Raw genomic sequence first — 72,089 nt, 5'->3', positions numbered from 1 at the left:
GGCCCTGCTTTCGCCTTTTCCTCAGCAACCTGATTTCTGGCAAGGGGAGCTGGCTGCTGTTCCCTCGCTGGGCTGCCAATATACCTCCTCTTTCTGGCCCAAGGGGCCACCAGAGAGTGATACGGGCTGTTGCCAACCCCATCTGCCTGGGAACAAGGGACCCGGCTTGGAGCCCAAGCCCAGCTCTTAGCGGTTCTCTGCTGCTATCCCACAGACCAGCCCTTCTGGATTTCTAAAGGCAGGCTGCCTTTACTTACTAATGTTCTTCACTTTTTTGTGGCCTCGTTCATGATTTAGGCATAACACCAGGGTCAGCCACCAGCTGCTGCCTATTCCCACGGTGTAACCTGCCCTCTTCACTGTCTTCCCTTAAATGTAATACGCGGTGCATTTGTGTCTGGTACTTTCTCTTGTTTCTGCAATTGAAATCTTATCCGTTCATGGAGTGCCCGAAATTCTGCAGAGACACTTGGCCTGAATACTCATTTCATTGCTGAAAGCCAATACTGCTTTAACAGATGCAGTAAAATGGTGAGAATCTAAAGTTCACTTTCCTGCTTTAACTACCACAGATGAAAGAAGCCTACTCCACGCAGCTGAATGCCTCTCTTGCTTGCTGGCACATTCGCTTTAAAGGTGTTCTGGTAGTTTTCAGTCCTCTGCGCTGCCTAAGTACTTTTGTCCAGATGCTCAGCTGGAGTAGATGGATGTAGCTATGCTGCAGTCAGCAGAGCTATGCTGATTTATACCACCAGGCATACCTTCTTTTATATGTAGATGTCTTCAGAAAGTAATCACCAGGCTCCCTCAAGCTGATTCCACATGACTTGCAACTGCAGTTTCAAAAGCAGCACTGTTCCTGCAGCTTCAATGCTCCCACACTGCATAGGCATCTGTCCAGGGTACAAAGGAACCCAGAGCAACACCAGCGGCAAAGCCCCCACTTGAAGGATCGTTCATCCTCAGACATTTTTAACTATATAATTATTGTATTGCCTTGCACAGTTTCAAACAACGTTTCATAATGACACAGAAACCCCCAGACCAAGCTGTCAAATTATTTTCATTGCAATAATTTATAGAAAAATACAAACCCTGTCATTTCTTCACCTCTGGAAACTAAACCAGAACAAGCCAAAGCATTAGCAGCGCATGGTCTGTCTAAACCCGATGTCTTTAGATTCTCTTTCAATATCATTTCTGCCGTGTGAGTTAGACCAGTGCAGACTAGTTCCCTTCTGCACTTGAAGCAGCTGAACACCCTGTGGAGATGTTAGGCTCTGGTTAGTGTACAGCACTCGCAGCCCTGAGTTCCATGGCTATCTCCATTCAGTAACACAGTCCCTCTGTTCTCTGCCGACCTTGCAGGTTTGTCACCATTTGAAAACAATTATTTTCTTCTGACTTGGCATTTTTGGCTTCCACCCAACTCCTTGCGGGCACTTTGGGATTTATAGTTAGAGCCCCTCAAAGGAATAGTTATCTTCAGAGTTGAAACTATATCCAAAAGGCTAAAATGTATCTTTCAGCTGAGTATGGTTTTTCCCTGCTAAAATTGCTTCATATGGATCAGGCCAATTCATTTTCCTGCAGTGAGGTAGTTCCAGAAATACTTAAGGATGGGGCAGAGGGAAGAGGCTTATTGTCTCTTGCCACCAGCGACTTAGCTGCACAGTTTACTGCCTTCTGAGATGCTGATTTTACAAATGCGAATCAGATCTTCCAGCCAGAATAACTTCTTATGGAGAAATAATGTAGAACAAAGTAATTTGGCTGGGAAGCAAAGCCCATAAAGGGTTTTAATGTTCACAAGAGAAGGAGAGAGGAAGATCCAAGGGTTATGGCCAGACCCAGCCCCCATTGAAGTGTTTACTTCCCAAATGGGAAGTCCTTACACACCTAAACATAAAGGTCCTACCCCTGGCAGCCTGTCTTCCACCAAGCACCATGGGGCTGCATCACCAAGGGGGAACACTAGGAATGGCAGTTTAGCATAAAATTTCACGAGTTGTATCTGCCCTCTGGACTGTAAGTCATGATCTTGACATCCTTATACACTGTATAGTGATGAAAAGGATTGTGTGTAAAAAGGGCATCTGGATCCCAACTTTCCTGGCTAGTATTTAGCTGTAGGGAAGCCCCGACAAGCCCCTAACTTTGAACATAGGCAACTGTGTGTGTAGCAGAAGCGAGATTCCAGACTTGGAATTGACACCATTTCCCTAGCTGAAACTTTCAAGGCCTTGGTTTCAAAGGTGGCTATCTGATAAAGAAAAACAGAAATCAAATCAATGATGTCAAAGCATTTATCTTGCAGTTAAGATCCTTGTAGTCAAGACATCTTTGAATGAATCCTCACAAACACAGTAGAAACAAGAAAAAACGGAAATCCACGGTTTTGGTGTGAAAAAGAACTTTTTTGCTGAAGTAAGAGCTCGAGCACCTCATGCTGTCCTCACTTTTTATAACTGTGGAAGGAGCGATGTTAAAGTAGATTGGGAATCAAGCTTTGATCACTAGCTATGTCATACAAGAGGACATGCCAAGTGGAACTTTCTACAGTCTCCTTAGCAAACACCCTTCTACAGATCACACAAGCTCATGTATAGAAACAGAATTGGGTAGGTACAGAATTATTTTTAACATAAGTAAAATAAATCAGTATCCACACTGGGTCTACAAAGGTTTTTCAAGGCTCTATCATTGAATGAGTCTATTCATTTACAATCAAATGAGCCTTTTCCCTTTCCATTCACAGTACTATAACACCCTTTTAGCTATTTCAGCGAAAGTAATATACCAAGCTCATCTTTAAAAAGGTATTTAACAGTCTATATTACATTTTAACAGGTGGACATGAGGAAGAAAGCCAGCAATACTGGAAAATAAGCTTCCTGCTGCTTGCCAGCTGTCCATTGATCTGGGAAAACACTCATTTAGGAAAATTGATCAGAGGACATGGACTTGATATAATTGAGACCTCTGCCTTCTGCAGAGCCCTCACACTTACACAGGCAGACACGTCAAGTGGAACTGAGCCTGTCTGTTTTGCCAAAAAGCATCCTACATCAGCGCTAGCTTTGGCCATACTTCATCCTGGGGAATAATTCCTGGCGTTCCCTTTGCCTGTTTTTTAACACATCAATGCCTGAATGATCTCACTGGAAAGCCCTTCTCACAGGATGTGCCATCCTGCCAGGACTCTACTTTGACTTATACCAGTGCTACCTGCATGCATTGATCCACTGGGAGCATCTGCAAGTCTTTGGGATTCCTTTCCCATCTGAGAGACTGCCATTAAAAACTGTTAGCAAATTCTGTTTATAAGTGGTTAAATCTATTTCCTTAAAGAGAGGTGAAAGCACAGGAAGGATAAGAGGGTCAAGGGAAAATTCCTAACACCTGGGATACAACACACATTAGAATAAAACAGGATGGATTTGCTTAGTGAGTGACAGCAACACTTGGGAGGAATGCAGTTGTGAAGCACACCATTCATCAACGCTGTGCTGTGTCCCACAGCTTTATCAGACAGATTTCACCATCTGAAAAGCTCACCTAAAAATGCAAAGTGAGGTCTTACCTGCCTTCACCTGCCAGGCAGTCCCTTGGCTTGCCCCGGATTCCTGATGCTCTCAATCCCTGCAGACAAGAGCTCTGCTCAGCACAAGTTTTAGGTGATGTTCAGCTTGCTTTCGACACCCGGAGTGCTTCATTCTTCAGGCTGTCTGGAATAGATTGGCATCAGTGGTGAAAAATCCCTCCCAAGTCATCACATCAGGCCTGTTTTAGTAAATCTTTCCATTTATTAAGGACAAATTTAAACCACCCAAATATGCACATGTTTTTTAAGGAGTCTGTGAAAAACAGTTTGTAAAGTTATGAGCCAGCACACACTGCAAAAGTACAATAAAAGGGGAAAAAGAACAGTGACACATTTTAGCCCAGTTTAAACTGTCAGCCGAATCCTCCCATCTCGTACAAAGCAAACAAGAGGTTTTGCATAAAAGCAGTGAGCAGAGTCCTGCTGGGGTTAAGATGTTCTTTCTGAAGCACAAGGCAACGCTTCATCTGCTTCATTAGCCCATGGCTGAGTTGGTATCCACATTCCTGAGCAAGCAGACAGGATGTAGAGAGGTACATGTCAGACCCAGTGACTCCACACCGCCGGGGGAGAAGAAGGGGTCTCCCCTTGTCCCAGCTGAACACCAAGCGTCTTGCATGAGCTCCCTGTCCCCTTTTTGCTCACACCCGTGCCAAGGAGAAGCCGGCCTGACTCAGAGCAGCAGAGAGAAAGTGGAGCCCCTGAAACCCTTGGGAGAAAGAAGTCGGGACCAGTTGCCTGGAGCAACCTGGACTGTGTATGGCAGCTCCGGCGAGCAGTGCTCATGGATGCTCTTTGTATGGCCAGGTCTTAGCTGAGCAGTGGGGCCAGAACATTGCAATATTGTCTAGGAGATACCAGCAACACTCAGGAGAGTTACTGTAAAATCTTAGTGACTTGGAACTTTGCATAGCTGAAAGCCAGAGCTCCTTCAGAAGCATGCCTACTGCTTCCCTCAGGCCAGTATACTGGTGCAATCACACCAGCTACTGGCTAGCAAGGGCTCCTTGCCCTCTCTTCATACCATTTTTGCAATGGGGTAGTGCCCTTTGGTGTCTACTGAGATCTACCCTCACTTGTGGGTGTGCAAGAGGAGGTGCAGGTCCAAACCCAGGTATTATCACACTCAGCCCCAGAGCATGCTCTGTGCAAATCACAGTGGTTTGGTCAGTGCGTTCTTAAATCGATGATCCTATTAAAGAACCAGCCTGCCAGTGGATGGAGAGTTCATTGGTATTGCAGGAGTGTCTTTTAAAGACATTCCCCCAGGGCTGGCTTGAAGCTTCTGCTTGACAGGTGTATGTAACATAGAGAGATCCAGGGAGAAATCCTGCCTTGTCAATTCAACTGAAATGAATCAATGAACAAGAATGACAGAGCCAGCGGTTCCACATGTGGGTTAATTTACAGCATCTCGCAGAGTCTGCCATTCCAGTACTTGGAAATCCTGTCACATTCTTGGAGAATGTATGAATTCTAAATTCCCACTAAAGGCCTCAGACGTACAGATGTTTCAAGAGTTAGTAGTTGCTTATTTTTCCTTCTCTGTGTAACAAAAAGGACAAAAGGAATTGAGCACATCCCAGAGTAATCTATTGCCCGATAGCAACAGTACTTCCCTAGGCTAATAAGTTGTATTTACCATTCGGGGAGGTGTTCTTCTACACTTACAATATAAGCAAATATAAAGCATTTTGTTCAGTTTTTTATTCAGGCAGATTTGTGCCTTGGATAAAGCCCACATCTCAATGTACAGCCAGTATTAGGCAAGTCAAAGCAAAATCTGATTTTAATTAATACATAGTTTGGGGTCTGAAAAGATTTTGCCTTTTTTTCCACCAAAATATATAAACACTAACTGTACACCACAATATTCCCATAGAAAGCAACCATGACTGCACTGCATGAGGTGTAAACAAAGCAGAAAGATGTGTTTGTACAGCACAGAGAAATGTACTGAGATACCCAGAGAAGGTTGTGGTGTCTTCCTGCCAAACTGGCCTCTAGGTTTAAAAGTGACCATTTTGCTTCAGAGCACTCTTAACTCTGTCTCTGAATTTGATGGGAAGAAAACCAGAACAGGTATCTCCCCCAAGCCAAAGATTGATCTGCAGGTTTCTCCCACACTACCATTTCAAAGATATATGGACATGAGAAAAAGGTGGTTAATATTTTAAGCAATTACTTACTTTGAAAACATCCTCCACTACTCCATACTACACAGAATCACAGAATGGTTTGGGTTGGAAGGGACCTTAAAGCTCATCTAGTTCCACGGGCAGAAACACCTTCCACTAGACCAGGCTGCTCCAAGCCCACATCTGCAATTATTCCCCAACTTTCTACATTCACATAATCCTGGATGCTCTGTAGTAATTAGGTACTAACTACTATTTGAAAAGTTGGCTGCAGACAAGCTTATACAATACTGTGGCTGGTCTGGAAACATTTCTTCTAGAATGTTTGTGGTTTGTGCATAGCTGCAGCCACCTTATGGTAGGCACATCACAGTGTCCTTTTACCCACCATGCCCTGTGCTCAGAAATACAGAAGAATAAGCGAAGGGATATTGTGTTCTGCATCAGCAGCTGTCACAAGCCCCAGCAACATGCTGGGGGCTCAATATGTTTATCGCTACTGCGTGTGCTCTTGTGGTATTGCAATATAGGGGATAGATCTGGCACAACAAAGACAATTGCTATTTCATTCTTGAGCCCGATTTCCTGCTGCCAGTCCCAACCTCCACAAGGCTGTGTTAAAGGAGCACAACTCATAGAAAGCCTTCCCCACACTGAACTGTCTGACTTCAGTATGGTTTTTCGCTAACATTTTCTCTTGCTGTGACTACATCAGTAAGCAGTGATAACAGCTCTGCTCTCCAGGGCCACATTAAGCTGCTTCAGGGCAGACTTTTTTATGTCCTCTTTCTCATGCCATTATACACAGGCTTCATGTCCAAAAAAATCATCTGTCACTTCCAGTTCCTGCAGCATTATTCTGACAAAAATCAGTCACTAACAAAGTCCTTGATGTCAGAGGTTGCATGAAAGCAAAGTAATAAATACTGCAGCAGTCAACTTGTCTTCAGAGTCCTGGTGCTTTTGCCAGGAATCTCACTTACTCCTTCAACACTGTATTGTCAAAGGAATTTCATTTGTTGGAGTTTCTCTTTCCTTCCACTGCCTTTTTCATTTCTTTTCCCTCCTCCCCTTTTCCTTCTCTTCCCAAGGAAATGAGGGGCAAACACAAGTGAGATTCTGAGATACTCATCTTTATCATTCCGCCATCTGCAAATGGTTTCATTCTTCTGACAATCTCACATGCAACCTTATAAAAAGACCTGGCTCACTTATGCTGCTAACTTCAAAGCTGTACAAAGCTGTGTTGGACCACTCTATGCTGGTGGGGTAGATAACAAGAGACTGGGTTTGATTTCTGTGAGAGTCTATCTCTGTGTCAAATGGCTAATGGGCGAGAGAACATTTCTTCCAGTTGTAGAGCTCAATCGTCCTTCAGAATGAAGGCAGAGAACAGATTAGCAGCCAGGTAAGGCTAAGAAACCCTAGAAGTAAGGAATGAACCTCTGAGTTTTCCTCTCCATTCTGCAAGGAAGGCCATGAAAGCTCTTGGCATCCTTGCAAACACTTCAATAGGATTTAATATTATTCTTTTCCGCTTTTAATAATTCCTCTATACCAGAAATTTCATCAGCTGCCTAGTGCCACCTTTGCCCAAACCATCTTTCCCATTGGACGGTGCAGTGGACAGGCCAGATGTGAAGGGGCAGTGTCTGACCCTGCCTGTCCTTCCACAGCTCCCATTAAAAATCAGTAGGCTTTGGGGATGCTCCAGACCTTGCAGTCCTGGGCTCGGTCTGATCTGCTTCCCTGGAGTCCATGGTCCCACACAAAACTGTTTTTCCTCACAGAGGGACAAAAGGAAAAAACTCTTTCCTGCCTCCTTCTCAAAGGCACCTTTCTGAACATTCCAGTGGCTGTTTTCTTCACACAAGTATTTTCCTATGTTCTACCTACTGGAGGAGGTCATGACTTTGTATTTTGCCCTGTTGAAATTTTCAACAAAAATAAAGCTGTTTTTATTTTCCTTTCCAGTTCCTCTCAATACCAAGGGAATGTATATTACTCCCTTTTCTTTCAATAAGTCTCTTTAATGGAAACGTGTTTTTCCCAGCGCCGAAGACACTGCTTTCTGTTCTCTTGAACACTCTTGGGTTTGTTTTAAGTACTTCTGATGAAAGTTACTTTGGTTCTCTTATACTTGAGATTTGCAGCAAAGCAGAACATTGGAATGATGAAAACATTTCTGTGATTTTAATCTCTTCATAAAAAGCCTTACTTTTGTCTCTGTCTCATTGCTTCTATTTTAAAAACCAATCAGCAAATAGAAGAAAACCTTCAGTGTTGTTCTTTAGCTCTGTGCTGAAACTGAAGAGGTTTTAAATTCTCCTTGGCTCTTCACAAGCCCGGAGGATTTCATTTTATTGTCTAAGCCTCTCTAGAAAGTGCAGCTTTTTCTCTGGGGACAAGTTCTAAAAGAAACAAATCAGAGACGAGGAATTTTAGTAGGCAGCTCACTCTCTGGCTCATTCCTTTGTCTCTCTCCTATCAAGACACTTTGATTCTGCATCCCCCACATATCTCAGCCTTTCGAGGCATTTCTAAATTATAGAAGTATTTATTATTGTGGGGAAAATATGATCATTCACTGAACTCATCTTGAACTTTGCACGCATGCTCACTCCTTCTGTCCTGAGATGGGTTTTTCATAGCCAACAACCCCCTTGCTGAAGCTCTGCAGACTGACTTCTAAGGCTGAGAGCTTGACAGGTGATTTGAGGCTCGTACCGGATAACCCAGAGCAAGAGCAAAATACCCACTCTATCCTCCTCTTTTCGAAACGAAATCTGCAACTTCCCTTTGTGTTTTTCCGGTTTATCATATAAATACTGCTAACACCATGTCAGTGTATAAATCCCTGGGAAAAAAACACCCATCATCCCACATACATAGATTTATGGAAAAATTTCTGTGAGATTTGCAATTCTTTTTGTTGCTAAAATACATTTTTATGAGGATGGGATGTGAGAAGCTTTTGAATGTAATTAAACTGTAAGTTCCTCTTTCTCTGGTAAATAATAGAAGGATCAGCTGGTAGATATTTAACTGGGGTCTGGTTATTCCTCAGCTCTTCCAACACTGCTAAACAGGACAGCTCAATGTAGAAGAGGATTTTGGATATGCAGGTGTGAGAGAGATTGATAATTCCTAATCTGTGGGATCTGTTCCACTACTGACTGTGGAAATACATGATAAGGTCATGTATTCATACTCTTTCATACTTTCATACTCTTGATGCTGAAAAGAGGAACACAGTTATCAGTGTGCTGTTCTGTTACAGCAAAGACATTTCTTGGATATAGACACTCTGGATTTGAACTCAAGCCTCCAGAGAAGACCACTTAATCCTCAAAAACACCTACGGTAGCCCCCTTAAAGACTCCTCACTTACTATGTCTTGGGTGATATCTTCCATTAACGCTACCAGGGACCTATACTCTGCCTGATCACTAAATGATCCGTTCTCCACAAGGCCAGAAAATGAATGCATTTAATAAGGATTAACCCCTGCTGGCACTAGGGAGCAATAAATATCATAGCGCCAGCATTCGTAACACTGTAGTTATCATTGTGTCAGCATTTCTGTTACAAACCAGGGTTTGGGGGGGATTAGAACTCAGCCATAAAATTTTCTCCAGGCTGAAACTTGGCATAAAAAAAGAAATTTCAGTCTATGATTGCTTTTTTCTTTTCTTTTTTTAACCTTAACAAAAAATATCTTCAGTCTATTTTAAGTTGTAAAAGGAAAGCATATGAGACTCTTCCCAAATTCTTTCAATCAGCATCCAGGCCCCTGGGAATGAAGAAAGACTCTGGCTGTGGCTGCATTTAGGGGTGAGTTTTCATTGAGGTATCAGAAGTTCAGGGATTAAAGACACTTTTTGGTATTTGTTGAAAGCCAAAAGCTTTGTCATATTATATGAAAGAGATCAATTCTTTAGCAATGGGGCTTTAAAACTATTTCTTGCTCCCCTTTTTGTTCAGAAAAGTGGATCATTTTAAATTACCAGCACCTCCAGACCATACTCAGTACCTTGACCAAGCCCCAGATAAGTAGTCCCACTACACTCCCCCCTTCATGCAGGCTGTGAGGGCATAGGAGAGAGACTGGGATCTGGTTTGTTTGATATTTTATTCTGTTTGTTTGATATTTTATTCTGAGCTCAAACTTGAGGTTTTTAGCAGAATTTTAGTTCCCTCTCAACAAACCAGATGAGGGAAACTGAGGGGACTGATGTGAAAGAAAGGCATGGAATGTACAGAAGAGTAGGCACAGAGGAAGAGCAGGCACAGACCTTTGCTATGGGATGTCACACATGAGACTGAGCCAGCTCACAGTTGCAGACATTCATCCCTCTGCTCCCGACTCCCCACTGTCCGACAGCACCGTGCGGGATTCACTGCTGCTTGGAGCAAAGCGTGATTTACCCTGCAGTGCACAAGCACATGCCATCAAAAGGGTCACCATTGTTTGCTGTAGACCTCAAGAGAAGAACAAGAATTAATTTGTTCCTCCAAAAGAAGGTTTTCTTTTAGAAACAGGAGTGCTGTTTTTTCCCTCGTGCAGTCTGAGGTATTGTATTGAGTTCCAGTTTCCCTTCGGAGCTGAACTTCATCCTCCTACTAGGATGGTTTTATTTTAGTTACCAAATATTTGAGGTTAAAGTGAATAGTTCATCTTTAATGGGATTATCTCTTTCAATGTTTGCTTTCATTACAGTTCGAATTGCTCTGAGCATGAGAATCTAACCTCACCAAAAGCATATTTTTGTAATTTGATACAAACTAAATTTAACCTTTGACTCTCATCTATAAAGACGTTACTTTTTTTTCCACCGAGCAGCAGAATGTTAGATTAAAGATCTGCCAGTTTCAATTTCCAGGTTGCTAACCTTCCTGTGATTGGGTCCTGAAATGTGGAAAGCTGTGTATTTAGTGAAGATATTTAATATTAATAGTTGCAGTCAAGTTGGTTTTATACCTGCTACTTACAAGAGATGGAGGTTCTCTACTGACATTTTAAACAGAGAATAATTTCCTTCACCTACACTATCCAATACAGTAGAACTCTTTGGACAGAGATATTTAAAATGAAATCTTCCCTTTAGATACTTTGCTGGGTCATCACAATTCTGTTGTTAAACAAATCATTTTTATCCAAAGGCTTTGGAATATTAAGCCTGTGCTTAGGAAAAAACAGATTCATGTTCTGTCTCCTGAGGGCTGGCTTTAAATGTGATACAGAAAGGGAAACAGATTCTCTGTATTATTCTATATTACCCTCAGTAAATCATCAGGAACATTGGAGAGAAGGGGTTGCTTTTTAGCTGTTCTCCACTGGAAGAATCCATCTAAATATGTGTTTTTCACTTCTGCTTTGATAAGATGAAGTGTTGAAACTTTCCCTGAAAAAAGCTTTTCAGATATTTGTCAGGGATTTAAGGTTTTTTAAAAGAAGCTACCAAGTGTGAATGAAAACTGATCACGTTTCCAGTCCTGCAAAGGACAGATCAGAAGTGAATCGGCTGTCAAAGCTCCGGTGAAGTCAATGATATTCTTCCCTGTGTTTCTGCAGTGATGAAGTAAAGGGGGAAATGGCTCCTTGCATACGTCAGGATGCGAAGGGGAATGTGGGTGCATATAATTATTTATTTAGCCCAGGAAAAGTCACTATGAATTCCACAAAATCCTTCCACTGGATATATTTCCTTTTCGTACAATTCATAGGAAAGCCTTTGTGTTCATATCATTATACGGGCTCCATACCGAAGACTGATTTAGATATAAAACTTCTGTTCTGTTAAATCTGTCCTTTCTGTAGAGGAAAGCATGCAAGAAAAAAGAGAAACCCATCTTATATTTCAGTTGTCAGAGAGGAATACTGCAGCTAAAATTCAAATTTCAATTTGAACACATACTGTGCTAATAAATGGTCAGCTTAGAAGCATTTCCTGTTTATACACTGTGTTAATAAGCATCCATCATGCCTGTCACATATACGGGATACCAAATTCAAATGTCAAACAAAATGTAAGAGGTCACACATTTTCCTTTGCTAACTAAAAGTGTAATTCATAAATATTATTGCTACCAAACTCTCCATCTACAGCACTTGTTTAGAAATATGCACATGTAATATAAATTGTGATTAAGTTAAATGGGTATATTATTTCCTGTTTTAAGGGTGAACAGCAGCATGAATTATGTTTTACTCAATAGGCATTTCAATAAAATCCTATAGCCTAACAAGCTGCTATCATATAGTTCAGCTGCGCAGGCTAACAGGAGAAGGGTCTTACGATCCACTACTGATATTTAAGCTGTTTCTCTGTTGTTTCTGCTGATGCACAGAGAAAACATTTCTTTAGCTCAAAACCTCTTTCCATTTTTTGTTATAAAAATAAAGCCTATTGGATTCGGGGGGTTTCTACATGCAGAATAAAAAAGATAAATGTAATCTGTTAACCTCGATCTTTTTATTTTTAGCAATTTAAGAAAAGACTTGAGGAAATCTCTCTGTGAAAATAATCAACTCACATAGTTTGAAATTACTCATTTTAGTTTGTAGGAATCAAACACTCAAAGAACAGAATGTAGTATTTTCTGGCTAACATTCTGCCGTGTCTTTTTTTGCTTGATACTGTATTTTCCAGTTAGTTTGAAGCATTTTAGGGCCTGATTCACAATTCTCCAAGGTCATCTTAAAGATTTGCAAAGCTCTAAGTAGATTAGACTTAAACGAACTTGAAGTAAAAAACTGGAACTCTGATATGAGTAATAATAATGTGCTGAAAATACATTCTCCTTTCAGGCCCAATTAAAGATCTTTCTCACAAACACACACAATGAAAACATCACAATTGAATTTAAGAGATAACTTTAATATTAAAACTGCCAGAGTTATTCAGCTTTCTGAGTGCAATTAAACAATAGAGGCAAAGGCACATTTTGCTAAAGAAATATCTCAGATTGTATGGAAAGAGGGTTGTTCCCACCGAGGATCTGCACAGCCCAAGATAAGCAAGCCCAGTTACTGCTTGTCTCGAACAACCACGTACAAAACATGGTTGCAAATGCTGTCAAATCAAAGGCTTTCAAAGCAAACAAGAATGCCACACATTCCCAAGTTATCTACTTTTTCTGTTGGTTTTTTTTTTTTAAGCTTTGGTTAAAAACCAAGAGATTTTACCAAGTCACTGGAGCCTGGTGTTCTTTTAAAAGCTTGTAAAATGGGAGTCTGAATATTTTGTTTTATTAGGAGGAACATAGTGCGCAGCAAGCGCAAAAATTGCTGAAACATAAGGGGTGCTATGTCCTTTAAGATACTCCAGAGTGAAGTATCTTAAGTGTAATTTCCATATTCTGAATATCATAGGAAAACAGGCATAAAGAAGCACTGAACATTAATAATGTTAATATTAATAATTATTAATATTCATTCATAGCATAATTCATGCTATTCTACAGTAATGTCAAATCTTTAATGTGTCAGTATTTATGTAGTGAAGGAGACACCAAGGCAGATCCTGTCAAAAAGGGAAAACACCATTCTATTTAAGTATTTCAGTAACAGAAAGAGAGTCCTATTCATTAAAATTCCAACACTAATAAATAACTGTCTTAATCATAGTGTCCATGGTTTGGCCACTGAATTTCAGCATTAAAAACATTATAAATTGAGTGAAGTTATTGTCATTGATACATATTACCAACTGATTTCCTTGAAAGCAGTCAACAAATACAGAAGAATTCCCAAATCCATGTTTATAAATCCCTGTGTAGTTTGTTTTGCTGTGGGGTTAAATTGCTTATTTTTTACGACTGTTTAGCTTATTGGTATTCTTCAAAAATCCCATGAAAGAATTCCCAGGAGGGGGTCTGCTTTTTCACCTTAGCACATAGGGCCTGGGTCGTCTTTCCAATTCCAGGCTGGAAAGAGAAATCTGGAGTGGTCCAGGGAGCTGCCCCAACAGCTTTTTCCAGTAATGTTGTGGCTGCTCCTCCATGTCAGAGACAAACGATGCATTCTGATGGAAGGAAGGCTGTGGGACACGAATTTTACAGTAAAAGCCAAATGATATTTCTTCCTGTTTATAGCTGCAGAACTCCAGCTCAGCAGTGCACCAACTCCTCCCAGGCACCGAACATGTGTACAGCAGAGAACTAAATCTGCACTAAGCCCTTCGATGGTGAATGTAACACAACTGTCAGGTAACAAGAGAAATTTTATCCATCCCTGGTCAATTAAGCTAATTTAATTCCCCAGCAACTCAGTGTATAATGTTTAGCCCTTTCTGTCACTTGTTTTGTTCCACTGACATTCAATCACTTATTTATCTCTGTTGCCAAAGGGCCACACCTGAGTTCTGATTTATTGAGTGCAGTTGCAAGGGAAGAGCAGCCTGTTTGACTCTTGATTATTGCATTTCTACTTAGTGAGTAAGAGGTTCAACCTGCGCCAGTAATATAGAGGGAAATTGGAACTGAAACTTCAATTCTTCCACCTGTCCAGTTGCATTCTCTTCGTTTGAGTCAAGGAACAAGCTTTTTCTTGTTACCTTTTCATGCACTGCTGGGTTATCTTGCAATATTTCTTTCCAAACACCACTTGAGTATTTCCACTTTTAGGCATATTTAGTAAGCCTGACATTACAGGGAAGACTTAGTCCCTCTGTGCATGCGTTGGTACAAGCCCACCATGTCTTGAACACATCACATTTATCGCTAGCACAGACTGCATCCGCAGCTCCTGAGCAGTAGGTCTTGACTATCCCCAAAGCACTTAGTGCACATTTGTGATTGCTTTGATCTAATCACAGGCAATGGATAGAGCTGAAACTTCAGGGTGGCCAGCAGCTAAACTGGCACAATAATCCAGTTGGTTGCCAAACATCTGGATATCCACCCCTAAAAGTTAATAAATAAATAAATAAATCTCCAAATTACACTGCCAAAATTTCCAGAAGAGGGAAAATGTGTCCAGGGAAACCCAGATGTAGGAGTAGCTCTAGATTGGATGGGGTTTAGATCGATGTGGTGGGGGCTGCAATTGGTATTTTAATAGGAAAACAAGGTTGTAAACCAACATAAACTTCATGAATAAATGTAGATTTCTGGTTTCTGGCCCTCTTTACGGAGGTTCTGAGCACTTATAATTCATATTTAAGGCAAACAGGGCTTCACATGTTCAGCTATGTTAGAGTCATTGAAGTCTATTGTGTCCCTTGAACCCCGGGACATAGCAACCTTTTAACTGCAACTTCCCGTGGCTCATTTCCAGGACAGAAACATAAACATGTGAGGTCTGCTGACTTTCTATCTCCATTTAGACTCTGGGAACTTGATAAATGCAAAACATTTGCTTACCTTATGAGAAGAGGAAGTCATGCTCCCTATTGCAAAATTCTGATGGCAGAATGAAGGACTCTCTGCTGTAAACCAAGAAAAATAATGCTCAAAACCTGCATTTTCAGACAGATTGTGCGGATTATTTTTTATGATTTCTGACTGTTTTGACTTGGCAAAGCAGGAATCTAACAAAACAAGTGATGAAGGCTCCTGGCATGTGACTTCTCAAATATTTAGCAAGTATTTGTAAGCTTTATTAAGTCAAGATGACTCATCCATCTTGACTTGCTTACATGTATGTTTCATGTACTACTCTACGTAGACCAATAGAAAGTGTTACTCATTTGTTTTATTAATGCAGGGTTATATTTCAGCAGAACTATCTAGTTTTGATGCTGTTTATTTTCAGAACAGCTCGGGGGGGAAATCTGTAGGTCTGCAAAGCCACTGGCCTTTCTAACTTTTTCTCTTGGCAGAGGAGACCTAGAAATGTGAAGTGGAATCTCAGTTTTCAGTTTAAAATTAAAAGAATAAGTTGCTTTCCCTGTTCTTTGGGGACTGTGTTCTTGGAAACACAACTCTGGTAAAGCAAAGCAATTACTTCTGCTGAAACTCTTTCATTGCTCTGTGTACAAGGCCACATCTTTTGCAGCCAGGAAAAAAGAAACCTATTCCCTTTTCATTTTGGGAAAGCCTCCATGTAAGGCAACATTTAGAGAAGGGAATGACAGTGGCAAAGATATTTACCACTGGGGATGTGGGCATTTTAATGCTTTTTTTACTTCAATTTGTCCCACCTAAATGCATTCTCTTCAGAGCAATAGCACCCAAAGGACGCGGCAGCCTCTGGGTTTGCACAGATCACGTTGCAGTATGTGCTTGGTGAAAGCTAAACCAGGACAGAAATATGGCATTTCTCAGCTTAAAATCATATCAACTCTGCCTTGTTATTGTGCAGCCACTGCAGTAGGGTTTATGTCCAGCCCTGCTATGTCTGCACAAACTTATTACTTCCATAACTAATTGATGAGGTGCGTCCTCTGCTTATCGTAGAATCATAGAATAGGTAGGGGTTGGAAAGGACCTTAAGATCACCTAGGTCCAACCCCCTGCCATAGTCAGGGACACCACACACTAAACCACGCCACCCAGGACTCCGTCCAACCTGGCCTTGAACACTGCCAGGGATGGAGCATTCACAACTTCTTTGGGCAACCTGTGCCAGTGCCTCACCATCCTCACAGTAGAGAACTTCTTCCTTATATTTAGCCTAAACCTCTCCTGTTTCAATTTGAACCCATCACCCCTTGTCCTATCAATATAGTCCCTGATGAAGAGACCCTCCCCAGCATCCTTGTAGCCCCCTTCAGATACTGGAAGCTGCTCTGAGGTCTCCACACAGCTTCTCTTCTCCAGGCTGAACAGCCCTAACTTTCTCAGGGTGACGAGTACTTTGACCAGAAAAGGGGTTTAACCCACTCTGAAGATGGCAGCATTATCTAATGAGCTGTTTATCTGTCTGACAGAGGGATCAGATTGTGCTGGTGAAACATTATGAAGTCATACAGGCAACAAGGCAATAATTTGGGCCATGAGTATTCAACATATGACCTAAATCTAACTGAGGTTTGTTCATCTAGCCAGATATTAGTTTAAGCCAGCTCTGGAATTATAGTCTGAAGCCAGAAAACCACATAGCTAGGCCTTATTTAAAAATAAATTAAAATAAAAAATCTGGGTTTTTTCTGTGGAAAACTATTGTTCCAGTTGAAATAAATTCATGTGCAGTGCTTTCCTTCTGCTAAAAGCTTTGTCTTTTCACTGGGAAAAGGAAAACCCGGGTGTCGAAATGCATCTGCTGAAAAGTGCAAATTTTATGTATTAGTTCCTGCCAACAAGTTGCTCTTAATGGAAACTTTGTTTTCATCACATTTTCTGCAGCAAAATCTTGCCCAATATTTTATCAGCTCCACACATCAATAATATCTATTTGCAAAGTCAATGCTACATTTCTTCATTCATGTCTCCATTGTATAAACAGTCATTTTTATTACATTTCCTTACTCTTGCAGCACATCTTCAGGAAAGAGAGCAAGGGAAGATTAACTGTTTTCAGTAGACATGCCTTTTAAATCAGTGAAAGGGAACAGATGGAATGACATGTGAGGGGTTCTTGGACCGAAAAATATTTCAGTGGTAAATACATACATATATATGTATATAAACTCATATATACAAACACACAGGCGCATGTGTTATGCACAGATGTATATGCATACACAAATAGAGTGTACATGTTGCAAGGTAAATAAATGTAGATAGAAACAGGTTTATGTTTCGTAGCCAAACTTAACCAAGCCAAACACTTAACAGTATCCAAACGAACTCTGCGAACAACATTATAGAGTATATTGTATCTGCAATAGCAATCTACCTAATCTGTTCTGGACCTCATTCTGGCTGATATCTCAGGGTGCTCTAATGCTGCCAATTGTGCAGTAAATCTGCTGGGTCATATTACTACACATATCATACCATTGACGGCACAAATGAGCCATCAGTGAACAGCAAGCACCAATACAGATGATTTGGTAAAACAAGACAATAATACGCAGGACTGCACTATCTTCTTACAACCCTGTGAGTGAAATATGAGTTATAATGCAGAACACCTGCACCACATAATGAAAGTCCTGGAAAGCAGTTATGGCCCAGAAAAGCTGGCTTGTGAACATAACATATCCCTGCATCCACCATCCAAGAACATAAAGCACAACAATCGAACTCAAAACCACTCAGACTGGACACTGCTTTTGCCCAGGTGTTTTTTCTGATGGAAAAGAAGTGGTAACACCGTTCAGATCTTAAGGTGTTTTGGGGGAAACCTTACTGTAAAGACCTTCCCAACTCAGTCTGGCACAGAGTGAAGGCCCTAAGGAACACAGAAATAATGGGGGCTGCCCTTCTCTTCATTGAAGTCCTACACCACACTCGACAGCAACCTGTGGCTGAGCCACTGGATGTATTTTTCAGAAGACATGATTTGAAGAGGCACAGTCTGTGAGGAGAGGAGATGTTTCTCCATTAGACCAAATATTCTTGGGAAACAACAAAGAAGGTTTGGGGCACAAAAGCCCAACACAGGCTGAGAAAACCTTCTCTGCATGGCGTAATTATGCTCCTCATTTTGTTAGTCTGAGCAAAAAGGGTGATTGACAGCTAAGGAAGGTGATCAGTTTTTAACACTGTGGGACACAGAACTGGAGTTTTAGAGGGTTAGCTTGAGAAGGAGGTTGTCTGAGGAAAATCATAATGGACAATTAGACCAGAGTTCAAGCGATGGAGACTCTATCATGTCCCTTGCGAAGTTGTTCCATTAATAACTTACACTGTGTTTAAAGTTTACCTTCTTAGTTCTAGTTTTGATTTTCCCTTCCTTGGCTTCGTTGTTTTGTCTGCCAACCTTAAGTAAATTTTTAGTTATGATATTTAAGGATCGGTAGCAAAACCACGAATTTCATTTCCACTTATGGACCTTTCCTTCCACTTAAGGGTCTTTCCATCCCTTTTTTCTCCAGTGTCTTACTTTGTGTAAGAAGAAGGAGTCCCTAAATTCACTCTTCAGGGGTCAAACATAACACAGCACAGATTACGTAGAAAGGTACCTAGAAAAAGCATATGGAATATCTAGAGAGGTCCTGAGAAAGCCATAAAGCTCTGCAACGAACACAAACCAGAACAGGTTCCTGGAGGCTTCTAAAATAAAACTGCTTCCTTACTAAAAATTAGCATTTTGAACCTAAATCTCAGTTCAAGGGGCAAATACAGAGTAAACCCGGCAAAACTGAGAAGTAAATAGGTTTCTAAGGGGCTGTTCCTGCATGATCAACCCACTGGAGGGGTGACTGTGGATTTATGCTGTTGTAAATAACAGCAGAATTGTCCCCCTTATCAGGAGAGTTAACTATATTGTGCCTTGCACTCTTGTTATTCTTTGCAAGGCCTTTATGTAACATTACTGGTTGTCCTGAAAAAATTGGGATTAACTTGGAAGACATATATTGGAGATTGGATTAGACTTCAAAGAGGTGTTGCCAAAGAGAACTTTTAAAAGGCTTTAAAAGAATGAACTGTACCGATACAGGCTCTTTCCCTTTGAACATGAAGAAAAAAAAGCAGAGTTTAATATTACTTAAATATGTCCAACAATTAAGTTGCTTGGTACTCAAGCAAACCACACGGCGAGGTTTTCAAAGGAAAGTGGATATTTTAGTGGCTTATCAATTGCCCCATTTCTCCTCAGTTTTCCTGCAGTAAAGGCAGCCATTCCCTGTTAACAGCCCAGGACATGCATGCCAAGGAAAAGTATGCCTTGGAAAAGAGAAATGGTGGCGACTTTTGCTAAAACATCTCCTCCTGTATGGATGCCCCAGCCAGCCTGTAGCCTCTCCCAAACCAGGTTGGACTGCTGAGATGGTGGAGCCTGAGACCTGGCCCAGGGACTCCCCTTTCTTGTTTGGGTATTTTTTATGCTTTCCACTTCTCAGGCTCTGCAAAATGTGGTGGAGGCTGACAACGCATCTTGACCATACCAACACCAGTAGCTCTGAAACACCACGTAGGGTTTAAACTGGGGACACTGAGAAAGCAATGGGCTAATTTCTGGCGAGTGTCTCATGGCCCAAATCCTCCATGTGTGCCTTGGCTTGAAGGAGCTGAGGTGAGCAAAGAGGAGGGATCACTTCACAATGCCCCAGGTCTCCGATCCCTGGTGCTGCTTTCCCCTGACCCTCCCCACATCATTGTTGGATGGGACAGCTCGGCACATTTCATCCATGCAGCATTGCACAAGGGATGCCGCTGGTGTTTCCAAATGAACATTACAAGCTGCTGTTGAGCTTTCAAAGTTGTTAGCCAGGCCCTGCCCTTCTTTAATGCTCAGCTTTGGAAGCAGCAGGCACAAGGAAGACCTGTCTGGGCTTCATAGAAACTGGGTACTAAGTGGTTCTGCCCCACCTGCCTACTTTCAACGCACTTGTGGGATTGCCCAAGATGTGACTCCACCAGCCTCCAGGTTTCACATGCTTTGAATGGTTTTCTGTTCATCTCCATCTATTTTTAACCCATTCTTCTTCAGGCTAAGAGGGATTATTTGTCAGAAAGGCTTTAAGGTAACTTGTTTTACTGCAGTGAAGGTGAAGCACAGACTGGTGAATGAAGCAAAGTACTTCTCCAAGCATATTTGGTTGTCCAACAACATGTGAAATACACAGTAGAAGTGCCAAGTTTTGCCGTGATAGGGATCTTGTCCTACTGCAGATTTTCTACTGGAAGAGTCAATACAGAGGGTAAAATGTCACTGTTTTTGTAGAACATAATAGCTCTCTTTCTTTTTCTCCCAAAGCCTGGGAACTCCAAACAGATTTGTGGGCACTTTTATTAAATGAAAATATTCGTGCATTATGAGCTCATTTCTATCTTTCCAGCCCAGCCCCGCAAAAGGTCACTTTAACAAACCACTCTCTCAGGAGCTGGGGAGGAGTTCTGAGCTCACACTAATCCTCGTAATTGCACTCTACCTCAGGTTTTCATTTCGTTAATCAGCGGCCAACAAATCCCGGCTTTCAAAACTCATTATCAACCTGCTCTATACTATTACCCCTGCCCTCTCCTCTTGGATACACATCCCTCTGGTGTGAAGTATCCTCCAGGTTGCCTTCTGCCTCTTTTTGGTGCACGATCATAACCAACTTTCGAATATAGGTCAACTATAAATAACTGGGGTGCTGCTGCACTTATGGATTAGTGCCGATGAAGAAGCAGAACAGAATGAGCGCCAGTGGCCAGCTCCGCTCCTGCGGGGAGCTTTAAAATCCAGTCTGGGTTCCAGAAGATCTCTGCCAGTGGAAACTGCCCAGGCCCAACACTTCATCACTGTATCTCCTGCCTGGATCAGCCCCACCCAATTTTATTATTAGGCAAAATTGTACAATTGGAAGCTCGGGTCAATTTTTCACAATCTGCAAATTAAAAGAAAAGGGTTTTGAATTTTCTCCAAGCTTTACATGACCCTTCTCCCTTCCCTTCGGAGTAGAGCTGGCAATCTTCAGGCCTAATGAATTTTCCAAGTCCCAGTAAAAGGGGAAGCTGCCTGCAACCCTGCCTACCAGCTTCCAAGTCTGCCGGCTCCTCAAAGCTCAGCAGCGCTCTCCACCGTGGTGCCTCTTTGTGGTATATGCAGGAAAGGTCTAAGTTTCTCCTGGGTTTTCTTCTCCTCTTCTTTTTTGGTTACAGTTTGTCTCAAAACACAAAAAAAGGCGATTAGAAGTGGCGTTTGGCTGAAGAACAGTGACATCTGTCCCAGTGCCATTTTCTGAGGGTTTTGTGACAAGAACATTACTCAAGAGTACTACTACATAAAAAACGTCCCACCTCCATTCCGTTTCCATATGTTTGAGTTTCTCATACGAAGGCCATGATCCATCAACCTTTGCTGTGTCACTTGTCGCCTAGTTTCTTCATCAACATCTGTTGCAGCACCAGCTTTCAGCCCCCACCGTATCACATGAACTGCAGACTCTGCACCAGAGGAATTACATGGAACTTGAGGCAGCCATGATTTATGTTGCAATACAAATTGCACTGTAAGTTATGCTGCCCTCAAAGGCAAGGGATGCTGACAAGAGCACCTGTTGTCCAGATTCCTCCATTCTTCCCAGACCAGTCTCCTGCAAGGTCAAGTCGTGGCCAGCATGGTTTAGGGTTCAGATCATTGGAGATGGTTGCTTATGCACATTTTCAAGGGAATATTTTAAAGATGCTTTGTATACAAGAATAGAGTAATCTAAGTCAAAACATGTGACGACAAATAGTAATGGCTATAACCAGCCTGGTTCTCTAGTTTGAATGTCCTTGATAAGAACAGAAATTGTGATTATAAATACCCAAAAAGCAAAAGATGAGGCAAATTATCTGTGCATTCTAATGACTTACCCTTTTTAATCTGTTCTTTCTTACTAGCACATGCTGTCCATTAGCAATGTTGATAAAAAGGTACTTTCAAAATTTGCATCATTCACTCTCACACTTAATAACTTTTTCAGTCTTCAAGAGTATAAAGCTCTGCTTATGCCCATTTTAGTGACCAGTTCAGGTCGGTGGTCACACACACTTTTCTATCTTGTCTATGGCACCCAGAAGGACATGAGAGCATGGCAGAGGTGAGACACAGCACTACCAACTGCACCAACACAGGCTGAATCTTAGACTTCAGTCCCCACCAGTGTCCTTTGGACTATCCCCTTCGTAACATGGCAGCTGTTGCGATGCACAAAGGCTCGTATCTGTGAGAGGAACCATAGGAAAAGGTGTGCCGTATTTGTTCAAAAATTAATTATTGATGTCATTCAAACTCCTCAGCCTTGAAGGTGTGAAGGGGAAACGTTAAACCTGTGCAAAGGTCAGTTTTACCAGGACCTGCCTATTCAACAAAAGGAGCGAAGGCAGAATGATGAATTGCCAACGAGTTCCTGTGTGTTCAAGCTAACGACAAACTATTAACCTGTAAAACTGAACATTGCAATAGAGGAATTCAGCTCTGGGACAGAGTCTTCACTGAAGTGTGTAAGCAGGAGGGTTTGTGAGTTGCAGATCAATAACTGATCTCTGAAGAAAAAGAAGAAAGAAAATATGCAAAAGAAAGTAGAGGACACTTTTGTCAGATTAACTTTACTTTTGGTCAAAATGGATATCCAGATTTCTGTGGGCTTAAGAAAATGCTGGTGGTGTGTGGAAAGAAGAAACAAATGGACCTTCCATTGCTGGATACTAGAGCCTATCAATATGGAACCGTTTGTTGAACTGGGGCAGTAAAGTACTTCTTTGTTTATTATCCTCTTGTTTCAGAAACAGGCCATTTGTGAAACAGGAAATCTCTTGAGGACAAATCTTTCATTGAGTTATACTTTAAGATTATGTGCAGCTAAGCCCAGTAAATTACACAACCACAGATTGGTGTGGATGGAAGAGCATATTAATAAAAAATGGAAGTTTTGACAGTTATGTACTTCAAAACCTTCAAAACGTCTTCTGGTCTCCCGCATTTACTGGGATGAAAATTCTTTCATGAATCTGGCTTTTTCTGCTATAAAATCAGAGCACTTGTTAAGAGAAGACTTAGAGGCTGAAGTAATACACAGCCAGCTGCCACATTTGCATGTGATCTATAGTCCCAGCTCACACATTTTTTAATGTAATGATTTTACAGCCCCAGGGCTCCCATACTTATTTGGATATGAACAGACACTCACCCTCTTAGCAAGTTAGGAACCTAAACCAGACCAGACATTTTTTGTTTAGGTCCCTAAAAGTTGTTCTCTCTATTTGCTTTCCTTAGTAATCCACAAGTTTTGAACATCTGGGACTCATCATCTGTTTTCTGATGACTACGAGGTATCTCATATTTTGAGCAAGCCCAGGAAATCCCAATGTATTGCTCAGTAGGTTACTAGAGTATGTCAAAAGAACTCAGTGGACAGTCTCCTGAGTCTCTGGTCATCCATCTTCAAATGGGCAAGGTCTACCTGCTTTGGATGGGAAGTCACATCTGTTTCAATCTCTCCTGCATGGTTTTGGTATACAATTGCTAATGTTAACTTGATCTAAGACATTAGCTTACACCAAGAGACTCAAAAAAGCCAGGAAGCATTCCATTTCCATGATAAAAAGAAATTTTCAAGATGTTTTTTGGAAATATGCGTACATTTTAAAAATAAACCACACCAAAGAAAGCAAACAAAGCAAAAGGCTCTACTAGTTTATGATACCAATTTCAGTTCAAAGTGAATTCAGACCTGTGACTTGGGCTATGTCTGCACTAAATCTCAAGGTCTGCCAGTCTAACATTTCTGTCTGTTAGTATAAAATTTCCCATGTGTCCAAAGAGAGAACTTGCAAGCACAGGTTTGTTCAGGGCTGTGGAGTCACTCTTCATCCTTCCTAAGAGTATGCAGAGACTCTGTCCTCTCACACTGTTGTGTGTGCATGGTCTGGCTGTGTGCACTGGGGGTGGGTGTACAGGTCACATAAAACAGCCCACAGTCCTTGAGGGTGCTCTCTGCATCCATGACTGATACAGGCAACAATCCCTGGGAGGCAGATATGTTAATGCCAAAACAGGCCTGCAGGATTTGAAGGGGAATACTCACCACCTTGTTTAACAGGGTTCAAGACTATAAAAAGCAAGAAAACAAAATAATTCCTATTCTCCTTAGGGTCTACAGACTTGGCCTGCCTGAGAACTGAAATAACTTACTGCATTGCGGCTAGATTTGGGATTGCATAGACAAGGAATACTTACTTAGATCACATGCTTGTATTTCCTCCTCTTCGCGGGTTCGGAAGTTTAATGACCAGGCAGCTTTATTTGGCTGTAGTAGTAAACAGCACCTGCTCAGACAGATGCAAACACACCTGGGTAATGCCAACCTCCAACCTGGAGTTCAGATTTACTCACATGTGTTTTTAAAGACTTCAGTTCTCATGCTGGAGCAGCCAAGCCTCAGGACTGAAGTGCTGACACCCTTAGTGGAAAGACAATTCAGCTGGCTACAAACATCAGTGGCTGTATTGCATCTGTCATCACAAATATATTTCGGGTTTAGATGGGGGAAGAAAAGAAAAACAAACACAAACATTTTCTGGTTAAACAGAAAACAGAGGGCGGAATCACTGGGACTTGCTAAAGGAGAGTTTATTTAATTTGATTCTTCTGTACACGACAGCTAGTTTTGCCTTAGGATATTATAACTCAACTCATTTCTCTGGTGACCCCATGGCAACCTCCGGATCAAAAGGATTACTCGTGACTCATAACATTACCTTGGCTAAATATAAATATAGGGCTTTAGGTTAAGTAATCTAGGCCTTAATCAATAAAACATTTAAAGTGACAGTACAAGGAGGGATTTCAAAAGTTGTGCTATTATAATGTTAACTCCAATAACCTGAGTTTCTGGGGGCTTTCCTTGTCTGGTTTTAACACAGATGCCCTACATCTAGGATTTTCATGCCTTTTGTGCATAAAGTACAGCTGCATACAGTTTGAATATTCTCTCTTCCATAGAGGACATTATGCTCATTTTCCCCACAGGAAATCCAAGCAATTGCCCCTATGTGGAATACCACAATTAGGTGACCATAATTGCATACTTAATGAGCTTGTGTATGTTTTGAGTGCCAGTTTCTCAGATGTGGCCACCTAAATGGATATCTAAATCTCACTTTTGGGTGGTGAGGTTGAGAAAAAATGTATGAAAGTCTTATTTCATATACTTAAATTGGGCCATTTAAATCCCCAATACTTGCTTAAGTGCCTATATTTCCAATATCAGACCTTACGTGCAAATCAGCCGGCCCTGTGGGCTAGTGTTGGCAACCAGAGGTTGGGAAATACATAGTTGTATAAAATACGACCCCTTTTAAAGAAGCCTGGAAGCTTTCCAAAGAACAACAAGGATGTAAAGATTATAAAATTGTTTCTTCTCAGCCTGGGGAATGTGCAGGGTCTTTCCTGGTTATAGACATGGTGGCTGGTTGAGCGATCCATGTCCATGACACCAATCCAAACCCTGGGCATCCAATGAGCAGAGGGTGAGCATAGGACAGGACTCCCTGCTCTCAATGTAATGCAGCTTCTACAACCCATACCTCCTCCCTCTCTTGCTGGGTGAATTCATGTTTGTTACAGTATGTTGGAAGGAAAAAGTGGTACCATTTGTAGGCTACCCCGAAGGGCAGTGCACGGTGACAAGCTGAAGTCTTGATATCCAACGTTTTCTTGTGTTGTGGACAGCTTAGCTGCCTGGAGCAAGGAATGAAATTCAGCCTGGTCCAACCTCTCCTAATGTCCATTTTAGAACATGAACGGACAAGGGGCAGTTCATCATCAAACCGTCCAATAGCAATTTCCAAGTGTACAGGCACCAACTGATTCGACTTCGTATTAAAATCATTTCTTTTCTGAGTAGGAAGTCAAAAAACTTGATAAGTTGGTTTTCTCTATGGTCATTTTAGTAGTATTGACTAGCTGGGACTTTACCAACAAATATTAATCTATGCTGTCTGCTCTCCATAGTTCCACTGATTTTCAGCGGAGGGAGTCCAGATTATGACACCTTTCTCAGAGCTTGTACAGTCCAATTATGAATATAGAGGAACTACTACTTTCAGGTATTAAATAACTACATTTTTTCCTTTCCAAAGGAAAGAGCCGAATTTGTATCTGGCTTTTATCTTGCCCAGGGTAATGGAAAAGGGAAGATGAATTGCAGCCTTAAAGCCCCTTCCATGAGTCTTGAGTATGAATTATTTTATATAATTCACAGAGAAGGTGACATGATTTACATCAATATATACAGTTAAATTGTTCTATATTGTAAACCATTAGCAAGAGGGGATGAATGGGCTATTGAAGAGGGGTGGAGAGACTACAATGTTATGACAGCAGAATGAAAAACTTCTGGACATACAAGAAGACATCACATTGTTCCATTGGAAAGATGCTTGTGTATGTTTCCTACAGCAATATATAGATCTTTGCCTGTGCACTGGGAGACTATTCTTGTTTATTTTATTATATACCAGAAACTTTTGTAGGGAAAGAGCAGGGCAGATTGTACTTCAACTTCCTAAAGTACAGGGAGGGGGTCCTTTATGAGGGTGTGCATCAGAAGGATGTAACTCACAGCTGATTGGAATATCCAGTCTGCATTGTTCAAGCCAAGCCCCTCAACAGTGCAAGAAGGATAATTCTTACATTAGTTTTGTGGTCTGCTTACAACTCCAGGGAAAGGAGCATTTTCCAATCCCATACAGGGCTCTGATGTTCTTTCATCTTGGTAGTGGCTTCAGCGCTTGCTTATTTGTTGTTGTTTCTGCCTGGTGCTAAGATTCCGATGAAAAAATCAGTAAATTTATCCCTTCGCCCATCATTGAAACTGTGTTTCAAGAAACATTCTTTTTTTCTAAAAGGTGTTTCATTTTTCCTCCCTGGGAACCATTTAACTTTCTTTTCTAATCTCCTAAACAGTCTGGAATGAGGTCTTTAGTAGTTCTGCTTGTTGTGAAACAGCTTTGGAGATAACTCCTAGTCCACGTAACCACACTTCAAATAATCTTTGTGTAACTGTGATGCAAACCCATAATCTCCCAAAGCAAGTTTATAACCATTTTAACAACCGAGACTTATGGAGGTTATTTGCAGGATGGGCAGGGAGAGAGGGGTGAGGAACTCACCAAGGAAGCACAGTTTAGTTTGCTTCCAAACAGCTCATATCTCTTACAGCTTTATAAGGATGAAGTGGTGGGTGAACAAACAAGGAGGCCTAATCTCAGATAAAGAAGGGGGACCCATTTCTGACCAGCAGCCTTCTTCTGGAAGGTGCATATAAGCCATTCTTGTTTCTTTGCAGTGAGACAGATGCTTGAGTTTGATAGGATTCAACACCTTCAACATAAATGAAACACCGCTTGGGAAATGAATATACCAAGCTCTGACTTCTGAATGCACACACATAGCAGCTGTGTGCTGTCCTTGGGGACATCAATGGTTGAGGGAAAAGAGAGGCAAAAACTTTGTGTTTGAATACTGGGGAATATTTGCACTAAAATCTTCCTTAGACAAAGTCTACCTGCATTGTGGTAAAAGAAACCCTGCACATATCAAGGACAGAAAATGGGTGGGGATTTACATATAAAGATGGCTTCAACGTCCCCTTCAAGTCAGTCTCCCAAGAACATAGTAAATTGCTTACTCAATTGCTTTTAATTAAGCCTCTCTTGGTTTGGGGAGCCAGCCAACGCGGAGAACAAAAAGGAAAGCAAGAAATCCAACCCCTCAACCCTTTGCTTACTAGCTGAATTTTCACAGCTTTAAAATACAGTCTTCCTCCATGGGGGCACAATGCTTCTGTCTAAACCTGCTTATGAGAATTTATTACCCCAGTGTGCAGTCTTTGAAACCATGATTGTAACGGTAATAATTTCTAAGCAGTGAAATTCATGAGAGGCTGTAATATAATGCCAACTCTATCCTATTATGGTTTTAATTGGAATATACATTTTATGTGTTATTAGAGAAATGTTACTGTCCTTCTTATGCTTAATATTATATGAATAGCTAAAGCCCTTTAATGACCGTGTAATTTATTGTCCCTATAGTTATGGCATTAAGCTACAAGTCACCTAATACTTGCAAACATTGTAAACTCCAATTACAGCTACACCAGTGATCCTTCTGTCAACTGAGCTAAAAATGACTGAATGATAAGGTTAAGCACTGAGCCACGTAACGCAGTTATCTGAAGCTCAGCACCTGTACTACAGAGAAATGTCCAATAAACTATGGTTAAATAGTTTTACTTTGTTATCACATATAAGTATAGCAAATACAACCAGCTTCCAGAATGATGCTGATCACCCTGATTCCACCAATCCTTTATATATTTGTCAGCGTTAGCCTAATTTATTGCTAACAGTCAATCACCGATTCTTAAGAATCTGACAGATTTCACAGGCACCAGAATGGATTCTGCCCACTCCTACAGAAATCTTGGAATTTCATCAAAAATTGCCTGCAATTCCTATGCAAGATTGGGTATTCTTTGCAAATATCCAGCTATTTAAGAAAGTACCAAACTAGCTGACATCAAAGCTCAGAGAATTTGGGAACAGGTTAGACAACTTTTGACCCATGACAAGAACTAGTCACCTTTGCCTAGAAAGCAAGGTAACCTGCAGCAACAATTGTAAATTGCCAGAGGACAAAAGCAGACCTGTAATAGTAATACCATTATTATTAATACTCAACCAAAGAGTCAAGAGAAGTCACTTGTGCTGCCCAATTTGCTATTTATCACATGCTGTGTAATGTATACAAAAGTACCATAAACCCCCATGTTGGTCTATCTGATCTCCTAAAAAAATACGTAAGTTATAAGTGTGTGTATATTTTCCCATAAACTGTAATTTGTATTTGTTTTGGAGGGTTTTGAGCCACACTAGAGGTGACAGTTAAAAAGAATCCTAGGACCAGTTGCACTGAGACTGTTACAGATGCGAGCGGAAATAGTGCCCTGGATGATCCATGATGTCTGTATAATTCCTCTGGCTAAGCATTCCTTCCGAAAGAATACATGTAGCAAATCAAGTGCATAAAATGGATCAATCACCTTTCCTCACTCATGATTTGTGATTGCTTACTTAAGCCACCTAATGTTTCTGCAGCCCAAAGAGGTGGACTGAGACTTGCTAAAGAGAAACTCAGCAAATTGTGCATTTCAGCTGCACATTTTTAGAAGGAATGAGCATTCAAGCTACACTTTGTGACACATTTGAGATTTGTGTGGCTTCCTACATTTCCCATGACCATCTAAATATTCATGAAGAATTAATAACATGGTCCTACTTTTAGCAAGTTCCATTCATTCTTATTTGTATCTGGCTATAATCAGCAGCAAGACCCCAAATATTGGATGACTGCATTTGATTCTTGAGTTCTTTGCTTTCTGTTTCTGTCAAAGCAAATTAGCTGGAAGGAGCCTGACGAGGAAATCGAGCGAACTGTGCAAGGTTGAGAGGGCATTTCACTGAAATGTAATATAATAAATACAATTTAAACACTGACAAATCCCATTCACCTCTTTTGTTTTCCTGAAATGTTTAGAATCATTTTCACCATCTTTTTCATAAATAAAATTATTCTATTAGTTTGTCGTACATTTGGATTTCATTAATTTTCAAATATTTTCCAGCCATCTAAAATTAAACAGATGTCATTGGGCTTATTTAGACCTCAAATAACCCTTGCAACAATACCAATTATTTAAGGGTCAGCTGGAAGTTGGAATTTTATAATAAAGAAAAGTTTAAAAGTTGAAGAAGAAAATGAAGAAGAAAAAGGGCAAGAAACAATGCCAATTCCCTGTCCACATAATTGTTCGCATGACAACTGAAGATCTGTTTTATTGTTGGGGGAAAAGGGTGGAGCCAAAGAGTGAAAGTTCAGGAAAGCTGGTTTATTCCATGAATGCCCCAATTGTTCCCTTTCCCCTGGCAATTAGTAAGAAATTGTTCTTCCAGCTTTCCAGTTCTATCGTGGGGATGGATAAGAGGACAAAGGTTTGGTTTTGTTCTGAAAGTTGGTCCTGTTGGTCGAAGAAATATCTGAAACACCGTGATCATGTCTGGGCAAATGCAATAGAAACACAACAGAATGGGCAAAGGCAGAGTCTGGGACTCCTGACCACAATCCCATGCTCTAAACAACGCTTCCACCTACTGTAAGAAAGAAGGAGGTTAATTTTGCCTTGTAAGCACAAATTGAAATAAGTCAAGGAGATTTTAGGCTGTGAAAAGGTTTGCTGGCCTCTGGCATTTCCACCCACTCATCTAGAACTTGGTTGCATGAGCAGCTGATCTGGTGTTTGGGGGAGAGGGAAGAAGCTGACACTGAGCCATGGCAAGGAAACTGGCTGGAGAACATGCTGCAGGAGCGTTCCCCAGCAGGTATCTCAGGGGGCAACACTGGGCCAGTACAAGGTGCATGGGAGGAATAAATGGCTTTTGTTAGCCCAGTAGACACAGAAGCTTAAGAAAGGGGTACAAAGCCAGTTGCTTTCTCCTTTCCCACACCTTGCCATAGAGGGAACCGTGTTCCCAGCTATTTAAGCATCTCCAGATTTACAGGGGTGGGTCCGAGATCAGACACAAAAAGTCCAACCATTGTGATTTCTTTGCTGAAAATCAGGAGCTGGGTTTTACTTTTCTGAGCAGGAGGGAAAATGAAAATTGATTTTCCTTTGTAATCTGAGAGGGTTAGCTGAGTTCTCCTGCCAGACTGCAAAGATCTGCAGTGGCCCCTGCCCTAAACTATACCATCCTACTTAGCTGCCAGGATCGCTAAACAGAGACCTAGAAAAATGAATTATGTATTGTATGAAAACTGTATTACCATAACTTTAAAATCCTGCTTCTAGAGGCTGAAGATCTCTCCGAAATACTATCAAGCACAATGGAAAGTGAGTAGAGGGCTAACATCTGGAAAGAAATTTAATCACTGACCTCTGAAAATCATGGGTTAGGATTTTCTTTTTCCTTTTATTTTCAGATACAGTGGCTGTAACTCTTCATCTGACCCAACATTAACTTTCTACTAATTATAACAGATGATTTATAAAAACATCTCTTACTCCCTTGACCTGTTTTATGTCTGCTCTCGCCTACTACACGATTGTATCCTGTGGTCTCTGTTGAGTGGACGTGCTGGCTTGTTACTTTGGAACTGAAGCTGGTAGCTCAAGTCACTCTCTGAGAGGCACCACAGCCCAGCAGAGCTTCTGTCCACAGGAGGTTTATCTCTAACATGAAAAGAGAAAAGAATGTGGCACATTCAGTGGAAAATTCACACTGATGAGCAATGGTTGAAGACTCTTGAATGACCTGCTCTGTTCTGAGCACAACTAGGGAAAGAGAGAGAGCTCCACTTTGAAGATTCTTCCAGATCAGTGTCAGGGCTCTGTCTGGGATCCAGCCAGCTGAGCTACTGTGGGGGTCAATGTCCTAAACAGTAAAGAGTAACTTACACGGAGGGATGCAAAGTTAGTAGAGAGCTCTCCGAAAGAGCCACATTCCTGCAGAAGCTCTTAGGCATGGAGAGGACTCTGAGCATCCTGCTACTTAATACTCCTCCCCAGCAGCTGAGAGGGTGCAGTCCGCCCTGTGTGAGGGCTTCTGCCTACCCTGGGGTTGGTACCTGGGTTTAGGTGTGGGCTTGGTTTGCAAAGCCAAGTGACCCAAACCGATGCCATCAGCATGAGCTCATCTAATCCCCCAGACAGGGCTTTGCTGCTGGGTGAGCCAGTGGGCTTGCTCCAGGGACACATGGGAGCAGTCAAGACATAGACAGATGCAGATCATGAGCCAACTCCAGAATCAGAGGAGACTTTGCTTAGCACAGCTCTGGTCAGGTTACCAACCCATTGCTTGTAAATAGCCTCAGATAACAGATGGCAGCAAACCAACGACTGTTGTGAAGTTGTATAGAGTTTTCTTAGCAATAGATTATCAGACCTGCCTGGAGTTTGTTTCAGTTAACACAGCGGGTGCTGCTGCAGAGAGAAATTCATTGCACTAACGTCAGCCTTCACAGGCAGCAAATGTACCTCTTCATATTTCATACTGAAAAACCTCAGTTTTTCAGTAGGGTTTTTTGTTTGTTCTTTCATGTATTCCTCCCTCTTTTATTTAGTGCTTTCCAGGTTTCAAAACCAACGGCTGCTCATGGTGGAGGAGCAATAGGGACTTTCATATTTAATAACTCTTAAATCTTGTTCAACATGTGGCAATTGTTAGGGTAGATTTGAGCTGCAATTAAAGAGGCACCCTCCTTTCTCTTCAGCAACAATATAGGCTCTTAATCCGACTAAAACCATCATATTTTAAGAGCTGAGATCATCCTGAGGCAAATGGTATCAAACTTAACATGGATCTGTTTTTCATAGGGAAGTTTAAAAGTTAAAGTTCACTTTCCTAAAAGTCTTCCATTAAAGAGACGGCAGCCCTGAGCACTCTTTTCAAGTATCCACAGGTACCTATATCATACAAAACAACATCTGGGGGATGGAGGGGAGAGGATAATTACTGAAATTCCTTTCTGAAGTCCCTTTTTCTTTAAGACCCTGAGTTGGGACTCTAAATAGAAGCGAGATGAGGGAGGGTTTGCTGCCTGATTTGAGATTTGACTGCAGATAAAAGCACTATTTGTGTGACTCAGCCCTTGCAGTGCTCACAGGTCTGATGTGGGTAACTGATAAAGGCTGTGAAAGACAGGAATAAACAGTGATAAAACAACCGAGCGCAGGTTGGCTTCAAACCAAAACACATGTTTAATAAAACCTGCGTGGTTGATGGGGAGACATTTTTGTTTCCTTTTGTGGTGCCGTGGTGGCTGTAAATATCCATAAGGAATATGGGCTTGAACTGAGTCTGTGCTGTTGTTGCAGGCTGGTGGCCTGCGCTTGCTCCCATGATGGCACTGGGCTGGGATCAGACACCGGGCTCAGGTATCCAGTTTAGTTTATCAGCTTTTGGGTTACAACTCTGTTTTTCCAAGTGGCACATGAGGAAATACCTGTCAGAGAACCAAGGGTAGGTAGCAGGGCTAAAAGCTGATGGCAGGGGTAATGCACACAACAGGGTCAAAGAGACACATGAATAGAAGGAATATGTTTCCTTTACAGTCTTGTCCGTATTCCACATCCAGATTCCCTTTTGCACCTCTGAGCATTAGTTCAGGTCTCTCAAATTCCTATTTTCCCACAAGAGCTCCCACTCCCTAATAAGCTGCTATCCCTAACGCCCTACTTTTCCCCCTTTTTTTTTTTCCATTTTTCACAGACCTTACACCCCAGAGCAATTCTAACAAAAGACATGAGCCCTTGCTCTGATTCACAGCCTCCATCTGTGCAAAGGTTAAAAAGCCACAGTGGCAGCAGCAGTGTCTTTCAGAGGCTCTGTACCAAGAGGTATCTATTAATATCCACTAGTCATGCTGCTAAACCCTACGTCCTCCTTTGAAAAGGTAATCCTGTACTGTAAAGGCTCAACAAATGAGAACACCAAGGGACTTCCCTCATTTATAATACCTGCAAATGACTTGAATGAAAATACCTCCACAAACTATCAAAGTTTGTGGAGGGCACAAAATTGGAGAGGGAACAAATAACGAGGAACAAGGGATTTGAATCCACTGGTTCCCTGGGCTAGTGAATGGAAAATGTAGTTTAATGTACAGAAACATAAAATAATAAGTCTGGAACCAGCAAACCAGACAGAAGGATATTATACTGAATGGTGATGCATCATATTGACCAGTGGAGGGATTTAGAGGTCACTGCAGGAAAATCCTTGAAGCCTTCAAGCTGGTATACAGATGAAATGAAAATAACTATAGGAGAGCAGCACAGTGCTGGAGGCAAAGGGAAGGGATGCAGCTTTTCTCCACTGTCTGTGCAGCAAAACAGCACCAGGACTTTGCTCTAATTGGAGCGGTACCTTCTCCTCCTGGGCAGTGCAACACTGAGACACTCGGGTCATCTGTTCCCCTGTACCCCAGCTCCTGTCTCAGCAAAGCATTCCATCCCAGTGGCTTGCCCTCCAATGGACATGGAGGAAAAGGCAGTGCAAGGTGTTTTCTTGTTACTGGTACAGCACAGGGGGATGCTCTGCAAGTTCATTCCAAGGCTTAGTGGTGCTGGTCGGCACAAATGCAGGAACCTAAACCCCTGTCTCATTCACTATGTGCTTGTTCTTCACTTCTGGCACTGGCAAGCATGAAAAGGTAAAAGAGGAGAGCTCAGGGCCCCCAGGCACAGCAGGTTTGCCCATCTGAGCACAGAGCAGCCACTCCAATCCTGCAGCCACCCAGGGGACTGAGAACCTGCATGTCCATAGCCATACGACCTTACTGGTATATTTGCAATGACCTGTCAGAGATAAAGTGGAGTGGCGAAGGGTGGGATAAAAGAAGCAAAGGTGATAAAGCAATTCATTTTCTTCCCCATCTCCCTAACAAGCAGTCTCATTTAGGTATTTTCCTTCTCCTTGCTTTGCCAAAGTACTTCATTCCTTTCCCCTCACAGTTTTCCTGCAAAAACATCAACCAAAAAAAATCCTAATGTCTGCTCCCCTCCCAGCTGATTCCTCGTTTGAACTGATACCTTCCCCCATTCCTTCTTCTATAGCTGTCAATACAGGCAGCCTTTAAGCTTTGCTGGGCTGGACTGCTGGTGAGCTGCAGGTAAAGGGCTCCATAAACTCATTAACAGTACCCTTGGAATATCCTAATCCCCATGGGTGACTGAGGGAAACATGTAGTTATACATGATGGAAAATGGTGATCAGATTTAGCATGGGTCTGAATCAGCAGTTCACGCACACACACACAGAGCTTTGTAAGATGGATTTGTCAGAAGGACCAGGTGGGGAAGTGTTTTCTCAGTCCTTGGCTTGCTGGGAAGTGCATTACCTCGGCTGGCTGCTCCTGAGTTAATTCTGGGTTTTCCCACCTGGGGGAGCAGCAGCGATTCAGAGCCAGGCTGCCAGCACAGCTTCTGCCTTCTTGAGCAGTGGAGACAGGTAGGACGAGGCTAACACCCTCGGGGTTGTGATGAGCATCCAGAGGATGCAAACAATGGGAGAAGTCCCCATTCCTCTCCCCTTCTTCTGTCCCGCTGCAACCCATTCCCCTCTTCTTCTCCATCCCTCCCCACTACTTCTCCCTTCCAGCAGCTCTCTAAATCCCAGCAGAGGACAGGGCTAGGAGGCTGGTGGGGAGCAGAGGTGCCCCCAGGCAGGTGCTGTGGCTTGTGTCTGGCAGAGGTGCGTGGTCCAACCAGGCAGGATGATGGCCATCAGCCAAAGGGGGATCTTGTGGCATATACGACATCTGGCAGCCACCGTCACTGTCTGCTCCTCGGCAGGTCTGCCTCTGGCTGTTTTCCTGGGTAAATGGATAGATAATCTGGATGCATTCCAGCTGAATTAGTGTACACGTGATGCTCAGAATGAGCTTGAGGATAGAAATACATTACTGACCTATTATGATGCCTAGAATACAGGACCTGGAATTGCTTCCAAGTCCTCAGTCCAGATGCCTGTCCTGGCTGTCTCCCAACTCCCATGGCAGGTGAGACAGATGTCAGATCTGCTTTCTCACCCTGCTCCACTGTTTCCATGGGGAAAACAAATGAGGACACAGGCCCAAAGCCACAGCAAAGCCCTAAAGAGCTAATGTGGCCATGGGTCCCTGTGCAGAGACTTATCCACAGCCAAGGTGGAGCCCTGTTATAACCCCTGAGGTCTAGATTATATCATGCACATTGCATGGAAGTTTTAATACACACCATTTGATAACCTGTCAGTTTGATCTATGACAATTTCTTACTGAATAAACAAGATTTTCATGCTGTCAGTACATTTCCTTTTCAGCAGTGTCCTGCACAAGCATCAAGGAAAAGAAAACATTGTTTGGTGCCATAATATCCCATCTCTGCCAGCTGCCTTGGCTGATACCCTCTTTCTGCTAGTCACCATATTTGAAATATATATATGTACACCAGCTAAATTCAAGTTTCCTTCTTCTTTTTTCTTTTGGCTTGTTTTGCCTATTCAGCTAAGGCTTGTCTCTCCAATTCTTTGCTACAGAGCACTATTTTCCAAAGCAGGCTTTAAAACAGGAATCAAGCCCCAGAGAAAGACGACATAGAATGCAATCTTCTGTACTTAACTTCCAGAGATTTTCTAAAAGAACAACTAGAAAAGACTTAGGAGCACACACCTATTTTCTGCACCTACGACTAAGCTCCCATCAGGAGCTTAAAAAACAGCCCTTAAGGTGCTTTGTTGTCTGAATGAACCCATTGCAATAGTAGAGCAAAGATGAGCAGTTTTAGCTCTTCCATTAGTGTACAAACTGCTAAAAGGCAAGAAAAACTACAATAATAAACATGAGCGAGCTTGCTGCAGCTGTGCTTGTCAGCTCCAGACATTACTGTGGCTAATTCCGATTGGGAACAGTTCCTGGGCTTGGTGATAAATTAATCCCGACTCTGATAGTATGGAAAGATTTCTTTCTGCATAAGCTGAAAGAAAACTTCCCAAACTTCTTACAAAATCCCCCTTACAGTTATTTTGGTGACTACACACAAAAATATTTTGTCTGTGTATCTTTTCCGGATACAGTGCAGTTTATTTTTCATTTTGATTGAATGATTTTAGAGTAGGATAGGCTTCATCCAAAAGGAAAAAATTAATGCACAGGCTTGCACTGCAATTGCAGAAGTATGAAGTACTTGCAGAAGATGGGGGTTACATCTGCTTTCCTGGAGATAAGCTGTAACTGCTATAGGAAAAGAGCAGTGCCATTGAATCCCTTCTGAGAACGGCCTCAATTCTATTTCAGATTGCTGTTTTAGGAAAAACCCACTGACTGCTAAAGTCAGGAAGCATAACACCATCCACTGATTCGTTTTCCATCCATGCTATGTCCCTGTTGGTCCATTGGCAGAAGGACATGGCCCAAAGGACCAGAAGACCACTGACTGGATAAAAATCCCCAGGGCGATGATTCAGCTTGACCAGTGCCTAGGAGAGACACAAGGACAAGGATGCTGGGTCAGCAGAGTCCGGACAACGGGGCATCTCCTCCCGGCTGCATCCTGCCTTCCACCATCTCTCCGATTCCTGTGCTTTCCCTCTGATGTTCAAGCTCACACACCACATTCATTTTGCAGTTGATTTTGGTCGCACTCCTGCAGGAGCTATGAGTTTCAGGAAGTTATTCACCTGGGCAGTTTCATCTCAGCCCCAATGAATAGCTTCATTCTGAAATAACAAATATAAACAGAGGGAAGGCTGCTCGCCACAAGGATTCCTTTATACTGCGCTGTGAATTGTTGGCCAGTGGCCATTTAGCATTGAAAAGCCAGAGCCACCTGTGTCAGGTGTGTTTAAAGTTCATATTGACTCCTGCCCACCAGTATTTGCATGATGGACAACAAGAGAGAAAGGTTCATTTAGTCATTAATTTTTGCCTGACACAGGGAACGGAAATGAAAAGGAGCCCTTTTCTTCCAGGAGCAGCTTTTGTTTCCCAGTGTGATCAGTCAACTCCCAGCTCTGCGTCCTCCAGCACGGGGCAAACCGAGGTCTAGAGGGTCAGGGACATTTTGGGGTCCAATGGGACCCTGCATCCATCTCATCCCCACAAACCCTCCGCTCTGCCCCTGCTGCTTCCTGGCTTTGCTGGATGTAAAGGCCCACTCAGCCTCACACAATGCAGCTTCCTGGGAATGGATTAGAGAGCAAGCTGTGTGGTATATTTGTTATGGCCACGACTTGCATGGAGAAAACTGTGACTCTAGCAGGTTTTGTAGATTTTGTAACCCCAGCCAGCCTGCTACTGACTCCTTCATGAATTTTTACAGCTTTGGCTCTCTTTCGTGAGCGGTATATTAGAGAACACAGTTTTTAATGGATTTAAGTTGTTAGTTACATATTACCAAAGGGTGTAACATTCTTTTTGTTGTAATATAAAGTTCGTTTGTGTTGTCTTCATTCCCCACAGCACACAGGATTAAATACAGTGCACCATTGTCGGTTTTCTCTCTGAAGCTGGGCCGTGCCAGTCCATCAGCCGTGGTTGCAATGATTGCTGCAGATGCAGGGTATTGTACTGGTTGCAGCCCATAGGAAACCCTGAGGACACTCATCCTGTGTGGGAATCCCCCTCCCATGAAACAGAGGGGACCATAGGTAGGAGAGTGCATGGCATGGCTCAGGCAGGAGGGCTGGAGGGATTTGTAAAGGGGTTTGAAGCTGAGGGGAATTTATAAGGAGGTTTTATAAGGTTTCCTTTCTGTTCCCTAATGGGAAGTTTTGAGCAGGGGGAATTAGGACCTCTACCCACACTGGTGTGCCTCTTTGGTGACCAAAGCTTCCCCTTTCCACACACCTCCCAAGTGGGATAAATTTGCACCATCTTGCTACAAGCTTGGCAGTGGCCTTGGCGCGGATGCTGTGGAGGGCAGAATGTGCTTGATTAGTACAAATACCATCTGTACGCCTGGTTCAGATGAGCACAGTGTTTTAGAAACAAGCCATTTTGCTTATATAAGGACTAGCAACACAGCCAAACTCTGCAGCTCATATCTGGTTTTCTCAAATAATTATTGGTGGGTAGCCAATATTTGTTATTTCTCTCCAGAACAATGAATAAACTACTGCATAGAGACAACTGGCTACTCCATAAGCTAATGTCAGGCAAGAAACCCTGTGCTCTAAATGACTTAAACCAATTTATCTCCAGTTGAAAAATAGAGACAAGCAAGAAAGAGACATTTAAATTCTATTTAAATTTTATATTCACTTAGAATACATTTTAACATCGTTATCCCATGGAGCAGGGAGGTAAATCCAGCCCTTTTCCATAGGAATTGTAGGTTTCTTTTATAATGGATGCAGCTTTAGGATTTTTGTTTTGATGTATTTTTCCTGACCTAAAATGTCCTCTCCCGTCTAATATCAGTGTAACAGCTGCGCAATTGTTCCAAAAACTTATTTCTTTACATAGAAAAGTCAAGGGAAGGGCTCCTTCAGCTTTCCTACTGCTTCTCTCCAACCATCATAAACATGAAATCAGGCCTTGCAGAAAAAGCAAAGCTCAGAGGCCTGTAGGGAAGGGGCAATTTAATGGCTGTTGTCGGTCTGTAAGGCATGGGATCTTTAGGGACAGACTCTTACACATCATCTGTCACTCAGAGACTGAAAAGAAACAAAAGAAACCAGGGAAACTTTCTCCCAAATCATTCCTGACCTGATCCTGCAAACATTTATGATGCGGCTTTTGTGGGATTATTCCTCTAAGCAGTCAGATATCAGTCCCACCAACACTGGTGTGCATTTAGCAGTGCACATCTTAGCATGAAATGAAATCGGGGGGGCTGCTCACCTGCCTGGGGTTTCCACATGTGTCAGAGCATGTCCCAGCTCAGGGCACCGGGTGTTTTCAGAGCTGCCCTTTGCACTTGGAAGGAATCCACCTGAATATTTACATGTATTTTGCTCCTATAGTAACAAGAATATTGCGATGGGATGTCTCACATTAATGTGCTGATATATTCTAGTGTTATGCCACTGATTTAAATAGCAAGCCTACAAATAAGTGTGGTTCCTTGCTCACTGGGAAGGATGGGTGGCTTGTGGGAAGCATCACACCAGCGCCTGATGCATGGAAAAAAAGCATGGGGAGGGGTGAAAACACACACCAGGGGTTTGAGAGCTGCGGCGCCGAGGGCGGCAGAAAAATCAGAACTGATCCCATTAGTTCCTGTGGCTGCTCTTTTCAGGAAAGCCGGGCTTTTGCCAAAGGAGATAAGTAAATTCCCATATTCCCTCCCAATCCTGCCCTGATTTAAGTTAATTTGGGGGTTTACCCAGCACCATTAATTGCACTTTTTATTCCGGATGTGAAGAAGAGAACTGTTATCCTCAACATTTCAAGATTTACTCGTGTAAATCTTGTATCTGTCTCTGCTAAAGGGAATTTTGCCTGGATGCAGTGGTAAAATCTGAGCTTTTGTTAAATTGTGGCATGACGCAGAGTGGGGAGAGGTATTTTAGAGAAATGCCTCATTTCTCTGTGAAGAGTCTGAGGATTAAGCTGAAGGGTTATAAAGTTGGACAAACTCCACCAAAACATTCCTTCTTCGTCTCTATTTCAAGTTTACAACAAGTTAATTTGTGAATTTACTTTCCCTGTGCCATAGTCCTCTTACTGACTGACACAGTCCTGGAAACAAGGAATTGTATGCAAACATTACAGAAAAAAAAAAAAAGGCAAAGAAAATCATTTCTGAAATCATATTTGCACAAAGAATTCAAACCAGCTTGAATTTCCAATAGTAAATGCGAAGAATAAGCCTGTCAGGGGGAGATTGGCATTAAAAAAAAAGGGTCTTCTAACAAATGGATTCAAGAAAATCTTACATTATGCTCATCAAAGTCAAAGCTGATGAAATAACCAATATTGAATTACTCACTGAGCTCTGATCCTACAGTCCTAATACAAGATCTGTCCTGCAGTAGCAGCGCGGAATCTAGCCCATTGTTCTCAGAGATACCAAAATCCCTTTTATATAGGTGGTTATAGATCTTGTGTCTACATAAAATGTCATGCTTATAAAGAAGTAAATTCCAAAGCAAATGTAACTCTTCAGAGCCATCATGACACGGGTTTTATTGCCAGTTAACTCTCCCGGTAAACATCGGGTCCAGCCACTCTGCTCAGCCTCGACTCTTCTTCTGAGATTTGTTTTCCATACACCACTAAGCAGACGTTGCTCACTAAGTTGCTCTCTCAGTGGAACTCTAGGAACTTCAGCTTGGTGGCCTTACCTGGCATTTTACAGGTGTCAGAGAGAGCACTGAGAGCCCCATGACTGCTTAACAAGGGAGATTTTTGGCTTTGCCAGAAGATAATTGCTCCAGTAGTGAGCTGTCGCTAATCCCGGGCTGTGTGCTTGGTGCTGACCTGCAGCCCTGCTGTTTACATCAGTGGGATTTTTAAGGCCAAATTTTGCAGTTAATTGCAGCAGTATAAATCTGGATTCCTAAATCTCTTTCCCCAGGCGTGGAGCTCCTTTTGATTTGATGGCAAAATTCGGGGCTGATCCTGCAGCTGCTGAAGCCGGTGGGCCTCGTCTTGCAGCGAAACACAGGAAAGACCTGGGCTAGGCTGTCTCCCAGATTTCCTAAAGGCAATAAATGCCAGCAATTAGGGGCTCCTCTTGCTCGGGGAAGCAAGGGCTGCCTTATCTCTGCTTGCCGCAAGCCTAGGGACTGTCGAGCCTGGGTGGTATGGGAAGGTGTCACTGTTAGAGAGGCTGTAGAGGGGATTAATATCGCTGTGAGCTACATTTTGTCCTGTCAGAAATCTCTGCAAAAAGAGCAGGAGCTGGAACTGCAAGCTTTCAGCTTTAAGCCCTGAACTCGGGGCTATACAGCGAGATTAAAGCATCAACCTTAATGTTTTCCCATCAAGAAGTGAGAAATCCTAATGCATTTAAAGGCATTCCCCCTTTTTCAATAAGCAATTGAGCCAAGAGACTGATTTGATGTCAGTCCTCACTGCCTTCCCCTGTTACACTCCCTATAGTACTGACACCAGGCTGTCAAGCAAAAGGCTAAAAACCCTCAGCAAAAAGGCATAGGGACCAGTATTATAGCCCAGGGCTCCACAGCCTGAGGTTCAGGCTCCCGTCCCAGCCCTGAGACCAAGTCTTGCTGCAGATACTGCACATGAGGGCTTCTGCAGAGTGAACTGAATCCTATAAAAGCACTATGGAAAAGTCTAAACATCAAGGTCTCTGCTGTAGGAAAGCACAGATTAAATTGGTCGGTTGCTGTAAAGTGCGAAGAGAAACCGGTAGACAGCGAAGTGATGAAATAATTCATTAGAAAGAGAGGGGGTTTATTAGCCCTGTGGAATTCTGTTGGTAAATCTGGTTTAGTGGCCGCAGCTTTGCAAGCAGCGTGGACATGGAAATGTTTAGGTTGCAAATCATTTATTCAACAAAAATGCAAAGTCTGTCCTGAATCCTGTATTTCCAATCTTGAATGTGACCCACACACGGAAAGCAGCGCAGAGAATACAGGTTAGTTGTTTTCTTCAGCAAGTTTTCCACCTAAATCAAACACATTTACCCTTGCCTGTGCATGATGAAATAAGAAAATACAGAGGGAGAGTTTCAGCCCTTCCACCTTGAAGCGCGGTGTCCGTCTCCCCAGGCTCGCATGTGGAGGAACATCGACACAGCGCCGAGCTGTGTCACTGATGTGCTTTGGATCAGCTCTACATTTATTTAACATGCGGAAAAAAAGAGCCGCAATTTTAAAGGGTCCTTTTTTTCCATAGGCAGTTGCTATCCTCTATACTGCATCATTATTCAGTACTAAATCTGCCATTATAGAATTATAGTAAAGGCAATTACCAGCCATGCTAAAGTACCTGGTAATGCTGGCAGGCTGATAGTTAATTTGTGTCAGGAAACAGATGAAAGGCGCTTCAGTCAGAGGGAAGCATACAAGTTAAAGCCAGAATGTTGTATTATAATTTTCAATTCAAGAAACTATTGTGGGAACACAGGACAGAAGTGGAGGCAATGATTTCCCCTTTTTAATGTTTGTGGAAACAGTCTCATGCTCTTTTATTTCCAATGTGTACATGCAAAATACATTCATGCTTTTATTTTCTACTTAAAATTTAAGGCACCTCCAGGAGGCTGGTTTATAAGATGGAAGAGAGGAATAAGAAATCCAAAAATATAAAACAAAACTTGCTTTTATAATATAAAGAAGAAAGGTTGTTTTCCTAAAGGTGAACTAGATCTGTTAGTGGACATTACATTTTAAACACATTGAGAAGTTAAAACTGATGGAGACTGCAGGGAATAAACCTCTGTATCCGAGATCAAACTAGTGGCGTATTATTTGAGCCAATCCTTCTTAACTCACCCTGACAAGCAGACACGATGGCTTCAATGAAATTAGTTGCACAGGTAAAATACACAGATAGGGCTGATTATTAAACAACATATAATTTTCCACAAATACCTGATATTATTGGAGAAATTGTAACATATTAAGAAGATCTGAACTTAAAGCTCATGTGCACACACATATGCATATCCAACTGTGTGTTCTATTTAATCATTGTGTGAAAACAGCTCAGAAATGCCTGGAAACAGAGTGCACTAAATTATTTTGTCATTGCCTTAAATTATTTTGTCACGTCTGTATCAGAAAGTGCTTGTTCTTGCTCCCACCGGGGTTCATGCCCCATTGATTTCAACGGCAACAGCGACAGCCAAAAATACACAAGTATTTGTCTTGTGTAACAGACTACAAAAGTCACCAGGAGAGGTTGCCTGTGTTATTCCATAGTTACTGTATTCATGAGATGCTGTTTGCTTTGTAGGAAAAAATACAGCTGTAATTAAAACCAACAAACATATGTTCTAACTTTAACCAGTATTTTTCAGCCCCAAAAATATGTATAAAATGAATACATGAAAATGTTGCTGAGAGCTTTAATTCAAGGAGCAACTAAAGATGCCCATGCTGCCAAGCCCTTTTGTGTTACTACTATTTATTTTCCTGTAAGATAAACCTTTCTTTTCCCAAGGTTTATCTTGTGGAAAATCACTGCCTGAAATGAATTTTTCTTTCATCAGTTGTAACTTAAACCACAGAACACGCTGTTGTACAACCATGTCCTGTGTGTTATTGCAGAAATAAAGAGCTGCTTCCTTGGGTAGGTTTTATTTTTAAGTACCTGTTTCAATAGAGGAGGGGGAATTTATTTAAAGAGAAATTTTCCTCCTCAGAGAAAACTGTTTGAAAAGCCACACACACGATAGTCTTTGTCTATCACAGCACCTCGGAGTTACTAAAAGAGTTTAATAGCCTGAAAGGAGGAGGGTATAAAACCTAAAGATGCTTTCAGTGTGCACCCTTGCCAGGTTTTTACATGGCTTGTGGCAGTTATTTGTTGTTTTTAAACATGCTGGACAAAGCTACTGAGTTTTCTCTGTCGCTTTTATTTAAATATTGGTTTGGGTTATAGAAGCAGTGACTTTTTCAGCACAGTTTTTGCAATAAAGGGCAACCTGGTGACTCCGAGGAACTCGGCAGCAGTTCGAGCTCCTGCTCCTTTGCAGGATCAGGAGTTTTCATGAGCTCTCAGTGGCCTAATCCTGTTAACACCCTCTCAAGTAAGTAACTAACTTCAGTGATATTGCTTACAGGACCGAAATTACTAGTCATATTAAAAATTAACTCCAGCCTTTTGGAATGATCTCAAGTATGAAGCTGAATGTTGATATGTTTCCTTAAAGAAAGCAACAATAAGAGAGAATTAAGGATCGCTGGAAGAGTGCAGCCCTTGTAAAAGTGAAGAGGGGTGAAACCAGCACATCAGAGCACAATTATATCAAGGACTTATAAAAATGTAACAGGGACTGCTGTCCTTTCTGGAAGGATTTCAGCTGTTCCATAGCAGTGTAATAGTTTATACCCTTGCAATGCAATTTTTAAATCAACTGCAGAACTTTATTGAAAACTGACTTCTTTTAAAATCCATAGGGATGCTTCCATAGGACCTTCCATAGGAAAGATTTTTGCTGGAGACAGGGCTTGTTTTTAGGATGTGACAAACCCTTGGTGAATTCCTTTCTCGAGTAATCCTATTATGTTGCTTTGTGAAGGGTCAGTGCTCCATGTATAGCCATGAATTGTGCCCAGGATCAGCAACTCACACACGTCATACTCCTTAAACATATCTGCAATTTATAAGATCACATTTTATGTATACATAAAACTGAAGAAACCCATTTAAGAAACCAACTTTCTCTCTTTGGAAACAAACAAGAGTCAGAGCATGTGGAGTCAGGAAACTATATCTGGCCATCAAAATCGGACACACAAAAGACACGTCAATGTGGCATTTCCTACCTCGCGAAGGCACTTTCCCCTTGATGCAGATCTACAAATACAATAGTGCATTGATTGAAAGTGAAACTCACCAGACTTCAATAAATTCTGAAAGTGTATGGAATTAAAATTGAAGCAAGGGACATGCAGAGTGTTAGTCCTTCTCAAAATAATCATTTCATAACTCTCCCAAAAGTGGAGTGGTTTAGGAAAGGCAACCCAGATGGGGACATATAAAATAAAGCTATAAAGTTTCCTTCAAATCTATTTTAATCATTGTTAAATATTTACATTTAATAAGCACTAGCCTTTATTGCAAGAGAGATGTAATTACGCTTATCATTCATGGAAAAAATGGAGTTTTAATAGCCTGGACATTGATTTGCTAAGATGAAATAGTGTCCTAAAAATATGTCACTCACTCTCCCCAGGGAATATGTTCCATATGTGAATGCAAAACAGATGAAGAACTTTTTATCAGTGCACAAACTATGTCAACCTTATTTCTCGCTGTCTCTGTTACGTTTAACATCAGTCTTTACCTGTGATATTTTACTAATTCGAAATACCTTACCAGGAATTTACAATCCTTACTAATAAGATTATTTCTTTAGTAAACACTAGCAGGAAGAGTAGCAACACCTCGATACTGACTCTGGGGAAGCTGTTGGTTGAGGTTTATTATTATTGAGCCTCACATGATTTTATCAATAATTTGTGGCCATGTTTGATGCATCAGAGCCAAACAAAGCTGCTCCGGGGAGCTGTGCCTTGCTTTACCAAGGCAGGTCAACAGAGGAAGAAAGGAAAAGTCAATTAGGTGCTATGAATAAGTGGAAAATCTCCTTTGTTTTTTTATATTATTATTATTATAGTTATTGTTATTATTTCACGTTTTTTCTTCTTCTTCTTTCTTTCCTCTTTTTTTTTTTCCTTACTTTCCTTGTGGTTCTGGCTATCAGGAAGGTTTGTGTCAGCTCCCCACAGCCAGCACAGCCAGCTCCCAGTGCTGCCCTTCCTCCTCAACTGGGCAGCTCCACAGCAGCGACTAGATTGCTCTTCCCGAAACTATCCATCACCTGTAATTCTTGATCAATTTTTCCATCTGGAAACTTGTGGACATAAAAAAGACCTAATAGAAGCTCTAATAGAAGAAATAGCTGGGTTTTAGGAACTCATGGCAGTGACACTGTGGGCATCAGTGCAGGGAACTGCTTGACCTGGCCGCTTTTGGAATACTGACTGTAGCAGCACTTAGAAGCTTTTGCTTTGAAAAGATGTGAAGTGTTTGTACTCTGTAGGCAGCCATGAAAGTCTCTATTAACATTATTTATTACAACTGACAAATGGATTCTTTAATTTTTCTGTTTCCCCATAAATCACAGCTTTTCAGGTGAACTGCAGAAATGAGGAGGAATAAGCTAAACCATTTGGGGGATATTTTGTTTTGTTATTGTGCTTGTGAGCCCCACATTTTCCCCGCAGAATGATATTGTTGTAGAATTACACTAGTAAGAAATGCAGAGGGAGCCCATCAATGTGGAAAAAAAATATAAGGCTTTTAAAATTAAGTATATAAAATGGTCCCTTGGACTCCCTACAGCAGTACAAAGCCCACTTGGGTCAGTAAATGGATAGATGATGTGTGGAGCACACTTAAGTTAACTGTGGTTTTATCCCCACCCTCTTGCACAGGTGCCCATGGTTTTAGTACTCCTAAGCTAAGTTTTGCAGGTGGGATCAAACTTCTTGAGAATTAAATTAACTAAAACAAGCCCAGAAAGGATGGATTTTCTAGTGTAAATGTGTGTCTTCCACCATTATGTGGTCCAGGCTCTTGTATAAGCTAAAATCTTCATCCTTTGCTCTAACCCTGCAGGAATTGAGTTTAGATGCAGAAATTTAGTGCATTTGAACATACTAATTGCACTGCAATTGCAAATACCCACAGTTTGTTGCTAACAGGGGTGTTTGACATGGTGGTACACCTGAGCATAACACTAGATAGGTAAATACTGGAGCTTGGCACGCAGAGGTAATTCTGCTTGTTGTAAGGTATCATCGTTTGGAAATATTAAACAAAATGGACTTGTGCTCACTCTGAAATGAAGGTTAATTGTCCCTGTAGCCATCGTTCACATGTGCTAGCTATTACAGCCTTGTTTTGTCCATATTCCAATAGAGGCTGTTGCTGTGAATTGAGGAACTGCTGCCAGGAAATGTCCTTCTCTAAATGACATAATTAGGGTATTGGGGAGCCCAGTGAAAACAGATTAGGGGCATCACTGCTGTTCCTGATGCAAGCAACAATTCAAACCACATAAGCAAACACTTAGACTATGAGGATGATTTAATATGGATTAAACTCTGATACTTGAGACTCCATGGAAGGCAGGTACAGCATGCTGGGAGGAAAACAAAGCACTGACTTCACATTTGGCATTAGCTAAAAAATGAAGTGTTTTCATTTACTTCAGTGACCAGAAATCAAAAAATCAAACTATCATCCCAATTAAAGCTATTGGCTTGACAAATTCAAATTACAGAACTGTCTGATAAAATTAAATTGATCATTAAATAAACTCAAAACTACATTTCCTGTTTGATTTAGATGTTCTTGGCTTCTCTTGAAATTGCCCAGCAGGTTTGGGTATAGCCATAGATCAGGTGAACCACGGATGTGCCTGTCGAGCTGTGCTCACACCTCCAGTCACCCATCGAGGAGGGAATGGAGGTATGTTTTGTGCATACTTTGCCAGTTACATTGCTTCCCACCACCTGCAGAGGAAGAGCAGTGCATGGATCCCGGGAGAGCAACAGAGCTGATAGCTCTCCCAACTATCAGATTCCTTCTCTTCTTCTTCTTCCTTCTTCAGATGCCCCCTCCAAAAGCTGAGAGCAGAGTGCTGCATTTCCACACTCTGCCCCAAACCAGTGTCTGATGTACAGGCAGAAATGAAGCAGCCTTTCAGGAAAGAAGGGAAGCTCTTCTCCTTCCTGCAAGCTCCACCACCAGTTCCAGCTGCTCTGGCCTGCACGTCATGAAGATAAATTCCTTAGCGTGAGGAAGGTGTTAGAATCCTGACCAAATTTCCCCACTCACAAGCAGCATTTTTTCTTATCTACAAGCCATTGCTCTACTTAAACAGATAAGCAATAACCATGTCCCACTGATCCAGGCATAACAGCATCTTGTACAACTGTGCAGTGCAGGTGCAACAGCATCTTTGATCCAGACAAGCAGAGCTACAGCAAGTGGCCAAGGAGGTTAATTCCTCCATGAATCATTGCTTTTCTTTGCATCTTTATCACATTCCTGGACTCAAGCCATGTTCCTGCAGCTTCTTCACCCTTGATTTTACTAGAGGAGGGAAGTGGAAAAGCAGCTGTAATATCTTTGGCAGATACAGTTGTACAGTAGCTCAGTAATTATAGTATCTCAGCCGCGAGATGGCTGAACCCCTTCACTTCTGCTCTGGCAGCAGCCAGATGAAATTCTCATAGGGTTTAGCTGGTGTTTCCTCCTGCATGTTGTCAGCCGAGTGGATGCAGGACCCGGAGCACGCACCAGGCAGCCATGCACGGGGCTTTCCAGAAACGCTTTGGCCAGTGCAGGGGAGCAAATGGCAGGTCATACACAGAAAGAGAGCAAGTGCCTACATCACTCCAGTTTGCAGTGAATGCCAGCAAGTGCTGACAAGGTCTGAGCTGAAAAATCACAGTTGTGCTCAGCAAAAGGCATTTCAGAGACCTGCTCTACTCCAGCTCTGCTCACCAGCTTTTTCGGGTTCCTGTCGGGCTGCAGCTATGAGCTGCATGTCATGCTCTGCATGTGGTAAAATTACTTGAGGTGATTTCAGGATAGAATCAGCAGAACAATAAGGCATAAATAATACCCAGTGCATCCTTCAAAATACCCTAATATCTTCCCTTTCTCCACAGCTCCCAGGCACGACCCTTCTTTCTAGTACACTTCTCTCTCTATCTAGTCTGTCTCCACATTGAAAGCACTGGTATGTTTGGCTGCTTTCCACCTATACCATATGCCATCTGTCTTAATTGAATACAACAACGTATCAATGCCTTATCTGACAGACAGCTGTTTAACACTGAAAACCCTGGAACAGAGTTATGCATGATCTGTGAATATCTCAATTCCTCTGCTCCTTGCTTGCAAAGTTGGGAGGATGGTGCATCAGGAATGAAGGAGATGTGCAGGGAAAATAAAATAGCAGAGAATTCTCCTGAGGGGAAAAAAATATATAAGAATCCTCAAGAGATTAATCATCAAGTAGAATAATATTTACTACTGCAATCAATGCAAGCCTAGACATAGAAAAAGCTGATGTTCAAACTTAGGAGAGCTTCTAAGAGCTTGTACAAGACACAAACTACATTATTTCAGTTTGATAATAGAGTCAGCTGAGAGCCTCAATAAATGCTATTTTATGCCTCACCTCAGATGATTCCTAATCCACTTTGCATCACCGTGTGATTTCATTGCCCCCATATGAAGTTAGATAATTTAGAAGGATGCTCTGCAGACATCCTTAAGCATTGGGAGCTTAAGCAGCCATTTTTTGCTCAGGTAGCAAAAGCTGGTGTTGGTTTGAGCACTTAGTACATGGATCCAAGTGGGAATTAACATTAAATAAAAGGCCAGAATTAATTGAGCCTCATTATAATGGCGATCATTGCATTTGATCACTGAACTTTGAGTCAACCTTCACTAAAACAGCGACTTGCAGTGCAAATGCTCTGTGTCTGCTCTACTCTGCATCTGCAATTTTTACTGAGGGTTTTTTATTCTTATTTTTAATTTCTGTGCTATTTATTGTTCTTATGAGAAGTGTTCAAATCAGTGAGTCAAAATGTCTTTTTCTGGGGAAGTAAATCTCCCATAGATTAATTCATCATTTTGAAGTAATACAAAGCTTAAAATTGTCTTTGCTGGAGCTGCATACTGAGTATTGAAGCATAAATAAAGAAAATATAAATAAAGCAGTCCTGAATCTATTTCACTGTATTATTAAAATTCCATTGTTTGTTCTGCGGGAAAAGACCTCCCAAAATGACAGTGGTAATCTGGGCAAAAAGCAGATTCTTGCCAAAGGGTTCAGCTCTTAGAGGGGGGAAGCATTTTAGAAACTGCCAAGGAAAATATTTTCATTCATGAGTTCACCCAGCCTAAACATGCATCTAATCCTCCCAAACTGACAGTTCAAAAAGGCAACCACGGTTGAGACAGGCAAAGTGTTCAGTTCAAAGGCAACAGAAAAAAAGGACCTAGGGATTATTAGCATTATCACTTTATCACAGAATGACCATTAGGTCTGGAAGCGCATACCTCCACCTCGCCTTCCCAAACCCAGCGACTTAGGCCCCATCGCGTAGCTAAAAGGGCAGCAAAATCTTCCTCACTGATTCTCTACAGTGAGGAGAAGAGCCTTCAGAGGGGTTAGGGCTCTTTGGTGTTGAAGTCCACAAGTGCTCACCTGTGCAGCAAAGACACAAGGGATGGGGGACCAAGGGAAGCAAGCATCAAGGTTATCCTTGCCCCTCCTCCACCCCCAGCCAACCGCCACTTCTCATGGCACAGGGGAAAGGCAGCTGGGGACACACAGCATGGCCAGGCTGCTCCAGTTTGTTCTCCTCTTTGAGGTCCCACCATGGCTCTGCAGGGCTTCAGCTTTGGACCTTGCACAGCTGCCAGCAGAGGGGGTGGAAGAGCTGGACCGATAATGGTTATCAGCAAAATCTCTCCATTTCTGACTTGTAAAATAGATCATAGAGCAGAAACATCTCCCTGTCCAGCTGAGAGAGGAGCAACTCCCCCAGAATTGCTCTGTCTAATGAATGTACTTTCTAGGTCCCGCACCAGGACATACACAGAGCAGTGCTGCTACAAAGGAAGCAAGAGCATCTGCAGCAATATGTGCATGACCAGCTGTAGGCTGTTTTCTTTGGCATTTATCCTCAGATGAAGCTTTCCTAAAAGAATCCTTCCCAAGTTTAAACCACAACAATGAATGCTTTAAATATTGGTAATCATCTCCAATGGCTGGAGAACCCACAGAGCTGTCGAGCAGCCGAGCAGTGATGGGCCGCTGGACTGCAGTCATCCCCCTCAGGACTCAGCTCCGTCATCTCTTCGTAGAAATAAAACCATGAGAAGCTACAGAGCATTTTCAGCAGACTCTCTGCCCCTTTGCAGACAGCCAAGCTGCAGGCTCTCCATCGCTCGCTGCCTTCCCCATTGCTGCAAGAGAATTATATAGGTTTGTCCTTGGTCCCTGAGTGGGATCTCTGTGGGGACGCTGATTGCACCAGCAGCCACATGAGTGACCAGGGCAAATGAGGTGACCAGTGGGCAACATGGTGTTCTGTACCCTTAACTTGTCCAAGTACTGCATACCAGCGCTTTGGAAAGGCAGCAGTGTCTCACCTGAAACCCACATCCTGGGAAAAAGCTCTTTCCTCCAGGAGAGGATGATGATACTTCAGGTTCACCTGAATGTCGATGTCTCTCCTCTGCCTCCTGAGAACACCGTTTGCTAACAGCTCTGCTCACGTGTGGCTGAGCACAACACCCATGGGAGTCAGATAGAAGATTCTCATTGACAGTGACAACCAGGCCCAGCTCAGAAATACATTCATGAACGTGATGCCATCTTGCCCCAGTAAATGGTCACCTTTGGTGCTGAATCTCAACCCATTTGTCTGTTTTGTCTCTTTTAAAAAATAGTCCAGACCAAGCAGCAAACATCCAGCAACAAGAACACTGTTCCCAGCTGCCTTTGACTTCATACTTCTTCAAGTGCTGTATTACAAGGTGAGTTTAACATAGGCAATTGCCTCCCTCCCCTGAGAACCTCGGTAATGATATATTCTAGAGAAAATTAAATGCTGACGGAAAGATATCTCCAAAAAGCTGCAATTGCAGCATCAAATGTAAGAGCCCCCACTGACATGAGCAGCTGGTTGCAAGTTACCTGAGCAAACTGGTACCTGGCTGCTCATCCCTTCCACTGGAAAGGACCACTGGAGCTTTAAAAGAGCCAGGTGAATAATTGCATTATATTTATTTTGTTTGAAAACAGACCAGAAATATCCTACCAAACATACCAAATGCTGACAGGCAGCTCCGGCCTGTAATGAGTCCATGCAGGTAAGACCTCTGCCAAGGCTTCCTTTGGGAAACATGGGCTTCCAAAAGGAGGAGTACCAACCCCTGACTCATTAAAATCACTCCGTGAGGTATCTAGTACTAGACAGTGTTTATGGGATCCTTAACTGCCATTGTAGGCTCTCGGCACACACACACACAGAGTCAACTCGTGGCTGGAGCAAGCTGAAGAGCATCATCCATTTTACCCAGGAAAAAATCCTCTTACAGCAAAATGACATTGAAGGTGCTACTGCTAAGCAGGCATGCACAAAATACACACATTACTCCCCAGCTCAAGACCTTAAGCCTCTTATTATGCAACTGCTGGGGTTTTTTTCCCCCTATTTGAAAGCTAATTCAGATGACAACAGGATTAGCCACTGTAGATCTCCTTAACCGTACACTCACAACCTCACTATGGGTGACTGCTGGGCTGTTGCTTGGCAGGATTCCTGTTCTCACTAGTCACATTTGATACAGATGAATTTTTTTTGACTGCCTTTATGCTTTAACCATGTATTATGATAGGATCAGATTATCTGTTGCCTAAGACGAGTTGTAACAAGGGACTATTTAGACGAGCAACCCACGAAACATCAAGAGTGTTCCATGATTTGGTAAACTGTAGGGGATGCTTATAGTGAAAAGCTAACACAGGGTAAACATGGGAATACAGCATCATCTGCTAGATCTTGGGGCATGATTCAAGTCACTTCAATACAGAACTTCTAAATTGAGCTCAGTATCTATTAATTTCCTAGTAAGTTGGGTCAATTGCTCGATTTATCTTTTTTCAGTTTAGATTACTAACTGCAGTGCAGAAACAACCTCTCCTGATATATTTAGGCAACGCACTCACAGCAGGGCTTCACTTGGGCCCCTCAGTGTTGCTGTAATATAACTCATAATAATTGCAATGATGCAATTAAATAATCTGTAAACATACTTTCTGGCAAACCTGATTTTTTTGCCTATTAAATTCCACATGATGTAAGAGCAGCCCCATCCTGCCCACTTGTTACTCCTTCCCATCCATTACTGCCCTTGCCAGTTAGCACGGTAACATGGATATTCTTTGTATGGGGTGTCCAGCACTTTCAGTCCTCAGACCTTTGCGAAGCACAGCTTTGAGCACAAGTGTAAAGTCCTTCTCAAATCCTTTGGCATCTCATTATTCCTAGTGTATCTCTAACTCTTGCCGAGTAACCAATTACTTGAAGGGCTCACTACTTGCTCAGACTCTCCAGCAGTCGTTAGTATTTAGTGTTGAGATGGGAATTGAGTACTGGCAATAGAGCAGAAGATGCTTATGAGTGCTGCTGCTGAAAGCACACCCCAGTTCATGAGTCTGACTGGCCATCAATTCTACCTCATCACAAACCGTGCTGAAATCTAGGAACCGCTCAAAGCAACAGGTTCCATGGAGTTGGGAACATTTTTCCCCATGTGACTGGTGAGGTCATTTATTATCTGCATGTGAAAACCTGCTGTGGTGACTCACGGGTTGCTCAGACCCACCTGCATGCCAAAGGCAGTCCCTTCTTAAAACCCACTTGATGGCTGTGGACATCCAGCAGTGTTTTGGCTGTTGCTTCAGCCACTGTGTGGCTCAGCCATCCTGTTGTATTAGCTATTGCCATGATTAAAGACAATTACAACTAAGATGATGTTTCCATTAACCATCAGGTCACACTGTGACTGTGATGCTGGGGCTGTGAAGCACCAGCATCCTTGGGTGCATGGGCAGAGGTGCTCATTTGGGAATGGATCAGGATCAGGCGTCCCGTCTTGTTATCTCCATATGGCATATTGATGATGGGAACACTTGGAATTATTAATGCTATCTGATGTCTCCCAGGATTTAGGGACGACAACGAGACATCATTTTTGGACATGTTTGCAAAAAACTCTTAGCTCAAAAGCACCTACTTGGTCACCTTTCACAGCATGCGTGATGGTGCTGGGATCTGAAGACCATTTTCAAAGAAGTGGAGAAGGCAATACACTGTGATTTTTATGGCAGTGATTTATTTCAATACATGGACAAAAACTGCTCCCATAACTCAAAAGAAATTGCAAAGAGGGAAAAACGAGGCATGGGTTTTTATGCACACAAAATGGAAAGAAATAAAAAAAGCTCTGTTTTCTGAGACGTGTTCCAAAAGAGTGGGTTGATTATTTTCAAGTTTTTATGGGGTTTGGGTTTTGGATTCTTTTCACTAAAAGTATACAAATGTTTCTGAGAAGGACATTTTTTCCCCATCAAAAAGAAATTTCTAAATTAAAAATTTAGATGAGTTGCAGATGCAAGAAAGTAAGTGGATGGGAGATGACAACAGGCCAAAGCCAGACTGGCTCCTTTCCCTGCTCCAGCCTGGGCATCTCCTCTTGCTCCACATCAGCTAGGGCTCCAGACTGAAGTGGACACATCCCCCTAAAAACTTCCATCATTCTCACTTGTACTACCCAGAAAATACAGATATCACTGCTAAAGCTTGTCAGGACACTAAGGCTGGACCTAATCCCGATGGGTTCCCCCAAATGTCTTTTGAGGGTGCTTGCAGAAGATGGTCTGTCTTTTCCCTGCATGGAGCTACAAAGAAGTCTGGTTAGCTTTTCCCTGCTTTTTAAAGGATCATATATAATAATGAATACAATGCTTAGCAACCCACAAGACCTCCTGCTAAGAAGGAGTCTATTGGCTGGGCTATTAAAATAAATGAGAAATCACCATTGGTCTCAGCATGAGCAGGATTTGCCCAGATCTGAATGACATGAAGAAAAACGGAAAGAAAATACAGCCATGTGTATAAAAGTGAGGCTGCTTAAACAATGATTTTCCTGGTGATGCCTATTCAGTCCTCCACCTTCTAACACTGTTTTTCTTTTCTCACAGGATGAGCACAGATAGAGGAAATTTACATCAAACTCCTTCCCCAAACCTGACACTGGTAATTATTCCAAATTAGAAGATTTGACAGGAGCCTGAAGAAGTGGCACTTAACTCCACTATAGCATTATGTCTTTTTTTCCTTCCTTAATCCCCTTCCTAAAAGCAGAAAAATGATACGGCACTCTAGGTTGAAATGTGTGACTGAGAATATAATGCTGAAAATAAAAACATAGCTGTCAATATCATTTTACTCTGCTTGCAAACATGACTACAATTATGCATACTTCAATTTTTCTAATGGTGCCTTCAGCCCTCTGCACTCAGGTCCCTGGCTTCTCTGCTCAACCCCTGCCCATGGACTGCACATTGTATGGAGATGCTGAGACCTGCAGGCAGACCAAGATGCCTGGGAAATGTTAGCTAAGCTGGTACCTTACAGAGCTTCATAAAAGATTTTGTACCTGGGCAGCGTCCAGATACCAGCTCTCAATCTCTGCTCTAAAGGAGAACAGTGTTCAAAACATCCCTGGGCAACCCTGGGGTGGAGAGGCCAGGAGATGCTCCAGATGGGGCAGTGCCAGCTGGACCGGTGTGCACAGCTTCTGGTGTCCCCCTCTTTCCCTGTGGAACTTTCTATGCACAGCGATCCGGGCAGTTTTGGGAATAAGCAGATGTCCCCAAGTGGGTGTTCTACAGCTTGAACCTAGCTCCCAAAATGAAGCTGATGGGACCCCCCACCTGGCAGCAAGGCCCCATCCACCCCATGGTGGCATGTCCTGAGAAGGGGTGGGATTGCTCAGCCATTTCTAGGGCCTTCAAGGCAATGGCTCATTCCAGCACCCCCAGCTTTTCTGCTGGAGCACCACAATACTGGGGTACTATTACAGCAGCAAATTGGCCCATTAAGCCTTAGGAATAATGACTGCTGTTGGTAATTACCCCTAATCCACTAATGAGCTATTGTTTGCTTCCAGCGTTAAGTGTAAGCTTAATGATCTGAAAAAAAAAGCAAAATAGACTTGTCCCAATACTGCTAAACCAACTTAATTGAACAGATGCTTGCTTAGCACCTGCATTGTCATGCTGATTCATAGAGAACTGTTTTAATTGCAAGATGATCCTCAGTGGATCGTGTTTCCTTCACCTTAGGGTAGATTGAGAAGTCAGAAAGTAGGAATTGATTAATTTGGTGGCATTACTATGAAGGGTTAGCGCACGCAGTGTGGCTTTTCATCTAAGCTGACCAACACATGCATGATAAGGACCAATAGCACTGAAAATAACCTCTGTAGCAATAATAGGAGAGCATTAAACTCCCCTAATAGGAACTGCAAAATTGAAACCAAGTGTTGTACAATTTCATTTCTGCCCTGTATGAATTATATACTTATTAAGTAAAAGAAATGTTAAATGAAATGTATAAATTATGAGAACAGCGCTTGTGTAAAACAAAGTTTTGCTTTGTAAACTTTTGAATGCCAGGATTGATGGGTTTCATGACTTGCCCAAGATCTTGCAAATTTGGCCAGGCTTGCTATTTTTGCCAAATTTAGTCAGTGAATTTATTACTTACACGGCAAAATCAGTGCAGTTCATTACCAACATAAGAACTGCAAACATGTTATGAATTAGGTGAAAACAGCTTTTCCTAGAAAGATGAGGCATTTATGCTGTTTAAACATGACCTTTTCTTGTGGAAAACCTCAACAAATTCAAAGTCAGGCTTCAATATGCCTTGTTTTCCCCAAACTGCTAGAAATTTCTCTATTAACCCAGGAAAGAGGATACTTTGCTCCCCCTCCCTGATTTATATACATCAAAACTGAAAATTCTACTTTTCCTCCAAGTACTGTGCTATTGAAGATAACACTCTTGAATAAAATATTCATGTTTTAATCTGTAGCAGTGAAAGATGGTGAAATGTAAAGAAGAAGGAAAAAACAGGCTAAGAAAACAGGATTTATACCTTTAAGGAGTACCAAAGAAAATGCAGGTAGACAGAGCCAAGGTGCCCCTTGAAGTCATCTTTACACCCTCTCTGTCACCTGCATAAACCTTTGCATCACCTGTCCCACGCTGGCACATCTCCCATGGTGGAGTTTGCACTATTGCCTTGAATACATACAAGAGATGTTTTGCTTCTTTAATTACTATTCTTATTGCTTGAAATACATTGTTTTAGTCTTAGCATTAAAAATAAGCGAGTTTTATGTGAAAGATAAAAAACTGCTGTGGCTGAGCTTAAAATATTTTTTGGGGACATTGCATGCCCATTTTCTCAACCTGATACAGCACTGTGTTTCTTAATAAGCATACAGTAAGCTTTATGCACATGTCTTCCTCTTCACCATGGGTTTGGAAACACAACATGACCATTAGAATCTTTCTAAGCATCCTAAAAAGAATACTTAGGTTATATAGCCAAGAAATAATTCATATTCTTCAGAGCCAGCAAGGCAGGCACATGGTTTGAGTTCTTGTCCCAGAAATGTCCCAGTTTTTTTCCATCTCTCCCCTCAGTTTTGGCAGTTAAACACCTAAATACCTGCAATTTCCAGCTTTCACTCTGCCAGCATTTTTCCTTTTTCTTATCCTGGAGGAGTGGGAAGGTTTCCTCTGGGAAAGCCAGCAGAGGAAAACCTCTGAGAGCAGAGGGAGCAGCAGTGCTCTCCTGCTCATCCCACTGCCTCCACTAGAATCAGCATCCCATTGATTTCAGTGCAAACTCTCCTGGGATGATGTCCTCCAGAGAACTTTTCATGGAATAAAAGGCCATGTCCTCAGCAGGTGCTCAGGACACCAGGAAAGTCAGCCAAAAACTAGGATAAGGATGACAGTTCTGTGCTCAGGACACCAGGAAAGTCAGCCAAAAACTAGGATAAAGATGACAGTTCTGTGCTCAGGAGCTGAAGGGTAATAACTCCTCTGGGATCTTCAGACAGAATTGGCAATACCTGTGGAAATCACCATGCTGCTTCTGCCACAGCTGCCCCCCAAACCTCTGCTGAGTTCTCAAAGGTGGAAAAAGAGACTCAGACCTTGAAAATGTGCTTTCTGCTCTGACATACTAATCCATCAGTTCCAGCCAAAGGGTATCCCCGGTGCCAGTGCTCAGCATCCCCCCCTGCAGTTGTGCTTGGTGTGAAAACCACCTCAAGCCCATAAATCCATAGCTCATTGTCTGCATTTATTCAAAGAAGGTCTAAAAAATACCCTTTGTCACAAGTGTTAAAATCTGAGTTGTTAAAATCCAAATCCAAATCCCTTCATATTCTGTTATATTTATGATTTCTCAGTGAATGAATCAGAACAATATAATAACATCACAATTCTTTCTTTTTTTCCCCACCATTTCTTATTCAGATGCATTTCACCAAATCAGGAGGAAGAGTTTTGGGAGTTGCTGTTGTCATCTTTCAATCAGAAGTTAATGAAAAGAAGTTGTTCCTGGCAGAAGTGCAGGCAAGAAATAAGGTGTTCTCAGCTGAGTACCCAGTATTTTCTTACAGAGGATGTTAAACTCATTGCTAATAGCCATATGAAATAGGAAAAATCCTACTGTTTGCCCTTTGGGAACTGACTCTCCAACACCACCACACAGCCAGAGACTGATCTATCAGCTTTGAATTCTACCTTCTTTTTCTGATTCATTTAGGGAGGCTGGAGTTGATTCCTATAGCAATAATAAGCACTGTTAAAACTACAGTTTAGATACATGTGAAATACGGGATTTTGGGGTAGCAGGGGTGACAGAGAAACAGTTGAAGCTGTGATCCTGTCATCTCCCTTATCCCCTGAACCAGGCGTAGAAAGGGCTTTGCATGAAGGAAGGTGAGAGGGAGAGCTGCTCTCCACAAACATCACTTCTGTGAGCCTTTCAGCCCTCAGCTCTCACCTCTCCCCTGCCCCGCGGCAGGCATCCCAGCACGGCTCCCGTGCGTAAACCTGACGTCAGACTTCAGAGCGCTCAGAATTTAACTGAAAACACCAGTTTACACACCCCTCTTCCTTAAATTCCTTCCCAATCCCCAGTTAAGTGCTAAATATTGGGGGGTTGAGAATTTCGCCCAAATGTTATTTATATATCAAACATTTTGCTGCAAAATCTATCCTATGATTGTGGAACCTCCTCTTCTCATTAAAACATTCCATGCTGCAATAAATCTGTCTCATAGGGGCTAATTTATGTCTAAGCAAATGATGTCCCTTTTTTTTATATATATATAAATGTTTAGATTGCAACATTCTCTTCTCTCTGGAGATTCTGCATCTACATTCACAGGAACAGCAATCTCACTAACACGTTTTCGTGTATACTACTTTCACTGTGCCTTGCTCACCAGGCCATCAGGCTCTTCAGTCCTTGGTGAGCACTTTCTGGATCATATAGCATCACTACAACAGAAACAAAGGTTACATTTATGGAGTTTGCTAAGCAAAGGAACACTTCTTCACCCAGCTGCCTAGAAAGGCAATTGTATCCTATAGAAATGAGGAGAAAGAAGGTGGAAAGGAAGGTGTGGATTTTAGAGGAAAAAGAAGTATTTTCTGCATTGAGTTCGTGCAATCTGTTGAATCTTGCACGAAGCTGCTGAAGGCTATGACTTCTGATTATAACAGAGTGCACTAGATTGATTTTAGATGTGGACTAATATGGCAACGCTCTTTGGATCTCAAGGCAGAGCTAACACTGTGGAAGATACTCTTTGTGGTGTGATATGGAGCCTTTTAATAAGACTGTTCCTATTCTTAAAGGCACATTTTCTTATGCATATTCACTACCACACTCACTTTGTTTCAGCCTCTTGTCTCCCAGGCTGTAGGTCTCTTCTGGAGCCTGTTGTATGCAGCTACTGCTACGTTGGACCTTTGTTCCATACAACAAGAAAGCAGTTTGGTTTTGCCATGAATCAGGCCAGCCAGTCCACACACAACTCTTCTGGTACTGACAAAGAGGTTATTTTCTGAGACAACAGATCACAACCTCATTTTCCCTTTTTCAAGAGATTTCCCAACTAATAATACTGAACTAGGAACAGAAAATTGTGTGGGATTATCAAGGATTTTTAATTCATTAATTTGGATACATTTTATATACAGAATCACCATGTGTTCAAGCCAAGGCTGAGCTAGAACCACACAAATATTACACACCGCCTTGTTAATGCCAGCAAAGCCCGTTTTATTGCATAATTCTGCAGCCTGTCTGTAGTTTTTATTTCATTAATTTTCATCCTGATAATTGGAAGCAGCTTCTCTCGTTGCTTTTTTAAGGTTTAATGAGCTACATAACTTCATGCCTCCCACTGAGGGGCTGTAGGTCACTTTGCACTCTGGAGAACTGCAACACCTTTCCCTACTTCTCTTTTCCTCTCCAGCAACAGAAGACAATGGTTATTGTCTTCCAGCAGAGGTGCATGTGCATTTGTGTATGCGTCAGACATGCAGGTATGATCTTCTCTGCACAGAAACACAGATTTCTGAGGTGGGAAAGATTCCTCTTAGTGGTGGTGGGACATGGTCCTGCAACAGCGCTGGAAGACCTGGAATTGCTTTGAGAGATTGAACAGTTAAATAGGAACACTAATAAAAGATAAGAAGAGGTAAGAGGAAGGTAACTTCCTCTGCAGCAAATGGCTTAGGGTTACCAGGGAACATGAGAAGATCCCTGTCCCGGTGTACCCCATCAGGACAAGCCTCCTCAAAACCCCTCCTCAACCCTTCCTCTTCTCTAAGTGCTAAAATCTCCAGGAGATGCAGGGAACTTTCAAGTCAAGTCTACAATCATAAAGGAAACGGAATTAAGAGCTGGCAGTCATGCCCCTTTGGCTGGATGCTAACTCAATAATGACTTATTCTGAACACACTGGATGAGTTATTATAGTCACTCTTGGAAGAATCTAATGGAAGAAGAAATTTGCCTTACATTTTTAAATCCTTAGAAGCAGATGCATTACCTACACTACTTTCAGTTCCAGTGCCAAGAAGTAAGAAACTGCATTTTTTAACCATCTTTGATACAACTTCTACTTGCCACAATTCTCTAAACATTGCAAGGCTTTTATCATTGATTAAAAAGAAAATAAGTTGAAGACTGGCTGTTCTAGAAAATACTGGGAACAGAAGCATCATTTTTTAGGTGAGGACAGTTTCTGTATATGGAAAACCACAATATTGCATCTCTTACAGCTTCTAGAGATAATGATTTTACATGGGCAGCCTTACAGGGTAGGTGGTCCAAAATACCCCAGATAGTTTGTCAGCTAAGGTAGCACGCTGCTTTTCCACAATCCTTTGAAAGTCAAAAGAGAAAGATGGCTACTAGTTTGATTGACACGAACCAGAACTATCAAAACGCTACATGCACATGTAGTGGCTGGCAATTTCACCATCTGAAATGCAATTATCTTGAGAACCTTTTTCCAAGAGGCTTTTTTCTAACAATCCCAAAACTCCAGAGACAAATGGAGATTCTAACAAAATAAATCACACAAGCCCTCATATTCAGGTATGTAAAAAGGCATCCTAAGTCGTTCTGGTTTGCTCAGCTCGTCTTTAATGTGTTTACAATGCAAATTAAAAAGCAATCATAGCTTTGCTAGCTTTTAAGGGTGAAATACTCTGTACAACGGAAAGACCATTCACACCAGGAGTCTCACTCCTAAAAAGCACGTTTATTAAGCAAAGTGCTAAGTGACCTAGAAAAGCACACAACAAACAAGAGTCTTGTCTATACAGGAGCTTTGCATTGTACTCTGGCCCATAGCTGTGTATGGATCACATTGAATAGGAAGCTATTTACTTATTTCGGTACATAATTCCACCTAAGATGAGTCAACAGCCAGTGTAAATAGGAGCTTTATTACCATTTGTCACCTGAAAGAACTGCCTCAAAAGCTGTCAGCTGAATTTGGAACGCAAATGGTGCCCTGCACATGGAAATGAAAGCCCTTGTGTTTTCTGCCTGCTCGGCTCATATATAGTTGTCATTTTTTTACATCAAGCTTAAAATTGATCTGCCCTCAGGGCACTTTCTGTTCCACATTGTGGGGGGTCCCATTGCACAAACCTGTTGGTGCTGTGAGCGCCGCAGCCTGACGTGCCGCTGTAGCTGATACGGAGACGCTCACCTCCAATGTGCTTGGCTTAGGAACACTTTCAAAGCATGTCCTCCTCCTCCTCCTCTCACCCACACACTGCCCTCCCATGAGCCATTTCTGGACATGGGATGGAGATGATTCCGGCTGTGGTCGGTGCTGCAAGTCCTTCTGCAATGAGTTAATAGGTTGCTCCCTGCAAAGGGTTCATCCAGATGGCAAAGCATCCTGGGGTGCTCACTGGAGTCCTGAGCACATCCCAAAAAGCCATGGAGGTTATAAGGTGGATTCTTGTCTAAAATGCACCAAAACAAACCTATTAGGTGTTGTGCAACATCCCTGCTAGGTCACACGGATGTTGAGTTTGAGGCTTCTCAGCTGGTGAGGAGCATCTGCCACCCGGTTGTCACCACCAGGTCCCAAGAAACCACAAGAAGCAGCAAAATGTGTACAAGAAAGTGTTGCCACAGATTTATCCCCCTACGTTTGCTGTAAGATTCTAACTCAGTATTGGAACTGATCATCAGAAGAGGACACCCAATTAAGCTTTTGTGATACCTGCAGGAAGATAAATGTGATAAAGGAATAGAACAATTTAAAGAACTCCTTGGAATTGGAGAAGCTGCGTATTTGCAACTGCATCACGGAAGGAACAGTAGCTACATTTGAGGAATCTCCACACCCTTGTTTAAATTAGTTTTGATATTTATTAAAAAAAAAAAATAAAATCCCAACCCACAAGCTCAGTGCTTTTGGATTAATAACAAATACTTGTCAGCAAACAGTACATTAGCTGGCTCTTGGCAGTTCATCAAAACACATCATGGAATTGAGCTGCTCATGTTTACAAAGAAAGGGAAGGGCAGGACATGCTGTATAACGGGTAGCAACTCATTCTTGAGCCCGTACAAATGGGCTAAAAGGCTCAGAGAAGCTATTGCGTGAATAGGAAAGAGGAAATATTTTCTCGGTTAGTCAAAATGGTTTATGGGCTGTGATTAATGAAACATCCACCCGCTTATTTGCGTTAACAATAGCAGCATCCATCAAGCAGCATGCAGGTTTCTAATTCAGGCTACTGCAGCAGGCTGCTCCAAAGCCATCTCCTCCCCACGAAATGGAAGAGTGTCACAAGTGAGGAACCCAGCCCATTTGCAAAAAAGAAAATAGGTTGAAACCACCCTCAGAGAAAGATACACAGGTTGTTACCAAAGACAATCAGTCCATAGGACTTCCTACCAGTTGTATCATTCATCTGCAGGGTTGAAACACACTGTGCCGGACAAGCAGGACCTACCCATGGCCATCATCCCACCCAACCCCAGTCTGCATGACGAAACCACATCACCAGTGCAGAGGTACCTCAGAAATAAGGAACCACAACATCTGCGATGCCCAGGAGCTCCCAGGGCTAGGCAGAGACTGGGTGTGTTTTGTTGATGACAGCATTCAATTCCATTGCCTACATTTCTCAGACATCTGCTGGGATGTAGACCTGCCTGACTTGTCCATGTTGGAAATGCACCTTCTAAAGTTACCAGCTGCCTGGTGGTTTGGGATATGAGGGAGAGCCAGGACCCCAGCCCTGACACCGGCTCCTTCTCTGGCCTTGGGCAAGCTGTGCAGTCTCTCTTCATCCATTTTCTGTCCTAATAGTATTTGCTTACCCATCTCATAAGTACAGAGTTCGTTGGTTTATATTGTAGAACCCTTTGAAGTCGTAAATCTCTGCGAAAATGTCAAGTGTCACTATTATTTTATATTTGGTTGGTATTTCGGATTGAATGAGAGCCTTAGTGCATGTAAATTGAATGCATATTAGGAGATTTCAATTTAAAACATCAGCCGGTTATTGTAGCCTGAAACATCTTGCTCAACTTAAGATAACTATATACTTAAAGCAGAAAAGACTGCCAAAAGCCAAAGATGAAAGAGGTTAGAATAACATCATTCAATGCAAAGGTGAGGAGGCAAACGCGGGTAACCCTGAAGATCAGGCATGTAGCGAGTTGGGAAAGCTTCCTCACAGTGAGTCAAATGTTTTATTAGCTTTACCCAGCAATAACAGCCCAATGCACAGGTCTGTGCCATTCATCTGTGCACACAAAAACCATGGAGCAGGGCAGGAGAAGAGGTGCTGGGGGTGTTGCCCTGAGGCAGGGAGGGCAGTTCTGCAGGAAACCTGCATTCCTGGAAAGGCAGGTTGGGCTGGGACATGCCTGTGCCATTGCTGTGCCCACTTCTTTGGATCCCAAACGTTAAACATCTTTTCTTTGGTAAGTGCTGGGGGATTTTTGTTTTTAAAATGTTTGGTTATTACCGTGTATGTATGGTGGTGATGGGAAATGGAAATACTGTAGGAAAACTGGATGTAGCTGTAATTTTACTGCCAAAACAAGAAGACATGGAGTGGCTCGCAGCATTTCAACTTACTCTTGAAATCTGAATAAGTTGTGGATAATGTTCCTCCCAACAGGTCTCTGAATGTTATTGTTACTTGTCCCTTCCTGAATTAGTACCCCAAAGACTCTTGTTGGTTTTTAAATTTATGTTATATTTAAGAGTGAGGTATTTGTGTTGTCCAGGAGCTACAGCACCATTTGGAGGGGAGAAGAGCTGTATCTCCTGTGGCATCTAATCTAGAACAAACCTGCGGTTTTCCAGTTATTTTTTATTTCTATTTTTCATTTCTTACTGGCTTGAAAATTAATAAATCTTTATATAACAATTTATAGCATACCACCTGAAATGGAGTTCAGGGCACCATGAAATGTCCATTTTGCTCTATTCAAATAGCTGGTGGCCAAATACTTCTTGGCAAGATCTTTTCAACACAGGAGCAAGTTTGCTCTTGCCCTGTTCCATCCCACAGTATGCTCCTCTGGAGAGAGACATGGATGTTTGAATAGCAAGAGCAAAGGATTCAGCAGAGGCTCTGAACTTGGAGTGATGTGCAATGTTACAATTTTATATGATAATTTGGCTCCCTTTTAGCACCAAAGGGAAAAATTCCTCCTGAAAACATTTTTTCCCAGCTCATTATCCAGTTAAAACATAAACCACAGTGCCCTTTGCCAGGACAAGGCTTACCGTGAGCGGGCATCTAAAGGAAACCTCTGGAAGGAAGTAGGAGGCAGAGGGAGAAGCAGAACCAGCTTAGAGGGATGCAAGAGGGAGAACTGGACTGTGATTAAACTGAAGCATGCATCTTATTTCTACTGCTCCCCAAAACTGCCTGTCTTGCACCTTTCTTACACTTGGAGGCTTCAAAACATAGGTCCTGAGTGGCATGAAGGGCTGACCAGTCTTTTAGGTACGGGACAGCTTCTCTGCAAGCAGCGTTGTGGTGTTTCAAAGTGGCGGAGTTGTTGGAGGAGCAAGTCAATGCATGAGCATCTTTGCAGAAAGCTCTCCCCCGCCTTTGGCTCACATCCTCTGGAATGGATTTTCAAGCAGTAGCTTTTATTCCACTCCCTCCCCACTCTGACTTGTGTCTTAAAGAGTTTTCTCCTTTGGCCTCCTTTCTGTTTGCAGGCATGGCTGAGCCATGGCTTTGGATGCACAGCAACTGTTTTGATCTAAAATTCAACCACAGGGTACTTTGCTGGGAGGCATTCTTGCTGCGAAGAGCAAAGGGAAATAACTGAGACTTCTTTATTTTGAACCATATGATCTGGCATGAGAATTTGATCCCTGTTCTTCAATGCACCTCTCCAAAGTGGGTTGGCTGCAAAGCAATCGTGTTTCTTCATGGAAATCAGGACTTGACCTTTGGTTTCATCCCAAAGTGATGCCAAGTAGGGTTGGGACTTTTCAAGGGAAAAACAGGGGCAGAAGAAAATGCTGAAGCCTAAACCCCCTTATCTCTGGGAAATTACGTTGGCGGGTGGCTTGGATGAGCTGTTGTGCAGGAAGAATGACAGTCCTTGATTTTTCTAGCTTTGGCAAGAAAATACATCCTGGATTTGAAAAACCTCCATAGCAAAGGGGTTTTTTTAAAATGAACATGTTCATGCAAAAACAATCGCAATTTGATGAAACAGAATTTTCTAACCACCCTCCCAAAACCCTATTTTATTGGATAGTTTCCACCTGTGCTTTGCATTTGGGATTAAGACAGGGTTTCTCCTCTCTACCTTTGTAATCCAGTGAGTCAGTCAACAACTGAAGACAAATTTGCAGAGCAATTCCCAGCCGACCTGCAAGCTGTTTTCATTTCAAATTCCATCAACTCCTGGCAATGTTCCTCTCCCTAGCAAGGAAAACCAGGATGGTTTGGACCAGCAGTTCTGCAGGTAGGCAGCAGCATGGCTGCAAAAGGAACAAAGATAGAAGGGGGCACATTTACAACTGCTCAAGAACATTGGCATTTAGGGGAAAGAGGATAAATGGATGTCGTCAGCAAAGAAAGAATAACCATGAAAAAACTTACGGGTTTTATCCAACAACTGCAAAAATTGATAGTTAGAAACCATGCCTTTTATTGGGGTTTTATTCTATGGGGGCATTTAGCACTTGACTCTGTTAATGAGATTGTGACAAGGGTTTCCAGCTTATCGACAAAGCAAGACTTCTCTAAAATATGCAGAAAAGAGGGAGGGGGCAAAAAGAGAAAGTTTTTATTCTCATTCTGATTATCTGGGAAAAAAGAACCCTATCTTCTTGTTGAACCAGAATTAGAGATTTCAATTCTTTGAAGTCAGTAACATTCAACAGGAAGTTAGATGCAAATGAAAATATCTCATTAAAGTGGAAAACCTATCACCCTCTCTTTGCAGAAGGGGCAGAATAGGTTTATAATAAGGTACAATTTTTGCTGAGAACAGAAAGATGGAGAAACAAAAGCTGTATTGAGTTTTTAAATAATAATTAATAATGCACTGCAAAGCAATGCAAGGAGATATTCTTTAGCCAGATCACTTAAAATAATACTCTCTAAAACCCTCTTTCCCACAGATGCAGTTTGGCGTAGCCTCACTGAAACACTAATAAAAGTTCTGACCCCAGCACTTTTTCTGATGATAAATTACTACTTTTATTGTCTTGAAATCGATTTCTGTATAGTCTTTTCACCCAGATATTCCAGCTTTTTCTTTGTGTGACAATTTGCATCACCTCCGAACACAGGAATGAGACGAGATGCCCACGCTCCAGGCATATGTAATATAAACACAACAGTCACTTCTGCTTGTTTTCATAAAAACACGAATTGACCCTTTTGCTGCTCATTCAGTGTTATATATTTAAGGAAGTACTCTCAATCACAGAGTTTGGCTGTCAACCCTTCTCTGTATAAAAGACAAATATGTTTTTATCACTGTTGAAGTGTTAAGTTGTTAAGTTCCTTAATATTTCCTCTGAAAACAGACTTGCTCAATGAGATTTCATCTGAAATGTCACGGTATTTGCAACTGAGAAGATAAGTGCTTTCCAAAAGCAGTTCTGCAGTGGGACTACCAAAGCTAAGAAGAATCTGGCTGAATGGTTTGGGCAAAGGAGCAGTATCCACAGGTTCTCCTGAGCTGTGGTTCCTTCTGGATCTGACCTCAGTTCCTTCAAGGATAAATCACTTCAGCTCTGCGTCTTTTCTGTAGTCTGTAAAACCTAGATTATATTTGCTTGTACTAATCTCACAACAAAAGTGATGGAAAGAAGAAATAAAGTGAGGAAGGAATATAAACACCTTAAATATTTTGAGGGAAACTGTGGTCACTGAAGAGGAGGACACCATAAAGCTGGGTGGAGAAGCCATATATAACTTTATGCTTTGGGGCTCAATTTTCATTGAAATCAGCATGTGTACAGGGGCTTCTGCAGCCTGGGAAATGCGGCTGTTGATCTAATGAACCACACACAGGGAGGGGTTTCAGATCACAGATGCACAAATGCAGACTGTGCTGTCTTTATCCTAAAAAAAATCATCATCAGATGCTGCAGGAGTGAGGGAATTATTGTATAGGAATGCACTATGGCAGTCATCTGGCCATGCACATGACTTGGGGAAGGCTTGCCAGGGAATGATCAGGAACACCCATTTGGATGAGCAGATCCAAAATATCCCACTCTCCATGACCTCATGAAATTAGGTATAAGGAATAATTTTCCCAGCCCCTGGAAATTCAGGTAAAACAAATTCATAGAGAAAACTATAAGTTCTCCCCAAAATGCTTTAGTGTATAATCCCATATAGAAGTTGGGAATTGCCCTTTCAGATCTAAGTGTCCCAGGCTATGATGCAAAGGGGGGAAGGTATGAGGTTCCCGCTTGTGGTTGCAAAATGACATTATAAACATTTCCAAGCTTATAATTGCTTTTGCTTTTTGCATTCCCTATCACCATCTTTTCCACCAACTTTTCCTCCACTTCCATGGAGTCATGCCCCTCCCAGCTCCTTCATTTTGCCTCTTATACAGTTTTCTTCAGCCCTGTAATAAAATGGCATCTTTTTTTATCACATAGCTGGGATATTTTGTGGGAGGGAAGACTGGGGACAAGCAGTTTGTTATCATTTTAGCAGAACATGGCACTAACAACAAAGCAGAACAGCTGATACAAATCATGCATTTTATAAGTTCTAATACAGATAATGCAACGAAAAGAAACACGTAACAGGAACCAGATATCTCAGTGGGGCTGCTACACGCCATCAGTGGTGATTTCAGCTCCTTTAAATGTTTCACATATTCCTCATTAGATTTAAGGGAGAGTCTGGGAGGAAGCAAGGCTTCATATCCAGCATTTGAAAGGCAGTTGGTTTCAAACTGTTGAGGTTTTTTAGCAGGAGAGTTTGGGGGGAAGAAACAGGCATCTTCTGGTTGAAAGACAGGGGAGACTTGGGTTTTTGTGGGGAATTCATTCCTGGGGTAGAAGAACAGGAGATTCAGGGTGGTAAAAATCAGACACTGCTCTTGAGCTGCATTGTGCAATGGTCTGGTGTGATTGCTGTGTTTCCATGAGACAACAAGCTGAATTCAAACTGGAACGCAAACCTGGGACTGAATTTGGTTGGGATTTCAATCACCTCTGAATATCGACGCGGGTTAGAGGCTACCTGCAACTGCTGCTTTCATTTGGGAAGGGAATAAATAGGGGAGACAGCCATCTCTTTGTTAGCACATACCCCTGGATTGTCCCAGGGAAGGGTGAAGCTGCTTTCCCCAACTTGGCTGGGCTGGGCTCAAGGCATCAGAGAGCTCCCAGGAGACAACAGGTCCCCTGTACATGCAGGTGGGGCATCCACAGCCAGCCGAGGGCCGCCAGCTTGTCGTGTCACCACAAAGCTCCAGGCACACAAAGAGTTCTCACACACGGAGGAAAAATGTCCTTACACACCCTCAGTTAAACGAAGCTGTTTGAAACACCACTGTGAAGCATTTGTTTTCTTTTAAACTTGTTTTTCTTCCTTCCAAAGGTCACTTTAAGTGGGTCCCAGGTTCATTTCTCCAGGTTGTTTTTGAGCCGGTATTGACTGATTGCCAAATCTCAGCCCTGCTGATTGCTGGTTTATAACACGCTGATAAAGCTGGCTTAAGTCACTTGTGTTCCCCCACCCCAAAAATGTCCCCTTTCGTTCCTGACTCTCTCCCTCTGCCATCTCCCATGTCCCACCCCAGTTCATTGCCCATATCCCCTCCATCCCTGGCTCTCCATGCAGTGATTGCCCCAGCCAGGCACACTGGCATGATAAGGTCCAAGGATGAAGGTGGCTGTTGTCCCTATCGTGGGTGCTGTCACCATCGCTGCCATGCAGCAGACACCGTGCTGGAGGGGGCACCCACTCTTCCCCACAGAGCAGCTCCTGCTCTCCGACAGATCTAGGAGCAAACATTTCACTGAACAATAATTTCTGAGGGGGGAGATACATTAATGAAGGTGAGGAAATCCTGCAGTCTGTGTTTCTGCATTTTTTAGGTGAAACATGTTCATGTTTCATTTTTATTATTATTATTTATTATTAGCCATAATTTTTTGAAAAAAAATATTGCAGATGGTTTTAAAATGAACTGAAATATTTCGTTTCATCTCAATCAGGGCAAGTTATTCTGAGTCAGTGAAAGCTGAAGCTTTCAGAGGGAAGGAGTTTGTTTCTCTTGAAAATTAAAAGCTTTCCATTTCTGGACAGTCTAAGTTATATGGAGTTTGCAATTGAAGAAAATAAAAGCAATTCATTTCTTTTCCAAGGAAAACGTATGATTTTCCTCATTCTGAAGTCAGAATATTTTTAATTTGTGCTCTTTTCCCCCTTCGTTTTAGAAAAACAAAGCCAGGGCTTTGGGTGGTTGAATTGAATGTCCTAGGGAAGAAGCGTTACTGCCCCAAAAGATTAAATGGGATATTATGAAGACATCGTCTTTCAAGTGAGACATCAAATCACAGTGCAAGTTAATTGTTGGCAGAGGGATTTTGTGCTAGTCTTTTTGCAGCGATCTGGGTATCAGTTAGAGGGTTGTATCCAAATTTCAGCTCCATTCTGCACCCAGAGATTTCAGGCTATGTACACAAAGAAATGCTTCATTTTCTATAGTATTGCTTAAAGCAGCATCAGCTACCAACAGCTGCTGGCCCTGATTTTTGTCCCTGCTATATATTTTTTTGTAGTCATTTTGTTGAGTTTGTGAAAAGATTTGGGGCAAAATCCTGGCCCAAGTCAGATTGCTTCTAAAGTTTCCACGGGCTTCACTAAAGGCAGGATTTCTCTCAGAGGGTTAAAGCAGAGGGATGTAGAACTGTTACTAGCAGGAGAAAACTCCGAACAGTGATTTCCTCACCAGGTATCGACATCTTCTGAAATGTGCTCTGAGCACATTGCAGCTTTCTCACTATTTATTCATGATTTGCAGCTATTTGGCAGCTCTATTTGGGCACTTCTTGCAAGGATTTGAGAGCAAAAGCCATTTTGGTTCATTTCATTAAGCAGCTCAATTCAGGGATTTACTTCTAATCCTCAAACGAAAATATCTCTCAGAACCGAGTTTCTCCTGCGATGTTTGTGTTCATAAATTGAAGAAAACCATCTCTTGCCAGGAACATCCACTATTATTTACTTACATTTTTCTATTTCCACAGACTTTTTAGCAGTGCTTCCGCCCCTCGCAGCCTGCCTGGGACTGGCCACAGGAGGGATTCAAACTGCACATTCATTTCAAAACCAGAAAGCAGTTTCTCAAGCCTAAATAAAAGTATGAATCCTGCAGCTCAGGGATGGGAAAAGTTATTTGCTTGTTAAAGTGATTGTAGTAATTATTATTGAACAGCTTTTACTCTCAATTAAAAAGCAGTACTATGCATAAACATCAGCAATAAGAGAGAGATGTCTGATTAACGTGGGCTGGCTTGGGGCTTACCTCGGGGTAGGTGATAGTGCAGGATGGCATTTCTCATCGCACACAGTTTAAATGGGTTATGCTCAGCCAGATTCCCCACCAAAAATGAACTTTCCCGTGTGCTCCTTCGTCTTCTGTGAAATAAAAAAGGGGAAATGTCCCCTCTGTCCACCAGGTGGCACGGGAATCCCCGCTGGAAACAGCCTGAAATACTAATGCCACTAATAATACCCTTGCTGCAGGAGATGGCGAGGGATGGAGGCTCCCACCAGCATCCACGGGTGAAAACTGCCTGTCCTGCGAGCGGTGGCTTTGGACATGTAGGTTTGGGACATTCGTGCCTGTCCCCTCCAGGCTGTGGCTGAATATTGTGCACATGGGCTTGCAGAAAGGGTTTGCTTTGGATGGGGTGG

This window comes from Strigops habroptila, chromosome 12 (genome assembly GCF_004027225.2).
Source record: "Strigops habroptila isolate Jane chromosome 12, bStrHab1.2.pri, whole genome shotgun sequence".
In the NCBI taxonomy this organism is placed as follows: Eukaryota; Metazoa; Chordata; class Aves; order Psittaciformes; family Psittacidae; genus Strigops; species Strigops habroptila.
This window is presented reverse-complemented; position numbering follows the sequence as displayed.